Source organism: Papaver somniferum, chromosome 2 (assembly GCF_003573695.1).
Source record: "Papaver somniferum cultivar HN1 chromosome 2, ASM357369v1, whole genome shotgun sequence".
Lineage (NCBI taxonomy): Eukaryota > Viridiplantae > Streptophyta > Magnoliopsida > Ranunculales > Papaveraceae > Papaver > Papaver somniferum.
In genome coordinates, this window is record NC_039359.1 from 196,780,170 (window position 1) to 196,852,258 (window position 72,089).

At 37.9% G+C, this 72,089-nt stretch overlaps 1 protein-coding gene and 1 non-coding gene across 5 annotated transcripts; both read right to left on the reverse strand.

The window, feature by feature from the left end:
- Nucleotides 1–29,638: 29,638 nt before the first annotated feature.
- On the reverse strand, nucleotides 29,639–41,807 carry LOC113350140 (piezo-type mechanosensitive ion channel homolog). Of its 4 annotated transcripts, none has more exons than XM_026594226.1 (21): nucleotides 41,455–41,807; nucleotides 41,256–41,336; nucleotides 40,760–40,916; nucleotides 40,485–40,642; nucleotides 39,892–40,048; nucleotides 39,584–39,770; nucleotides 39,395–39,510; nucleotides 38,974–39,058; nucleotides 38,590–38,805; nucleotides 38,325–38,502; nucleotides 38,085–38,213; nucleotides 37,730–37,903; nucleotides 36,706–36,942; nucleotides 35,048–36,604; nucleotides 32,351–34,848; nucleotides 31,874–32,062; nucleotides 31,592–31,750; nucleotides 30,993–31,484; nucleotides 30,772–30,907; nucleotides 30,518–30,662; nucleotides 29,639–30,414 (listed from the first exon to the last, which is right to left on the reverse strand). In XM_026594226.1, exons 1-21 carry the CDS (start codon nucleotides 41,501–41,503, stop codon nucleotides 30,279–30,281), a joined length of 7,236 nt encoding a protein of 2,411 aa, XP_026450011.1. In that variant the 5' UTR covers nucleotides 41,504–41,807; the 3' UTR covers nucleotides 29,639–30,278. The 4 variants fall into 4 exon arrangements, with proteins under 4 accessions (XP_026450011.1, XP_026450010.1, XP_026450012.1 ...); XM_026594225.1 differs by having other exon boundaries at nucleotides 29,640–30,414; nucleotides 31,874–32,269; XM_026594227.1 differs by lacking the exons at nucleotides 41,256–41,336; nucleotides 41,455–41,807 and having other exon boundaries at nucleotides 29,640–30,414; nucleotides 31,874–32,269; nucleotides 40,485–40,593; nucleotides 40,760–40,911.
- Nucleotides 41,808–54,874: 13,067 nt separating this feature from the next.
- LOC113354753 lies at nucleotides 54,875–54,980 on the reverse strand. The gene has a single exon (XR_003361985.1). It is a non-coding gene; the product is annotated as a small nucleolar RNA R71 (small nucleolar RNA).
- Between the last annotated feature and the right edge of the window lie 17,109 nt (nucleotides 54,981–72,089).

A 72,089-nucleotide genomic window follows, 5' to 3' on the forward strand; every position in this document is an offset into this window, starting at 1 on the left:
CACTCTGCTTATATCAAAGGGAAAAGCATTCATGAACAGATTGTGTTGGCTTCTGAGCTGGTAAATAAAATGAAAATAAAAAGGAGAGGTGGCAATGTGGCTTTCAAGCTGGATATATCACAAGCTTATGACTCAGTCAGTTGGCAGTTCCTTATACAATATTGAATACGTATGAATTCTCTAGCTCATTGTATGGTTAGCCATTAACACTTTCAGTCAACAAAATTCTCAGTTTTGGTGAATGAAGGGTATTGTGGATTCTTTTACGTTGGCAGAGGATTGAGACAAGGTAACCCTTTGTCACCAATTTTGTTTGTTTTAGTGGAAGATGTCTTGAGTAGAAATATTCCCAAGCTAGTAGCAAATGGCAGAATACTTCCAATGTTGATCAAAAATGGAATACATCCAACACATTTATTTTTTGCAGATGATGTGTTCATATTTTGTAATGGAGCAAGGGTAATTTTAATAAATTCATTTATTATGTTAGATGAATACCATGCTAGCTCAGGGAAAATCATTGATGGATTTAAAATTAAATATTGTGTTGAAGGTACATCTCCAAGTAGAAAACAACATATTAGTGAAATGGTAAATATGGGGTTAGTAAAATTTCCATACAAGTATACTGGTATTATGCTATCTCCAGGGAGAGTGACTACTGCTATGGCGTGGCCTATGGTAGAAATTTTTTATAGAAAACTCTCTTCATGGAGGGTAAGCTACTTCATTTCAAGATAGGTTTTTTATTAAGTCTGTCTTATGCAGTATTCTTTTATATAATATGGCATTGTATAAATGACCTGCTTCAGTTATTAAAATTTGTAAAAAAATTATAAGATATTTTCTCTAGATTAGAGATGGTAAGGTAAGGAAATTCAAAACAATATCATGGAAGAGAGTGTGCACTCCATACTGTGAAGGAGGACTTGGGATAAGAAGGATAAAGGTGATTAATAAGGCATTATTAATGAAGATGATGTGGAGAATAGTGACTTCAAAGGAAGAGTGGGCATTATTCTTTGCAGCCAAATTTAAAAACAAGAGAGGACAATGGGTTACAAATTGGCGGCAATCATTTGTGTGGTCAGGATTAAAATGGTCTTGGAATTCTTTGAAAGATGATATTAGATGGTGTATATGCAATGGATCCAACATATCAGTGTGTTTTGGTATATGTTTTGGAGGACATCCCTTAATAAATGACATTGGATTAACTGAGTTTGTCAAGAATAACATTAATACGAAGGTGACGGATTTGTTAATTGATAAAATTGGAGATTCCTGTAGAGCTGCAGTCATACTAACTAATAATCATTTACCTGAAATTAATGGTGGAGATGATCAGTTGATTTGTGGTGTGAATATACATGGCCAATTTTCAGTTTCTCCGTCTGTTGATAAAATGAGATTAAGAGAACTAAAATTGTTATGGACTTCATTTATTTGGCAAGCTTTTTTACATCCCAGTATATCAACTAATGTTTGGAAACTCTAACATGGAATTCATGTTGATGATGATGTGATGAGAACTGGAGGTTTTGAAATGGTTTCTATATGTTTTGTGTGTTTGGATGAACAGGCTAACATGCAACAAACCTTACGACAATATGCTTTCAGTGTAGATACATGAGAATGGTTGTGCTCAATGTTTTAAGAAACCAAATTCATTTTAAAATGTCCGTAAAGCAGCTAAACATAAAAGTCCTTTGGTTAAGGAAATTTGGATGACAGTTGCATGTGCCATCATGAAGGAATTGTGGTTTCAGAGAAACAAAATTTTCTTTTAGGGTGGAACATCTAACTGTAATAGCTTCAGAACCAGAATTTGTCAGATTATTCATGAAGGTGGTAATAAAATGACAGAAAATAGATGGGGTCAATCTTATCATCTTTTGGTAATTTCATATCTTAATCTGGGTACCAGAAATATCAAGTTTAGTAGTGTTAAAGAATGTTGTTGGTTTCTTCCTGATCATGGTTATACGATATTTTATTGTGATAGGGCTTCATTTGGTAATCCTGGAAATGCAGGATTTGGTATTGTGGTTAGAGATAATAACTGTCAGGTACTTGGCACAATAACCGGTGGGATTGATATTAGTATTGCCACTAACTTTAATGCAGAAGTATATGCTTTGGAATGGGCAATAGATTTAAAATTTAAAAAGGTGATAATAAGATCTGACTTTTCGACAGTAGTACGCCAAATTAGAAATGGGAAAATGCCTTGGTACGTTAGGGAAAGATAGTTGAATGTGCTTCAGTTTCTGGATGAAGTGATTTTTTGTCATTTTTTTAGAGAAATAAATTTCACAGCTGATCTCTTTGCTATGAGAGGAGCTGATCTAAATGCTGCTGAAAACAAATTCATACTGGCAGACCTCATTTTTTTAGGAGGATATTGATGAGTGCTAAAAAGTGCATATTTCTATATCTTTTTCTTGGCAATTAACTCATATTTTGTGCTCTAATTCTCCATTTTAACCCATATTCTGTATTTTCATTGTTTTCAAGAATAAATACTTTTCTTAATTAATTTTGCATTTTTAGGTTCTAAATAAAGCTTGGATGGAATTGCGGGGCGAAAAGAGCAGAAAAGTGGTGGAAAGTCGATAGGAATCCCGCAAGAAGGCCGCGAAAAATGTTGTGCACAAGACTCAAAGGCTAGAAATGAGCTTGGAAGGAAGAATTTGTTCTTAAAGAAGAAGTGGGCTCAGAATTGTCTAAGCCCAAACTCTAACCTAAGTCCAAGACCAAGCCCAAAGCCTTCCTAAGCTCGTAGCCGTCAGATTGGATCCACAGATGCATCCAACGGTCGCTTCATCACAGTGCATCAAACTCTGAAGCTCCTGTCAAACATCATAGCACCTAACTCTCATCTGGATCGTCAGAATTGTTGTATCAAGAATCTAACAGTCGCTCAAGATCTGCCTCCGTCTCGCCGTTAGATCGATCCATCATCTTCGCATCCAACGTCTCATCCTTGCTGTGCATCAACATTTGCTACACCCGCTCAACACCCGAGTACCAAACACCTATACCCCGCACCAAACAACCCCTTCTCCTATTCTCCATCAAACCCATCTTCTTATCCGTCTGCAACTCCACTGCCTCTTCTCAACCACCACCACAACCACCATCTCTTCGTCGCCAACCACCACCAAAAGCCATCATGGCTATCACCTACTAATGCCTACCTATTTCCCCCTTCTTTCTAGCCAGCTATCATACCAATTTCTCTCATAGGGTTTCAGAGACAGGAAAGAAGAGAAATTGATAAAATAGCTCGAGCTAGAGGAGCAGTTGGAACAGGAGATGGAGAAGGAAGAGCAGAGGAAGGATGGGTCGAAGACATGGGAACGAATCATCCCATCAAATTAGGTAAATCAGTAACCCTAATTTCTGCTGATTTGGGGATTTGGGGAAAAACATTGTATGAACCCTAATTGGGATTCTGGGTATAAATAGAATGTGGGTGTGATGTTGTGGGTATGCCTGGACTAGCCAGTGCTTCACCCAAGAGGACTGGAATATCCAGTGCCTTAAGGGTTAGTTTTTATTTTAAATGATGTTGTGCATTTCAATTGTTTTTATCCTATCCATGCTTTGATCTTGTTGTGCTTGAATTGTCTAGGATTGAATATCCTTATAGGTTGTTAAAACACTAAGCAAGCTTCTCTGCGGGTAGTTGCAGTGTGAGAGCCCCAACTATCACAAGGTTTAGAATTCATCTTAGTGCCTTTAGCCTCCTTTCTATACCAACCCTTAGATGAACAGCCGGCTTTGAACCGCAACTGTCATCTAGTTATTCAGAAAGCCTAGAAGCTTACTGATAACTAACAAGGGACAAGAACATAGATGGAGGACCTGCCTTTGTTTCTTTATCACTGCCCTTGGCTCACAGCCTTGGTTTGTTTATCTTTGTTTCAATGTTTCTTATTCACTGCCACTGAATTTCACTTTCTTTATTCTCTGTCACTGTTACCTCATTGCTTTAGTTACTGCCTTGTTAATTTAGATAACTAGCTTAAAAACTTCAACTATACACCCTAGTCTTTGTGGTTCGACCCTGCTTTGCACACTCACTACAACAGACCCTGTGCACTTGCAGGTATAACAAGTAGGCTTCTTTCTTGCTCTTATTTTACACTCTTAAAAGCCTACCAAGTTTTTGGCGCCGCTGCCGGGGACTGGTGCTATGTAGTTGAAAAAAAAAAAAAAATAGTGTACCTGTCTTAGTGTAACTTAGCATGTTGTAGCTATAACTTAGTGTTTTGCTGTTGTAACTTAGTATAACTATATTAGTGTAATAGTTTTAGTATAACTTAGCTATATTAGTATAACTGCATCTGTAACTTAGTGTAGCTCTTAGTGTAACTTAGCTTTAGCTGTAACTGTAGTTCTGCATCTCCTGCATCCATATCTGCATCATTTAGCATTTGCATCTTAGATGTAAGCATTGCATCCATTGCATCCATATCTGCATACCTGCATCATCTCTAGTTTGCATATTGTCATCATAACTTGCATCTGTCACTTGCATATCATTGCATGCCTGCATCTTCTCCATATCTGCATCTTGCATTTGCATCTGTGTTTGCATCCTTGCTCTTCATCTTTGCTCATTGCCTGTAGCTTTGCCATGCCCTGTAAGCATGATGCTCTGCAGCCTTGCTTCATCTGCAGCATTGCCCTGTGGCCTAGCACCTATAGCATTGCCTTGTCTGAAACTTGCTGCCTGAGCATACTTGTTATTTTCTTGCTGTGCTGCTTGCCCTTTTTCCTCATTGCTTCTTGGCCTCACCCATTTGCTTCAAAGAGACTGATCTTCTCTTTTGAGCCAACAGGTGCTGCTACAGCCAGCCTCTGGTGCTGCTGTTGTTTTCTGTGTTGCTGCTGCTGCTTGCACTGCCTATGTTGTTGCTGGTGAACTGGTGGAACTGAGGCTGTTACTTTCCCCTGTTGCTGCCTGTTGCTGCTAACTGCTGCTGCCTTCTGCACCTGTTGCTGTGCTGCTAAGGCTGAAACTTGCTGAACCAAAGCTGCAGCTAGAACCCAAGCCAAACTGGTCTGTAATACAAGCCAAAGAAGAAAGACCAAAGCCCAACTGGGCTTCAACAAGAGCTTAGGATGATCAAAAGCCCAACTGGGCTTTTGCAACCAAACTGAACAGCTGGGCTGTGCTTCACAGGTAAGCCTAAACCCATTAAAAGAACCCAAACTGTGGGCTTCCATTTTTCTTGTGGGCTTGTAATATTAAACCCAACATTTGGGCTTATATTTTCTGTTGGGTTTGTAATTAATTTCTTGTGGGCTTGTTTGTTTAATTTCTTGTGGGCTTGTGGTTTAGACTGATTTGGTCCTGTTGTTTTAATTAAAAAAACTGAACTTTTGAAGTTGGGCCTCATATTTTAGTTAGTAGCTAGCCAAAGCCCAACTGAATTTCTGGGACTGTGGGATTAACATCCATTTGAAAACTAAACATTTGCACTGTGGGCTTGACCCAAAAATAGAAAACGTTTTCAAAGCCCAGTTGGGCCTCGACCTTTGGCTATTTAAGAGCCCAAATTTCAAATTGTTACCTGGGCTTGTTTCTGAACTGTGGGCCTGAACCAAACTTCGAGTGGGCCAAAATTTCAAAATTCCAAAAAACCAACGGTGAGATTTACTCACCAACAGTGGGCCTAAGAATTAAAGTTTTTAAAACAAATTTGGGCTCCAAAAACAACCCATCTGGGCTTCAGACCAAGCTTTGGCCCAAACGGTTGGGATCTTTTATTCAAAACCTTTTGATGGGCTCAATTCAAACTGATTCGTTGGGCTTCACTTCATACTCAGCTAGGCTTCATTTTGCACAGCAGTTGTGGGCTGTTTTCAAATTTCTAGTGGGCTGTGCATTCTTCCACCAATGTGGGCTTGCTCCCAATTTTAAAACCAAATTTTTCTTTTCAAAACCCATTAAAAACCAAATGATTCCCTAAAAATCAAAATTTTTCTTTTTCCCATCAAAATCAAATGTCTCCCGACAAAACCAAATTTTTTCCAAAAAGTCCAATCCCATTAAAAACCAATTTTTCTTGTATAGAATCTAGTAGATAGTTTCTTAGTTAAATCTTTTGTTTCTTTTGTACATATTTTGCTAATCCAATGTGACTCTTAACTGAAATATGTTGGATTTTTGCCTTGAATAACGGAGTTCTAATTTTGCTTTCGCCGTCAAATCGGGTATTCTCTTTCCTTTCTCTCTACTCAGCATAATCCTCTTCGTATGTTATAATTCTTTTCATATTTTGGAACATTGAGGACAATGTTTAGTTTAGGTTTGGGGGTATGGTATAGATACCACGATCACATGTTATAATTGAAAACAAGAACTCATTCTTTTTGAAAAAAATTAAAAAATTGAAAAAAAATAAAAAATAAAAAATCATAAAAATGGAGCTCATTTACCTTGAAATGTTGACTCTTGTGCATGTATGTAAACATAAGGATTCTTAGTCTAGATATTTAGGCACCCTGATTTTAGCACAATTCACATGTGATAAGAAACTTGCACACGCACAATCTACCAATACATGTATAGCCTCGATCTTCAAGGTGTTTGATAGGAAGTTAGATTGCCAATCACTTTAGAATACTGAATGAGACTTGACTAGCTTGTTCTTTGGTTGGCTGGGATAGAAGTTGGAGGATACGTTAAGAAAAGCAACCATAGAATTTGACCGGATGCATTCGATAAGGGCCACCTCTTGCTAAGAGTCATGTAATTATGTTTTTCTTTTTGTTCATGTATCAAAAGTGTCACTATGTTGTAAAGATCAAAGTTATTAATTTAAAAAAAAAATCAGAAAAATTCAAAAAAATAAAAATAAAATATATATATATATATATCAAAAAAAAATAAAAAATATCAAGCATTTATTCCATGTTTTGTCATGTTAAATACAATAGTTCTCTCTTGTTCCAAAAATAAAAGAGAGTAATCAATGTAAATAAGAGTCATGTAAAGAGTCATCTTTTTGTTGTAAATAGTCTTGTAATAAGCAAGGAGGGTGCAGCCATCGATGTATAACGCGGGTAAACTGAAATATCACCAACTCATTGGGTGAACATTCACAATTCTCGTAAAGCCAGACAGCTAGCTTGGCTTAGAATTCGGTTCTTAGCCTAAAAACTATCTCTTGGTGATTAGTAGTCATAACTTCAGGTCATTCTAGAAACATGTGTAGATACACTTTACACTCTTATCACGTGTCTTTATTTGTTATCAGGTCTAGGGTTGTGCCTTTGATAGCTAGATTGACATCTCCATTTTGCCGTGAGCTTCTACTGTCTTGCACATGTCACATTTCATGGAATATGAGCTTATATTTGTCCTAGAACTTTGTAGGTACGTTCTAAGCAAACCTTCACGAGACTTCACTCGTCCACTAGGGACACTTAGTGGTTTAAAAGGCTTAGTGCATACGCTAAATGCATTCGAGAGACCAGCGACAGTGGTATAGGTAGGATTTCCTTAGTTTTGTTTTACTTGAGGACAAGTAAAATTCAGGTTTGGGGGTATTTGATGAGTGCTAAAAAGTGCATATTTCTATATCTTTTTCTTGGCAATTAACTCATCTTTTGTGCTCTAATTCTCCATTTTAACCCATATTCTGTATTTTCATTGTTTTCAAGAATAAATACTTTTCTTAATTAATTTTGCATTTTTAGGTTCTAAATAAAGCTTGGATGGAATTGCGGAGCGAAAAGAGCAGAAAAGTGGTGGAAAGTCGATAGGAATCCCGCAAGAAGGCCGCAAAAAATGTTGTGCACAAGACTCAAAGGCTAGAAATGGGCTTGGAAGGAAGAATTTGTTCTTAAAGAAGAAGTGGGCTCAGAATTGTATAAGCCCAAACTCTAACCTAAGTCCAAGACCAAGCCCAAAGCCTTCCTAAGCTCGTAGCCGTCAGATTGGATCCACAGATGCATCCAACGGTCGCTTCATCACAGTGCATCAAACTCTGAAGCTCCTGTCAAACATCATAGCACCTAACTCTCATCTGGATCGTCAGAATTTTTGTATCAAGAATCTAACGGTCGCTCAAGATCTGCCTCCGTCTCGCCGTTAGATCGATCCATCATCTTCGCATCCAACGTCTCATCCTTGCTGTGCATCAACATTTGCTACACCCGCTCAACACCCGAGTACCAAACACCTATACCCCGCACCAAACAACCCCTTCTCCTATTCTCCATCAAACCCATCTTCTTATCTGTCTGCAACTCCACTGCCTCTTCTCAACCACCACCACAACCACCATCTCTTCGTCGCCAACCACCACCAAAAGCCATCATGGCTATCACCTACTAATGCCTACCTATTTCCCCCTTCTTTCTAGCCAGCTATCATACCAATTTCTCTCCTAGGGTTTCAGAGACAGGAAAGAAGAGAAATTGATAAAATAGCTCGAGCTAGAGGAGCAGTTGGAACAGGAGATGGAGAAGGAAGAGCAGAGGAAGGATGGGTTGAAGACATGGGAACGAATCATCCCATCAAATTAGGTAAATCAGTAACCCTAATTTCTGCTGATTTGGGGATTTGGGGAAAAACATTGTATGAACCCTAATTGGGATTCTAGGTATAAATAGAATGTGGGTGTGATGTTGTGGGTATGCCTGGACTAGCCAGTGCTTCATCCAAGAGGACTGGAATAGACAGTGCCTCAAGGGTTAGTTTTTATTTTAAATGATGTTGTGCATTTCAATTGTTTTTATCCTATCCATGCTTTGATCTTGTTGTGCTTGAATTGTCTAGGATTGAATATCCTTATAGGTTGTTAAAACACTAATCAAGCTTCTCTGCGGGTAGTTGCAGTGTGAGAGCCCCAACTATCACAAGGTTTAGAATTCATCTTAGTGCCTTTAGCCTCCTTTCTAGACCAACCCTTAGATGAACATCCGGCTTTGAACCGCAACTGTCATCTAGTTATTCAGAAAGCCTAGAAGCTGACTGACAACTAACAAGGGACAAGAACATAGCTGGAGGACCTGCCTTTGTTTCTTTATCACTGCCCTTGGCTCACAGCCTTGGTTTGTTTATCTTTGTTTCAATGTTTCTTATTCACTGCCACTGAATTTCACTTTCTTTGTTCTCTGTCACTTTTACCTCATTGCTTTGGTTACTGCCTTGTTAATTTAGATAACTAGCTTAAAAACTTCAACTATACACCCTAGTCTCTGTGGTTCGACCCTGCCTTGCACACTCACTACAACAGACCATGTGCACTTGCAGGTATAACAAGTAGGCTTCTTTCTTGCTCTTATTTTACACTCTTAAAAGCCTACCAGATATAAATGCCTGAAGTGGTTTATTACAGGTTCTGCATGTAGGTTTGTCTTGTGGGGGTATTAATTTTAGTCTTTAAAGTTGGGGTTATTTTGGATACTCACACAAATTGGGATATAGTCTCAGTTACATGGGGATGCATTTTGTCTAAGGAGGTATTTTTTTAGGGATGAAATATGAGTACTACCGTTTACCATAATAAAAACTAAAAAGAAAAGATAAAAAATCCTAAATCCTTTTAAGTAGGTATCCCCGTTTCTTCCGTAACTTCTCCTTATCTTCAATACCAATTGCATCTTGTTCTTCTTCTGCTTCTTCTCTTCTTCTATAAGTTGTTCTTCATTTTAACGTTAATTAACCGAAAATTTCAGTATTCTTTGTCAATTTACCCATTAATTATCATAGTGTTATGATTCAATTTTGTAGATATTAAATAAAAAATTAGGTTAATATTATGATTACAACATCCGCAACGACGTTGGCAGTAGTTTAAATACAATACCGATTGTAACTGCAGGTATTGGTTTGTGGATTGAATTCAGTACCGACGGAAACCCTTCTGACAACAAGGGAAAAAGACAAACCCTCAAACTCCCCTTACTTTCCCCATCATGTAGGTTAAGATCTCTTCATGTTTCTACTCATTAGGATCATGTATTGCATATGATCATGTATGTTTTTGTATGTGCCAAATTACCACAGTCGGCATTGACTTCATCTCGATGACAATACCGACTGGTCTATATGAACTTTAAATCGAAAAATATAAATATAAATTATGCTCTCATTAATGTTTACGAGCTGTTATTAGAAATCCACTCGCAAGAATTACCTATACTTGTTTGGGTTTTAAAGATAAAAAAATAATGGTGAATTATGAAATCCCACCGTGGTAGGCACCCATTTGGACAAACAGATAAGCAGCATCACCCATGGCTAGTGAAAATTGGTTTATAGGTCTATTGGTTTCGTATTTGGGGATACTCAGAGGATAATTATCCACTACCAAATTTATTTGGATAAGGGGTTTTCATATCACTTCACAATTTTTTTCTCGAAGTATCCCCCAATTTGTGAGAATATCCCCAAATTGTGCCTTCTTTTATAGTGTTCATTTTGGCCTTCTTCTTGTGACTGAATTTTAGTTTTTGATTAATAAAAATTATGTGATTCAGCAAAAAAAAAATAAAGTAAAATACAAATAGGTTTTTAACAGATAATATTAAAATTATTAAAAAATAATTTATAACGGTCTCTAATCGGTTGACCAGACAACTGTTGTACTATGTCCTTGTGGTGTTAATGGTCTCTTTACTAAAAAAAATAAAAAATAAAAATTCAATTATCAAAACTAAAAGCTTATTAGGTTTAATATATTTTTTTGGTGGTCATTTTAGACATTTGGATAAATTCATTTTATTAAGACATTTGTAAATTCAAAACATAAAGAGGTCACTAAATTCAAATTAATGTTATTCTCTTATGACATGCTTTAGAAATAAAAAATTAACCTTGTTCGATGTGAATAACATATAATCCATTTGAGGATTGTTTAGGGAAATTCATAATTTGGGATGTTACAAAATAAACTTCTGTCAGATGTCTATGATTAGGATGAGACTGGGATGGTCAGATGACACGTTTGTTTCTCAAAATGTTATGCGTCCGTCCAAAACTCAACAACCTATAATGTTTTTCATTATAGATGAATCCAATTAATAATCATACTTTTAATATTGATAGATAATATGTTAGCTACCTCTGGTTAAAATTGGAGGTTAAGTCACCACATATTCATCGTTGAAAGCATGTTTGAACTTTGATTTTGGTTTCTGAAATTTCTGGATTGTTTTGTTTTGTTTTTTCTTGATTGTGTTTCGGCAATCTTGATGATGTTAGAATGATTAAAGGTCTTAAAAAAAGTTATATATATATATATGTCTAAGCTTTCCTTGTCATTTGAATTTTTTCAATTTCAGATTAGTATGAATTTATCACGAGTGTTTTGGCAACATGATGTAATCTGACCAGTTTTTAGGATGACATTGTAAATTCAATATATTTTGTTTGAACCGTTGATTTGATGTGAGTTTTGAATATGTCGTAGTTGATTGAGTCATGTAAGTCTGCTATAAATTTTAAGAAAGATCTTACCAAGTTATCATCCAAAAACATATGATCTAACAAGTCTACAGTTTGTAGAGAGATAATTATTATTTGCATAAATGCTTGAAAGGAATTCATTATTGCATCTTTGTCATGTGTCGCTATGTAATGGTTTGTTATTACTGTGATAATGATTTATAATTAATGAATAATTTTGTTTGAATGATGGGGCAAGAACCGAGAAAATTCTTGCAATTTGTATGAATGACCCTGCTAGAGTATTGCTCGGTTGAACCCGCCAAGCTTTGGTATGTCAAGGTTGGTTGCCATACCTTGACAACCGAGAAAATTCAATATATTGTAGTTTCAAATCTCGAAGTCGCTTGATTAGATTACCACTTCGTTAGGTTAGACTAGGAAGTTTAGAAATATTGAGATATACAAGTATTACTCTGAAGAACCTGAAGAATATCAAGACGTATCAACACCAACGAACATATCATCCTTCTACTTGAGGTTAGTAATACAAGATTTGACTTGTTTCCATTTCTATCTACGTTACTTTTAAGTCATTTAAATTTAAAAAACGTAACATGCGAAGTTATGTATGTATATGTATGAAAGTCTAGTATTAGAGACTTGATCATCTTATTATGGTCAAAGTGTCAACGAAGAATACAAAAGTTGTTTCACAACTTAGGTATATTTAATTAAAAAGTATAACGCTTATCTTTTGAACTTCGGAATTGCGACATAAACACTATCTTTGTAACTTGTTACTAGATTGTGTACTAAACTTAGGATTGATTTTATGCCTAGAAAACTATGTTTAATTCATGGGATTAAGGAGGTAGACATACGAAACTTGATTCGTAGTTGAAAGAAATCAATTGGATTGGTGGTCCGGTTCCTATGGGGATATATAACAGGAAAAATCCTTATTGGGGATTTCTAGCGTGACCGATCCCTACCTATTGGGGAATCTATAGCAGGACCGATCACCATGGCAAAACCGATTTCCGATACCACGTATACTTTAGGGTTTTTGTGGTTTTGGAAGTTGGGTTTGCTAATTAAGAAATCTCGATATGTCGATATTGTGAGTAATTTTAATATGTGTAAAATATTATATGTTATTGTTCAAAGATATTCCTTGATACTCGAGGTGAGATCCCAAACCGAAATGTTTAAGAATTTTTTTATTAAGATTTTCAGATTTATATGTTTTATTTTTCCAGCAAGTAAAACATATCTCTGGAAGATATATTAGTAAAGTATAGTTGTATACCATCTAATATTGAGTTGTCATTCAAGAGAGATTTCGGTATTACAGTTGGATATTGGTTGGAATTTAGGTAAAACTGAAAATAGGTGTTTATTACATATCTTGAGAATATTACTGGTTATGGAAATTACTTGGTGCCCAAATTATCGTGGTATATAAATAGTGAAGTTTGTTCTTCTTATAAACTTATCCTTAGGAACGCGCTTCATTCTGTAGTCACTTGTAATACTATATTGGAGAGGTAAGTAACCTAATTAGGAAAAATCTCATACGTCCGCTAGTTTAAATACTTCCGTGGGATTAAGAAGCATATAGATAGTACTGCTGGTGGGAAACTATAATTTACATTGTTATTTTAGTTTACAATTACTGATTGACTAACAGTTGTTAAACCTTGATTGCACCTAGTTTGTTTATTCTGAGAACCTTCTCTTCTGATATAAGGTCACTCAAACTAGATCAAGGGATTAACGGTAGTTTAGATTTCTTATAGATCTGACATTAGACTTGTGATTATCTATTATCAATGGGCTCTGTTCTGCGTGATCGATCATAAGTTGGAATCAAGTTTGTTTTTGCAGGTACTTTGAAGACATTAGAGATTTTGAAGATAAGAAGATTTCTTATTGGTTTGTGATCTTTACGATCTACTTCGTGCACACACTTGATCGGATGGCATCTGACTTAGCGTTATTTATCTTTGATACACATCTTATTGCTAGTCGTAGTAGAGGCAAACTATCATTTGGCGGTATTCTTCATTATCCGAATCTGATAGTTTGTAGACCTAGATCTGGTTATCTTCATAATCAAGATTTAAAAAGCGGGGGGTCTAACAACATCACCCAATATTTCGCTTAGCAATCTGTATGGACAAACTCAAATATACTTTTAAGAGAATCAACAAGACTCAATCAATTAAAAGTACATCAACGAGTTTATATCTCTCTCTCTTGATTTGATTTCCTCAAACAAAAACTGCGAGTACTAATCAAATACAAGGAATAACTTGGATGGTACCAAATACCAATATCCAAGGATCAATCAATGACAATCAACAATAAAAGGTTGGATTACTCTAATTGATGATCTAACACACAACCTGTATTATTTCAATTATAAAGATAAAACAATATAATGCGGAAACTGAAATAACACAGACACCAGAAATTTTGTTAACGAGGAAACCGCAAATGCAGAAAAACCCCGGACCTAGTCCAGATTGAACGCACACTGTATTAAGCCGCTACAGACACTAGCCTAGTCCAAGCTAACTTCGGACTGGACTGTAGTTGAACCCCACTCAGTCTCCCACTGATCCAAGGTATAGTTGTACTCCCTACGCCTCTGATCCCAGCAGGATACTGCGCACTTGATTCCCTTAACTGATCTCACCCACAACTAAGAGTTGCTACGACCCAAAATCGCAGGCTTTGAAAATAAACAAATCTGTCTCGCACAGACAAGTCTATCAAAGGATCAATCTGTCTTGCACAGAAAAACCCTAAAGTTTTTGTTCCGTATTTTGATAATAACCAAGGTGAACATGAACCAATTGATAATCCGGTCTTATATTCCCAAAGAACAGCCTAGATAAATCAATCACCTCACAACAATCTTAATCGTATGGTAGCGAAACAAGATGTTGTGGAATCACAAACAATGAGACAAAGATGTTTGTGACTACTTTTTATATCTTGCCTATCAGAGATATTAATCTCAATCCAATCAATCTGATTATACTCAAACGTGTACATTGTTGGTTCAACAATAGTTAGCTTGTTATACACAAATGAAATGCACGCTTCTAGGTTTGTTAACCGTACCCAAACGTGTACATTGTTGGTTCAACAATAGTTAACCAAAAGGTTAGCCATATGAGCATTTCATACCAACCATATTCTTCTTCACCATAACTAGTTCAAATGACTCAAATGAACTAGTTAGAGAGTTTTTCAATTGCAAGGAAATCTTATGTACTACACAAGACACAATTGAAGCAAATATGATTTGATTCACTCAATTCGGTTCATGAACTTTATAGCCACGATTTGCAAATTGCATTCTTAATTCTTTATAAGTTTAAGTTTAGAAATCATCTTCAGATATATAACCTTCTTAAGTTCGCACACTAGGTTCGCGGACTTAAGCAACCGGGCAGAGTTTACAAACTTCTGCAGAAAATCTCGGCAAAGACTTTCCGCCAGTTCGCGGACTGGGTTCGCGGACTGGTACTCACGTAACAAGTTTGTCAACTCCAGCAGAATTTCTCGGGATGAGAAGTTCGCCAGTTCGCGGACTGAGTTCGCGGACTTGGCAACAAGCCATTCTTCCGGTTTCTCTTGATCAACAAAGTTCGCAAACTTTGGTTCAAGGGATAAGACTTATGCACATATGTGTTTCCACAACAATACTTATGTCCATCATTAGTTATGTAATATAAACTCTCATTCCAACCATTGAAACATTCTTAGAGGACGATATATAGTTATTGTTACACCATTTCTCGTCAAAGCAATTTTCAAAGTGATTGAAACATATCATGACTTTCGTCACTAGGTAAAGATAAACATGGTCGAAGCGAAACGCTTACCAACACATATTTCGAGATATAGATAGGCGAGGTATACTCGGCTCGAAATACCAAATGTGTATAATCTAAGTCTATATATAGCATACAACTTTTTTTCTCAAGAAGTAGGAGATAGAGTAGATAGACTTTTGAGTGACAGATAAGTTCAAGTCTTCACATACCTTTTTGTCGAGAAGATCCACCAGTTCCTTGAGTAGTTATTCTTCTTGTATGATGAATCGCCATGAAGTCCTTGAGCTCAACTACACTTTCTATGCTAGTACGAGACTTAGCTATAGTAGACTAGAAATCAAAACTTATAGTTTTGATCACTAAAATTGACAAACATGCTTGAGATAGCAACGCATGCGAGTTCGACCGAGCAATGCTCTAACAATCTCCCCCTTTGTCAATTTTAGTGACAAGACTATCAATACATATGGAATTCAAAAAAGATAAAGAAACTTTAGTAGCTCCTATTCCACATGTCTAATCTTCCACATTCCTCGAAATCTTCCTCACTTCCAAGTACTCCAGTGATACAAAAGGTTGTAAGTTTAGCATCACCGTTGTTGAAGATCCATAGATATAACAATGAGAAAGCATTCGGTATTGATCATTGTTATACAATGTCATAGTATTATTACACAGTGTCAAAGTCCAATTGTATCACAACTTCAATAATAATACTATGGTGATATGTATCACTCCCCCTTAGTCAATACTCCATCTCACATGGAAACCACTCCCCCTTACACAATGATCCAAAAACCATATATATTTGTAGTGTGAACTACATATTTGTTCTACCCCTTTTTGTCAATAAAATTGGCAAAGGTACAAGAACATGATCATAATGAAATTTCCGTAAGAGATATTTCATGATTAAAAGAAAATACATACCATCTAATTTAGATGCAATCATATATCCGAAGCTAATAGCATTCATCAAGGAGTTTAAAGATACAAGATAACCCCTTTAAAATTCCACAACCGCACACCCCTCAAGATATGACCATTAAGCATAAGTTCAAAACAAATCTCCCCCATTGATGTCATTTCCAAGGGAACAACAAGAGCGACCTTAATTTCAAAAGAAAAGAAGGATTTTGATTGGACACCAAAAAACCATGAGAATGATTTTCTATATCCAAAAACTCAATCAAATTAATCACAAGTAAATCCATGATTAATTTAATCGGAATACGCAATAAAATTAAACACAAAAGTGATCAACTTAATTGATCATGCTCGACATAAGAGAACTTACGGAGCATACGACTAACATAACCATTAGAAAATGAATATGATAGTCGTTCATATACTCAACATAAGAGGAATCTTACGGAATATGAAAATACTCAACTAGATTAATTACAAGTGAACCCATAATTAATCTAATTGGAATACACAACCAAACTAATTACAAAAGTAATCAATTTAATTGTCATTTGTTTTACTCGACATAAAAAGACTTATGGAGCAATAACTAAATAACCAAACAAGATGATTAATTTAGTTCAAGAATGCTCAACATAAAGTACCTTACGTAACAACCAACAAAGCTAATCAGCTTGGTTGTGTCGTGATCAACATAAGACACATCACGGAGCCTCACAGTATTTCATAAAATATGGATCAGTGAAGATCAATACTATGGAATACACATAATCCTTGAACACAAAAGATTTTAACCTATCTTCCATCAAAGAATTGACAATACAGGCTTAACTTTTGTATATGTCAAAAGTTTATTCATCCTTAAATCAATACATGAATACCGATCATGAACGACTTTACTTTTGACAAAATATGGGACAACATAGTTCACGGACGTAAACACCAATATCCCATAACAAATTGAAATATAACAAATCATAAAGATTAAATACTTCAAACCATCATCCTCAAAATATTTTTATAATTTAAACCAATAAACCTAAAAAAAGAACAAGAAGATGAAAAATAATAATTATGTGTAGTTACAATCATTGTTATTCAAGCACTAGTTATTCTTCCAACTAAACCAAAAAGAAGACATACTAGGCAACAATGTCTTTGATAAATTCCTTATCATTCCCGAACTCCTTGTCGTCAACAGCCATCGGAATATAAGGTTCGTGGAGGAAGGAGTCAATACCAACAAACCGTCTTGGATGATGATGTCGAACCAGGGCCTTTTGAATTTCCAATGATCTTAAAACGCAAGCCTTTATTTCACTGATATCATTTCTTACTTCCTTCAACTCATCAAGAACATCAGAAAACTTCTGAGAGTTAGAAGGGACAGCCCTTGGCTTTCTTGTATTCCTCCTCTTTCTTTTCAAGGAAGGAGTTACTGGAGATTTTTCTTTTTCCTTGATTGATGGCTTAACAATCATATCGACATCTTTTCCATCCAAAGACATGATGCTTAGAGAACAATTATAAACAACTGGTTTTTGTGAGTGGAATTCACAATATCATCAAGTAGTCTTAAGATATAAAAGATATCAGAGAGAAAAAAGGGAAGTAGGGTTCGCAACCTTTAAACAGGTTCATGGACGCCCAATTCTAAACCCTATAAAGAGTAGAATTGTCGATAATAACCCTTTACTTTATTTGATAGACAGGAAAAACAATCCTAAGAAAAAAAACTTTTCCTAAAGCCTGAGCAGTACACAATCTTATCTCTTTTTGATCAGGCACATGAGACAAGATTTACCATGCAACACAATTAATTTGTGCTGTGGTGAACAACAATTTGTCCACCATTTTCCTCTTGAGAGGAATCCTCAGACTTCTGTCTATTAAAGCGATTTGAACATACCTTCTTCTCTAATGGTCTTATTTTGTCTTTGGAAACCAACTTCTTAGACGAAGATAAAATCCTACATACCTCAGCAGTCTTCTGAGCAAGTTTAAGCTTCCTTGCCAATCGATTTGATCTTCGTTGAAGTTTGTTGGCGTGCCTCTCTTGATGTTTGTACTTGTAAAATCTTGATAGTTCATGACCCTTCTGAGAACAAAACGAGCACGTCAAACTTGGATAGTATTCAAGCATCTGTGGTGTGAAAGCAGCCAAGCACATAGTAGATCTTGAAACATTACAACCAGAGTTTCCAAAGGATGGGTCAATTGATTCTTCCAGCTTGATTGGATTCTCTTCTTCACCGAAACCACCAAGGTTGATATATGTATTGCTATAATCATCAAAATCAATGTTTTCACATAGAAAACCAACACTTGATTTCCTATCTTCATCAGAATCATAGATTTCAGAAATCTCATCAAGTGTTACAGCAAGACCTTTGTTCCCAGTGTATTTTCTACGATTTGGGCACTCGTTTGAAAAATGACTAAAACCTTTACACTTAAAGCATTGTGGCATATCCTCGTCATCAGCCTCGTCAGCATCCCTGTTTTTTAGGAGGAACGCGATTGTGAGGTTTATCTGACGACCTAGGTTTGTTTCTTGAAAATCGTTTACTTCTCTTCAATATAAGATCCCTAAACTGTCTTGTGATCAAGGAGACTTATTTGTCAAGATCTTCATCCGAAAAATCACCCTCAGACTGATCATCCTCAGAGACATAAACACTTTTACTTTTATCAAGTAACTTAGTGTTCTTCTGTGCTTTAAACGCAACATCCTTTCCGATTTTGAATGTATGCTCATGATCAAAAATCTTTAGCTTTCCAACCAATGTATTTCTGGAAAGATTATCAAGTTTATTTCCCTCAACAATGGCATGCTTCTTAGACTCGTATCTAGATGGCATCATCTTTTGACATAGTCCAATTTGATCGAAAACCTAGGTAAGGTGTGGGGATTAGTTTTGCAGAGTTGCTAGATGTCCCCTTATATAGTCTTTCAAATCAGGGTTTCACCCTGATCACAAAGAAAACAATATCCATCGTTAGATGAAAACCTGATTTAGATTCAAGCTAGTATTTCTCAACCGTTAGATCGAAAACTTAGCTTGTTAACACAAATGAAATGCACGCTTCTAGGTTTGTTAACCGTACCCAAACGTGTACATTGTTGTTTCAACAATAGTTAACCAAAATGTTAGCCATATGAGCATTTCATACCAACCATATTCTTCTTCACCATAACTAGTTCAAATGACTCAAATGAACTAGTTAGAGAGTTTTTCAATTGCAAGGAAATCTTATGTACTACACAAGACACAATTGAAGCAAAGATGATTTGATTCACTCGAATCGGTTCATGAACTTTATAGCCACGGTTTGAAAATTGCATTCCTTAGTCTTTATAAGTTTAAGTTCATAAATCATCTTCAGATATATAACCCTCTTAAGTTCGCACACTAGGTTCGCAGACTTAAGCAACCGGGCAGAGTTTACAAACTCCTGCAGAAAATCTCGGCAAAGACTTTCCGCCGGTTCGCGGACTGGTACTCACGTAACAAGTTTTTCAACTCAAGCAGAATTTCTCGGGATGAGAAGTTCGCCAGTTCGCGGACTGAGTTCGCGGACTTGGCAACAAGCCATTCTTCCGGTTTCTCTTGATCAACAAAGTTCGCAAACTTTGGTTCAAGGGATAATACTTATGCACATATGTGTTTCCAAAACAATACTTATTCCATCATTGGTTATGTAATCTAAACTCTCATTCCAACCATTGAAACATTCTTAGAGGACGTTATATAGTTATTGTTACACCATTTCTCGTCAAAGCAATTTTCAAAGTGATTGAAACATATCATGACTTTCGTCGCTAGGTAAAGATAAACATGGTCGAAGCGAAACGCTTACCAACACATATTTCGAGATATAGATAGGCGAGGTATACTCGGCTCGAAATACCAAATGTGTATAATCTAAGTCTATATATAGAAAACGACTTTTTTTCTCAAGAAGTAGGAGATAGAGTAGATAGACTTTTGAGTGACATATAAGTTCAAGTCTTCGGATACCTTTTTGTCGAGAAGTTCCACTGGTTCCTTGAGTAGTTATTCTTCTTGTATGATGAATCGCCATGAAGTCCTTGAGCTCAACTACACTTTCTATGCTAGTCTGAGACTTAGCTATATTAGACTATAAATCAAGACTTATAGTTTTGATCACTAACATTGACAAACATACTTGAGATAGCAACGCATGCGAGTTCGACCGAGAAATGCTCTAACAAAGATATTGTATGATCCAAACGAAATAAAGGAGTTTATTAGATTAAACGGAAGAGCCTTTGTTGAACTAAACAATAATCTCTGATTTACTTATCGAGATTGATAGAGCGGTTACGGAAAACATATTAGTCCTTTACTGTTTCAGAAGACGAGCCAAAGGAATCGAGTGCTTGAAGTCTTCGCAAGTAGGTGAAGCAACTTAAGATAGTGGACTCTATCTTAGGATTCACATCCATTGGCCAGATTGGTTGTAGGCGCAGGGATACTGAGAAAACTAGGTAACTAGGGGTGGATTAATAGGTCTCAACTATGCGAAGTTAGTAGTGGTATTTGTATAGCGGCTTAATTCTAAGAGTATTCAAAACTGTACTAGGTCCCGAGGTTTTTATGCATTTGCAGTTTCCTCGTTAACAAAATCTTGTTGTCTGCTTTTATTTACTTTCCTCATAATAATTATTGTTGTAGTTATAATAAAGTAATTGCATTTGTGCATTAATCATTACAGTTGGGATGATCCCTATAATTAGGTTCCATTCCGAACTTGTACTGTATACCTAGTGTATATCTTGTGGTTACTATCTTCTTGACATTCTTTGTCTATATTAGATCACGTAAGGTACTAGTCATATAGGTTGATATCGAAAATATTGTGGTGTACTTGGTACCCTCATCATTTCAGACCCTGATAAGAGGACTGACAACTCACAAACTGAGGAAGCTCGTGCAACTTGTCGGAAAGACCCAAGTATGAGGACTAGAAGGGCACGAACTGAGAAAAGTCATGCAACTTATCGGAATGACCCCGATAAGCGGATTGGAAATGCACCAACTGAGGGAACTCATGCAACTTATTAATATTGTGAATTGATGTGTTGAATTCTGAATGAATGATTTGTTGAATATAATATCGATATTGCGAACTCATGATTGAACAAATGAAGTCGATGATTTGTTAAAATATTATTAACATTATGAGGTATTGTTTTAAATCTTAATTAGATGATTTGTTAGAAATAATATTGTGTTAGAGCATTGCTCGGTTGAACCCACAAAGCGTTGGTATGTCAAGTTTGGTTGTCATATTTTAGTATCAAAACTCTTTTAGAGTCGCTTGATTAAATGTACTTGAGTCAACTTCGTTTAGGTTAGATTAGAAAGTCTAGGAATGTTGAAACATACAAGTATTACTCTCAAGACCTGAAGATCGTGAAGACGTATCGACTAAAATGAAGAAATCATCCTTCCACTTGAGGTTAGTGATACTGACTTGACTTGTTCCCATTCCTATTGTTTTTTTCAAGTCGTTGAAGATTGAAAACATAAAATGCGAGGGTATATATAATACTCTAATATTATACTTGGTCATTTTATTATGATCAAAGTGTTAAACCATAACTAGGTTAAACCCACCTAGCGTTGGTATGTCATGTTTGGTTGTCATATTTTAGTATCAAAACTCATCTAGAGTCGCTTGGTTAATTACTAGAGTCAACTTTGTTTAGGTTAGACTATAATGTATAGGAATGTTGAGACTCACAAGTATTACTCTGAAGACCTGAAGAATGTAAAGAAGTAACGCCTACAACGAAGACATCATCCTTCCACTTGAGGTTAGTAATATTGACTTGACCTTTTTTTCATTCCTAACGTATATTTCAAGTCGCTTTATATTGAAAACATAACATGCGAAGCTGTGTTTATGACGCTCTAGTGATTAGACTTGGTCATAACATTATGATCAAAGTATCAAGGAATTATATTGAATTACGAAGTATAACGCTTATCTTTTGAACTTCGTAAATAAGACATCAACATAATATAAGTATTTACTATGAATTATTATATTTGTTTAAAGAAGTAAATCTATGAACTTGTTTCATAATCGAAAGGGAAATCATAAGTGTGTTGGTCCGGTTCTTCAATGAATAATATTTTGATGACCAATGCAATATGACAAGGTAGAACCGATCTTATCTTATGTTGAGAATCAAGGTGTAACCGGTCATAGCCTAGTATTGTGTGACAAGGTATAACCGATCCTAACTAGCTTTGGGAAGAAAGGTATAACCGATCACAAACTACTTTGAAAAGCAAGGTGTAACCAGTCACAACATACACTGGGAAGCATGGTATAAACGGTTAAAATTTATATTGTGAGTCATGGTATAACCAGTCCCAATAGCAAAACGGAGTTTCCAATATTCACATATTTCTTTATGTTTTGTGTGATTTTGGAATTAGGGTTTGTTAAGATAGGAAACTTCTAGATGTCGAAATTATTTGAACATGTGCATAACTCTTATCATTAAGGGTCACTTAAACTAGATTTGAGTATCGATGATCTAAAGACATTTTGCAATAATCCATTGTTAACATACTTCGTTCTGTGCGTGATTGATTGTAAGAGGATTCAAGTTTGTATTGTACAGGTTATTAAGAAGGCAATTGAAGATTTGAAGACGAAGAAGATTTTCTTATTAGTTTTTGTATCTTGTGAATTTTGTGCACACACCTTGATCGGATAGTATCCAACTAGGATATTTTTTATTTTTGATAGACTTGTGATTATCCAGTTGATAAGATCGACATCACTTTTACTCTTTGAGTTCTATATTAATTGACTGCAAATCCAGAAATTGATTATTTTGGTAATTAAAATTTTGGACTGATCTAACCAAACAAAGGAGTTTATTAGATTAAATAGAAGAGCCTTTGTCAAACAACTCAAACATATATTTTACCAAAGATTGAATAAAGTGGTTACCAAACAGATTCATTTCTTTACCATTTGGAATACGATCAAAAGAAGTACAACAACTTGAGATAGTGATTTATATCTTGAGATTCACGTACGTGACCAAAAGGTCAAAGACGCGGGTATATTGAGGAAAGTAAGTAACTAGGGGTAGTTTACTTGGTCTCAACTGTACGAAGTTGTCTTTTGTTCTTTGTATAGTGGCTTAATTATGAGAGTATTCAAAACTGGACTAGGTCCCGGGATTTTTCTGCATTTGCGGTTTCCTCGTTAACAAAATCTTGTGTTATGTTATTTACTTTACTTCTGCATTATAATTATTTTATATTATAATAAAGTAAATACACTTGTGTGTTAAATCCTAATTGAAAAAGCGGGGGTCTAACAACCATACCCAATATTTCGTTTGGCAATCTGAATAGGCAAACTCCAATATACTTTCAAGAGAATCAACTAGACAGTCAGACTCAACCCAGAGAAAAGTATATCAAAGAGTTTTACATCTCAATCTCTCAATTCAATCTGCAATCAGCAAATAGGAATTTGCGAGTCCGATTGAATATAAGAGAAATAACTTAAACGGTACCAAAGACCAATGTCCAAGGATCAATCAATTTCAATCAACAACCAAAGGTTGGATTTCCCAATTGATCGATTCAATGCACAACTTGTGATATTTCAATTATATAACAAAATATAATACGGAAAAGAAATAACACAGACACCAGAATTTTGTTAGCGAGGAAAACCGCAAATGCGGGAAAACCCCGGGACCTAGTCCAGTTTTGAACACCACACTGTATTAAGCCGCTACAGAAACTATCCTACTACCATTAAACTTCAGACTGGAATGTAGTTGAGCCCTGATCAATCTTACACTGATCAACATATAGTTGGGCTCCTTACGTCTCTGAACCACAGCAGGATTCTACGCACTTGATTCTCTTAGTTGATCTCACCCACAAATGTGTATAATTGAAGTCTATATAGCAATACGAATTTTTGTCTCAAATAGGAGATAGAACAGATAGAATTTTGAGTGATAAATGAGTTCAAGTCTCCACATACCTTTTGGTGATGAAGTTCCACAAGTTCCCTTGAGTAGTTCTTCGTCTTCATTCTATGAACGCCGTGAAGTCCAAAGCTCAACTACACTTCTTATCCTAATCCAAGACTTAGCTATAAGTAGACTAGAAATCAAGACTTATAGTTTTGGCAACTAAACTTGACAAACAAGCTTGAGATAGCAACGCTTGCGAGTTTGACCGAGCAGTGCTCTAACAGTTTCTCGTTAACAAAAAAACCGATGTCTTGCGTTTTTCCTTTTTCGCGTTATATTGTTTATCTTTATAATAGGATTTACACAAGTAGTACGTATTTAGTAGATAAGTTCATATAATGAAGATCGATTATGAGACTTGTTTTTTGTAGAATTCGTATCTTGAAAGATAAATAACAAATTTTCACACTTGGCAGAATTCTGATTTGAATAATTGGATACGACTAGATTAATGTTGGATATTTTTTTTTGAGATCGTCCAAGTACTATTCTTAACAATCAGGTCCACAGACTCCATTGTCTAGACTTTCTGATTGAGAAGACATAGAGATATAAACTCTATGTACATATTGTCAAGTATCATTAAATTGGTCTACTTGCAATTGTATTAGGTTTTGTCCATATAGATTTTCGAACGAAAATGTTGGTGATGTACTTGGTACCCTCTCCTTTTCAACTAACGCTGCAACTTATTGCGGCTTCCTATGTACCTTTCTCTGTGGCTCAAAAAGATCAAGCCTTGATCATAGTTCATCCGTTGTTGGGACTAGCAACTAAATCCAACTTTTGTTGCAAGGCCAAAGCCAAGAAGAGCGTACTTTGTATAGGCCAAAGTGACTTTCAAAAGATATTCTCAAGGTCGTGCATAACTGATGCTTCATTGGGTAAGCTTCCTTGAGTAAGCTTCCTCGAGTAAAGCTTCCTTGAGTAAGCTTCCTCGAGTAAAGCTTCCTTGAGTAAGCTTTCTCGATTTTTAACCAACCAACACCTCCTCCCTATTCATACATATGTCTTATTGAGATTTCTACAAATATAAGTTTTGGAGTGGATTGATACCCACCAAGTACCACTTCCTGAGGGAAACATACTCAAACTTCCTTGATTAACATCCTCCACTTTCTTTGGAAAGCCTCACAACATAATGGTGTCGCAGTAATCATTAATGCTTCCACAAGTTTAAGATGAGGCTTCACCTTGTTCAACGATGCATCTTTGAGCATGCGTCATGTGAAAAGGCGTGTGTTGCCGAAATTGAAAACAAAAACTATTGTGGACAAACTTCATCTATTTTGGATTTCCTGAGCATATATCACATAACATGATGCTTAGAAATGGCACAATGTTTCTTCAGTTTGTCGTGAACTACGATTGAGACTTTCTGAGCATACTTCACTCTTACAACATACACAGGAATCCAAAAACAGTGCACAACGTCACCGAGAATATCGATTTGGATCCGCTAAGCATGCATCTCATAACATGACACTCATGAGTCCCCAAAGTTCACAGTTTGACAAGGTTCATCGAAATGACAAACAATTCTTAGCGCAGATTGTGATGACCAAACTTTAGTGGAAGAGCAATCAGATGTAAGCCACCGTCACAGATGGTCTTCCAAGTTGCAACTGATATAATAAGTTGTTATCCGGCCTTTATAAACATGATTCACAAGCATGATGTCGTAAACATAACTTCCATACCGTTCCAACTTCCCCCTGTTTTGTGAAGGGATGCACGACCATAAAGGCTATAACTGATGCATATCGCATGCATAACTGACTTAGTCTAGGAGAGAGATGGACATATAGTCTATATTAGGAACATTGGTTGGTTTACAAATATTAGGAAATATTATTGAATTAAGGTCGGGTAAGGCATAATCTTTGTAGTCTATATATTTTGAGAGACGTAATGAACGCTCGCTTCTCTCCCAACAATAAACTCACGAAACAGTCGACCATCGTTGTCCACGACCTATTTTGTAGTACAAGTGTATTATTATACAATGGCTGCCTTACTTTGTTTCTAGCGGGAATTATATAAATGCCCCTCCTTCTCATGGACTTCAAAAATACCCTTGTCCACTATATTAATACCCCTAATCTAAAAACAAAGAAATTCAATTAGAAGATACTTCCTTTAATACCTCTAATATATTCGATACTTCTTCTTCTTCATTACTAAAAACCGAAAATCAACTTCTTTATCGTCATCTCCGACACTACATCTTCACAGTCGCCTCCGCCACCACCTCCACCGTTCTCGTCATCAGTTCCGGCAGCACCTCTTATGCTTCCAGCAAATCCATCACAAGCAGCAGCATCACCACCTGAATTAGATCGATTTTCACCTGATTCAGATCCAGAAATCAAGCTTGATAATCATTATCAACTGTTAGTATTCCTCTTCTTTTGATGTATGTTATAGATTCAATGGGTTTAGCTTTTCAATTGAAAGTTCTTCTTCTCAATTGATAGAGTAACAAGCTCGAATTTTAGATCCATCAGCAACCCTAGTTTCGAAGAATAGAGGTGAAGGTCGTGGCGGTGGTGAAGGAGGATATCAAATCTCTGTTTTATTAGAAGAAGATGATGGTGGTGATGGTGGTGGTGGTGAAGGAAGAAACCATATATACAATGATGGTGGTGGCGACGGCGATGAAGGAGGTATGTATTTCAGTCTATCAATTGATTATCTTCTTTCTCTAGTTTGAGTTTTTGCTGGTGGTGGTAGTATGTAGATAAAATCAGTCATGAAGATTGTGCTGGTTCAGGTTCGAATGATGAAATAAAATCAGTCTTGAAGATAGTGGTGGCTATGGTTGTTGTGGTGTTGGTGGATATTCTGTGTGCTGGTGGTGTTGGTGATGCTGGTGAGGTTAGAACGATGAATTTTGATAATGAAGATTGTGTTGGTTCTAGTTGGAATGATGAATTAAAGTTGGTCATGAAGATAATGGTGATTCTGGTTTTTTGTGGTGTTGGAAATGTTGTACGTTGCTGGCGCTGGTGGTGGTGGTGGTGGTGAGGTTGGACGACAAGTTGCTGAATACTACTCCATCAACTATTGACGATACTGACTGAATCTGTTTTCAATGTACATTTGATTGCACTAGTATTGGTGTCAATGATCTTGTGATTTTGATTGTGTTTCAATTGTTTACTGGTAATGGTTTAGGTGAATTGTGTTTATTTGGTGTTGTACTGGTGGTAGTGAAAGTTGTTATAGTGGTTGTGGTGGTGATTGTGGTGGTGGTGAGGCTCGAATGATAGAAATGATAGTCAACAACCAATATTTGTGTATCAACAATAGAAATTGATCTTAGTGTAAGGAGTCAACAACAAATATTTGTGTATCAACAATAGAAATTGACCTTAGTTTAGGGAGTCAACAACCAATGTTTGTGTATCAACAATAGAAAAATGGAATCAACAATCAATATTTGTGTATCAACAATTGAGAATGATCTTAGTGTAAGGAGTCAACAACAAATATTTGTGTATCAACAATAGAAATTGACCTTAGTTTAGGGAATCAACAACCAATGTTTGTGTATCAACAATGAAAAAGTGGAATCAACAACCAATATTTGTGTATCAACAATAGAAATTGATCTTAGTGTAAGGAGTCAACAACAAATATTTGTGTATCAACAATAGATATTGACCTTAGTTTAGGGAGTCAACAACCAATGTTTGTGTATCAACAATAGAAAAATGGAATCAACAACCAATATTTGTGTATCAACAATAGAAATTGATCTTAGTGTAAGGAGTCAACAACAAATATTTGTGTATCAACAATAGAAATTGACCTTAGTTTAGGGAGTCAACAACCAATGTTTGTGTATCAACAATAGAAAAATGGAATCAACAACCAGTATTTGTGTATCAACAATAGAAATTGATCTTAGTGTAAGGAGTCAACAACAAATATTTCTGTAATCAACAATAGAAATTGACCTTAGTTTAGGGAGTCAACAACCAATGTTTGTGTATCAACAATGGAAAAATGGAATCAACAACCAATATTTGTGTATCAACAATAGAAATTGATCTTAGTGTAAGGAGTCAACAACAAATATTTGTGTATCAACAATAGAAATTGACCTTAGTTTAGGGAGTCAACAACCAATGTTTGTGTATCAGCAATAGAAAAATGGAATCAACAACCAAATTTGACAAATATTTTTGAACTTTTGATTTTTTGGATCAACTTCAGTTGTTGACACCTAATATTGATGGCGGCGGCGGCGGCAACAACAATGGTGGTGGTGTGTGGCGGTGGTGAAATATTATTGGTGGTTGTATTTAGTAAGTGGTGGTGGTGGCAGAGTGATTGTAGTGGTGGAGTGGCGGCGGCGGTGCTGTTGGTGGTGGTGAAATGATGCTGCTGGTGGATGTGAAATAATAGAAAAATCTATTTTTTAATGGATAAGATTTTTAAATGGAAAATAATATTGTAAGTGAGGGTATTAAGGTAATCTATTTTTTAATGGATAATGTATTTAAATGATATAGTTATTTATATTGTTGTATAAGGATATATTTATTGGGTGTCAAAACTAAGGATATTTAATAAATTTACCCTTGTTTCTATGTGTGATATTAGCTTTACCGTTAGTAGTTAACTGTTATGGACACTGTACGGATATCTTCTTGACTTTCCGTTAACTGTGTAGCTGGCTTTGCCAGTCCGTAATTGAACATAGCATGTTCTATAAAGGCCAATGTTCTTGTTTGTTTGTGTAATGTGAATCCTTTCTTTTCCTCCACGCATATTTCTCAATGGTATCAGAACTAGGCCATGTATGAGACGTAAGATCCAGTAAGACCCAAAAAGACAGAGCAACCATACAGCTGGTCCACGATGTAGAGAACTCACAGAGTCCTACACATGGAGGGGGCATGTTGGAGAACTAAAATAGTCCCACATAGCTTAACTCCTTAGACTAGATCCAATATATAAGGTGCGGTGCCACTCCACCTTATATATGTGTGGGGGAGAATAAGACTTTGAGAGCAGATATGTGTGGGGGAGAATAAGGGTCGAATTTATAGAGATGGCCGAGAACTTTGCGATCCTCGCTGTCCACAGCCTATTTTTAAGGGTCAAATGTATAGAGATGGCCGAGAACTTTCCGAGATTTTTATCTCAATCCATGACTGATACAAGTTTTTCAATTCAGCAAGCGGAGAAATTTGCCGAGTCGAGTTACCGAGTCAAGGGTTAGTCTGAAAATTTCATCACAAAAAAAAAATCAAAATTAATTTTAATGGATTCGATTTTTTTTTCCTTTCGTACTGCAATGAGCTAGTTTAAATTAGTCTAACATTCTGAAGACACAACTACTTGATTAAATGGTATAGATTTTGAAAATAAAGACTTTGAGAGTTTACCAAAATAAAGATTTTCCAAGTTTTTCGGTTTCATCTCATTGTACTGTAAGTACCAGCTAACTACATTAGAAAGTTTCAGACGGAAATTAGCCGTATGCCACGCTAGTAATTTGAAAATTTCATGGATCCTAAGTGCTATGAAATATGTTACGTGATAACTTGATACTTGGGCTGAAAATAAAATACAAGCCCATACATTTTTAACATTTAATTCTGGTTGTGATGTGGTCAGGTCAGGTGGGTATAAAACTAAATTGGATATTTACATGCTCTGAACTCTTCTGAGTGCCAGTAGTAAGTCGACGAACCTGGTCGCAAAGTAGGAGGATTTGTTGTACAAAATGAACTATATAACTTGCTTCGGCTCTTGTAAGCGTGGGGCTCAGTAGTTTAACAACAGGAACCATTTAAATTGTTTCAGCTCTATCAAGTGTTAAGAAACCCTTACCGTGTAAAGGTGAACACACATCCTTGCCGTGTGTTGAGAAACCCTCCAAAGCTCATACAGACTTTTGATTGTCTATGAATCTGTTTGCTCTGTATTCATGTTACTTTGCTGGATTTGAATCGAACTCCTTTCACTAATCACCACAAAGAAACAAATGGAGCGACTAGGTACTAGCTTGTGTATAAGTCTAATCAGGTTTGGTGTACTCGAGCAACATGTGAGGAGATCTGTAGATCTTTACTAGTGTCCAGTAAAGAACTTCTTCAACTTCAAGTTCACCCTCTGCTCTTGCAGCATAGATATCTTCACATATTGCTATCAACCTGAATCCAATTGGTAATCGGTTTTTTATTTTTTATTTCGAAACAACATATAAAACCAAGATCTGTATTCGACGATGATAGGTAAGAAGGAAAAAACATTCACCTGTCACAGGAAGGAAGATTTTCGAAGGGTATCCTCATTCTTAGGTCTGAGCATTGAAGTCTGATGAACCGACCAACCGCTAAAACAAAGGATATGTATAAACCCCAGATGCTGAACTTGCTTAGAGTTTCACCGAGAATACCTTCTGATGGCGTATGAAGAATAGCAGAAACCAAGTTAGTAAACAGTAAGAGTAAAGTTCTTCCAGGCAGTTCGAAAGTAGGTACTGATTTTGGTTCTTTCACAAAACTTACGCGGTGTTTCCTCGGATACAATTATGGCCATAGGTCCTGTTAAGTCTCCACATCCAGTTGATGCATTTAGGTCATTGAATGACCACCACTCTGTATTCCCACGATTCAAAATAAGATCTCCGCTAACTTGATCCACCTGTAGACGATGCAGTTTAATTATTTGCGCTACATGTTGAAACACGTTGTAGAAACGAAGGAGGTAAAATGTGAGGGTGGAATACCGCTTGTTCAAGAAGCCGAACATCACCAGATCCCGTAACCCGGAAATATCTCGGATAAACATCATACATCCTGAAATTGTTGGCAGTACCATTGAAAACTGCCTCAACTATTGATGGTTCTGGGAAAAGATCATGGACGATTTCATATTTCACAATTTCTTTCCCTTTAGGACGATCCCTCGTAAATACCCATGAAAAACTAATACTCATCTCGTCATTAATGGTCTGAACGAATCTATGCAGAACAACGGGAGGAACAAGCCACACAGTACTTGCGTCAGCTTGGCAGCAAACAAATTGGATGTCATCAACATTATATGTATCCAGATAACCACGAGGATCCAGATCAACATCTATATCATCCCATGATATCTTTTTGCACAGTGTGGTCTCATACAAAGTCAACTTTCCTCCTTCTGTCTTAATGTCTATCTGCACACTCGCACCTTTGATAGGGTTTGCAATGTTTGTTGGATTACCGCTGCTGTACATCTACAAAAGAGGGCAAATAAAAATGTGAATCCAATAAAAGATACATTTTGCAAGTTAATCTATTTTCACTAAGAAATAGAGTATTTTTAGCCCTTCAAATTGCTTACCAACATAGGGGCCCAGATAACACAGATCAAAACAAAGAATAGACATATCCCACTGCAGAACTTGGTCATTTTAGTTTGTTTATCTCCCTGTTGACGTTTAGATCTATTCAAATCAACGTCACATTTGACGAGATACAAGCTGGAATGAATGTCCTCCAACTAAGCACAAATACAAATAACCTTCAGACAGATGAAAGAAAATGCTTTCCACCTAAACCATTAGATAAATAGCAACATAAAAAAATTAAAGAAGCTCTGTTAGACAGAGTGCAAAAGACGTACCTTCAGCCAATCATACATAGTCAGAGATGTGGTTGTACATGACCAATCAAGTACACACCGTAATTCATACAGGAAGGGAAGGGCGCGGTAAAGACGGAATCCCAAATAATTAATATGTGAAACCTTACTCGTCAAGAACTGCCGATACAGTGTACTTTTGTGAGGAACTCCATAGCGAATCTGTATGGCCTGTAGAGAGAGAGAAACTGCCTTGGTGAGATAGATAGCACGGAGTGCTAACTCTCCCGCGTGCTTATGTGAAGGTTCCATGTTCCAAGCATACTGAGTGACTGAGTAAGTAAAGAGGATGAGGTTGAAGACATAAAATACAACTTTTCCGGTGGGGAACGAACATAGGTATATAATGCGATCAAGCACAATCAAGAAAAAGATGATCTGCACAACAATTTCGTATTAGAGATATTATTTCTAACACAAAGGAAATACTCGAAGCTTTAAAAAGGAGAGGAAGGTTACCATTAGGACAAACACAAATTCTTTGGGGAATTGATCTTCAAGTTGGTAAACTTCTAGAAATTCGCTGTTATTTTTAATAACAGATTGATAGAAAATGGCAATCAAAAAAAGAACAACCAAATCTGCACAAAATATGTAAGCATACAAGTCAAGTTCTCTTTTCCCACCGCCAATGACAGAGACTATAGGGTAAGGGAATGCAATCTCGTCAAATAAACCAGCACGTTGGGCTTTGATGATCTCTTTGGCCACATCCATTGCTGGAGTTAGTGACTTATACCATTCTGTTGGAGGACACTCAGTCAGATCAGAAGCATATATGACTTCAAAAACTGTCAAAGCTATATTAGGGGTTTCTTGACTTCTTTCGATGCTCTGCACACGAATTCGACTAGCAGAAGTGCACGTATTAGGGTTCGTGTTCCTGCATCTCTCATCGTGAACAATCTTAAGCAACTTATTTATTCCCGACTCGATCCTTTCTGGCTGAATTCCATCATCTGGCCACACCTTAACTACCATCGACAGCTGTACAAAGTAAGGGGGTGATTCTGCTCCTCGTGTCAGTGATTTCCAGTGCCTAGATAATAACCGCACCATCGCTTTGATCACATTTCTTACCATTAAAACCAGTCTCTCTGCCCTCTCTGTCAAACTAGATTGCAGCACAACCTCTTCGGGGTGACGACGATGACTCCTAAAAAATTTGAATTCCATAACAGATACCCATTCACCGTCCTTCGCAATTATAGAGCACTGTAAGAGAGTAAACACATACACCAGAAAGAGAGGCAATGTACTCACGACGAATGAGGACATGATTGGATGACTGGGAAACCCTAATTCATGCAGCAGGTCCCACTGTATGTCCAAACCCCAGTGTTGGATAATGATTTGATACACATAGAGGAGTAAAACATAAACCTCGGTGTAGACTAGCATAATTACCCAGAAAATGTAACTTGGACCAGAATTCACACAGAGAGCATACAAAAAGAGGGCTGTGAGATAGACCATAGAAAGCAAGCTGAAGTTCCAAAGGAATACAATTACGAAACAGCAGTAGCACACAAAATCATTATTTGCTCGCATCTGAGCCCATACGTAACGGAAAACTCTCCCAATCTGCCGGCTTGTCGATTCAGGCATAACAAATTCACTACCAGATTGAACAGAAGAGAATCGACCCAAGTGCTCAAACCTTCTATTCTGACTCTCTATCTCTTCGTAGGCACCATCATCTGCAGAGGAATACTCACTTGTTTCTGAATCTTCATGGGTTATGTTCAGTAAGTTCACAAAGTTCGTCATAGCCTGATTCCCAAGCGACTGTACCTGAGATACACCATCACCTATCAACTGTACAGCAGAAATCAAAGGACTTTCAAATAGTCGTTCTTTCTCTCTTCTATTTGAATCCATCAGCAAAGTTTCTTCACCAAGTTCTCTAATTTCACAAATTGGAGAACCAACACCATGACCCATGGATCCCACAGATGACGGACTTTCTACTTTTGAGTCTGTAAGATAATCATTTGTTTCACAAACAAATGAAGAATCAACAGCATAACTTAGGTCCTGTTTCTGGTCGATAAGCTCCTTATCTATAGTCTGTGTCCCTCCATTAGTGTGCAAAGAAGTGTATCTTCTTTTTCTTCTTCTGAGACCTTCGCGTTCAGAAGAACAATTAACACAGTTCACAGTCGAGTTCATACCATGTAGCTGGGTTTGTAGGTTGAGCATCTCTGATTTCATCTTCTCTACTTGCAAGTTGCGCTGACGTTTCTTTTCTTCAGATTTACGAATATACTGCAATTGAGCAGTCTTCCATGCAGCTTTCTTCTCTTGTTCACGCACTATAGCACCAATTTGCTCTGCCTCGAGATATTTAGATGCATAATCGAATTCTTGCGATGAAAACATGTAAGACTGGAGCGACACTAACATAAATATGATAATCTCAACCAATGCAGATCTCGACGTAATCCGAAACCCGTAATCATATTTATACAATCCAATCATCTCATAGATGTATTCAATCTTTTCAGGATTCTCCCCAGTAACATTGTCTACAAAAGGAGACTGATAGGCAAGAGAAAGAATGATAAGAGCAAAGTTGTACATGCGAAGAAACTTGAAGATCTGATTTTTCCTCTTTAGAATTTCAAGCCTCAACCGAAAGAAGATTAGAGCGAAACCAAGGTAGCCAAGATGCAAAATGTCATACTCTAAGGTTCCAGTAATGAGTATCAATGCAAGCACGACATCCAATAAATGACAATAAGAGTAAAGCCTCAGGTAGTCAAGAAATGTCCATAAACTTTTAGTTTCGAACGAGAGATCTCTCCATACTAATGCACTCCTACATTCAGATATCACTTGATGAAAAGTAACTGACCCGGTTAAACTGGTACAACGATCAGCACGGAGTTTGAAGCATGCAAGCATAAAAACAACATAGTAGCTGATAAGCATTCTAGGATCATCAACTATAACCCCTACAAAAAAGTTAAGACAGAAACAAAAGTTAACAAAAAGGAGTACAATTAAGTACTTTTTTGTACCTAAGAATAATTAAATCAATATATACACAAGGCACAAGCTTCAGAAGCCGTCAAACACAGTTACTTAACGGTAATTAAAAGCACTTATCTTAAGACAATAAATAAATAAAGTTGAGAGTTTTGAAATGAATACCAAGCCAACAGCTTCTGCAGTAGTTGAAGTGAATAACTGAGCTTCTCCAACAGTCATGGCAATGCACTTTTTGTTCACTAGGAACATGTTGATTCCAAGATGTCAGATCCTTCCATATGGCCAAGTACTCAAAGGTGAGAATGGAGGCAAATGCAAAGACAAACAAGGGCCACAGCTTATGTATAACCTGCCTACCCAGAAGAACACAAGCTGCGAGGGATGCAATATAAAGCATAGAAATGATATTCAAGACAGCAAAGCTGGCAAGAAGTAACGCAATCATGTTTATCTCAAGTCCAAATAGGTTAAAAGCATTCTCGGTCCAAAATTTCAAATATACTTTTAGTGTTTTCTTCTGCATGTCCATCCTCTCTTTCCTTGAAGCAAGAATTTGCTTCTTATTCCATTTGTAATTCTCGTCATGACTTTCTGATGTGCATCCAACAGAATTTTTCGTGGTGGTACTACTTCTCGAGCCTCCTGTTGCAGAAGAACCAGGATCTTGTTGTTGAGATGCACTAGAGATGAAAGATGGCCATGATTTGCTGATAACACTCCTTCCCTTCACAGAGAGCAGACTCGAATTTTCTGAAGGTTCACTTTCCCCATCACAGATTGAGATGTTAAATGACATATCTTTTATAGAGAGAAATAGTGGGCAAGGCTCTTCCCATTTTTCCGTATTTACAAGAGCGGTTGGCATCATTTCCATCCAATGAAAGACATTGTATTGGAGAGTACAAGCAATTATCACCAAAACTTTTCCTCTGAAACCCAACTCCATACCCCAACACCCCGGATTAAATTGCTGAAGACCTAGAAAAGTTGACAGCCATGTGTATTTTTGACTAGGAAACATCTCAGCTTGCTTGCCCCACATCTGATAAAGATACTCAGCTATCACTAGAACTCCTGTATACACCAAAAACACTTTGGAAGGAACCCGAGAAGCTTTAGGTAACGTTGAACAGATAACCAGACCAAGGAGATATAAAAGTCCAAATGCACTGATTGGAGTTATAGATGCATAGAATACAGCAAGACACAGAATTTTTTCGCTGTGCCAAATCAGGAGACGCCTAATAAACCCTAGCAGTCCCGTCTGTGACAAATGCATGTCATCTTCTCGGTTATACTTGAATATGCTCTGTCTCCTTCCGTAGCTATAAAGTTGCATCACGATTAGAACAGTTAGAGGTTCTCGAATATTTTGCAACAGTGATGTTTCAGGGTTGTAACCCAAGGTGGTAGATAAGTTTATTATTTCTGTTAGCCATGTCGTAAAGCTGGAGAAAATGCTCAAGCTGTAAATGAAGACAAACACTACAATAGAGTAAACTTTCAAGGGAAACCATAAGCGCCTTCTTGTCACCTCAACAAGTTGTCTTCCAGTTATCCAAAACAGAAGGAAGAAAAGGAAACCAAATGATATATAGTTTGGCTTCATCCGATACACTGTAACGAGGACTGTCAAAAACGAAATATAGGTCCCATATGAGCGGTAAGCAGACAGAAACATCTGACCAACTGCATTGAGATATGTTGCTATCCTCCTCTCTGACAAAAAATTATGAAAAACAGGAAAATCTCATAAATACTATCCACAAGATTTTGTACTTCCTTACTAGAAAGGAAAAGGTTGACTTCTGATAATTTACCATATGAAGATTTATTGGATCGGCTCTCTCTGCTTTTGGGGGAGGTAAAGACTGAAAGTAGAACAGATTTGTTCAATCCAGCCCTTAAAATGCTAAACCCAACTGGAGTACAAGGCATGTGCCTCACAATTGCCGAGTAGGAGAAAAGCATTTCAAACCCGTGGTGATGAACCACACAGAAGCACAAAAGCACTGCTATTTGCAAGAAATCCCACGTGGTAGCAGGTTCCAAGAGACCTAAATCAATTAAAATTATAAGTCACGTCAACTAAAAAATATATGCATATGACTTGCAAAGGACAATCTAAATTGATAAATCCCTTTGAAAATGGTTCTTTCTTTCTCCTTCTCTTTTTGTTCTTTTTTTCTTTTGCTTTATAATTTGTTTGTTTAATACTTGGGAAGATTTTGAATTAACCTGTTATCTTAAGAAATCTCACTCTAGAAACATAACTATATTCCATGTTGGCTTTTTATGGTTTGCACAACAAATGAAAATTAACTTAAGCTAATCCTTTATTATTAGACTAAGTAAAGCCGGATTTATAGTAATCCATATTAAGGTATTGTTATGGTTTAATCATGCACTAAAGACTAGCTAAAGGTTAATGCTGGATAAGTTCAAGAAAACTAATGAGCTGTCCCATGTAGCCATGAGGTGTGCCTCTCTAACTCATGATGGGAAGGTTAGAGAGACATGTGGCGAGCATGACAAAGACTCTCGTCTAGCGTCCTTAAATAAAAGGAAAATCAGTTCTACCCTCATGTAAGCATGTGGAAATAGAAGTAGAAGTCCAATGCATTAACTTATTAGTAGAGAGATCATCCATATATTTCTTCTTCTAAATCAGTTCATGGTAATTGTGTCGAAGCTACAGAACATGTTTGGTGCAGTGTAAGTTGTTTATAAGCTACAGAACATGTTAATACTAGGGTTAAATCATTTTCGACATATGGTTAAGTATATATCATGTTTAGGTCTAAGTAATGATAATTAAAGAGCTGAAGATTTAACATTCCATACCTAACTGTGACAGAATTCCCATGCTTAACGATCCTCTTTTCTTTAAAGCTTTAGAGACCATATTAAGCTGAAGGATGTACATTAGGGCAAAATGTGTCTCACACAGAAGAATCAGGGATTGCCGTAACTTTCTACTCACGTTGTGGCTCATCAGAAACAACAAAAAGAAAATCACTGATACATGAAGAAAATGATTTGAAATCAGTGAAATGCTGCAGATGTTAGACCACATATTATCGGAAAATAAAGATAATCGGATTATGCGTACATGAAACGGTGGTAGGGTAGATATCGAGACAGAAGCAACTCCAACATATATCACATTAGTATATAGAATGAGTCTTATTTTACATACTGTAGATGGCATGAATGAATCCAGGTTTAATGGCAAGAAAAAATATCAGTGCAAGAGTGATAGTACGAGAGCATCTCCGTAGTCCCCAAGCTAGTGTAGCGATGATTAATACCTTGGTCTCTTCTCCTTCTGAAATTTGAGAACAAGGTCAAATGAAGGGGTAAACCATGTAGCAGCACTGTAATAACCAAAACAAAGCCAAGCACCTACGCGGTGCATCAGTAGCTACCGACTACTCACCTTCTATACTATAATCTTCAGCGGTAGCTCGCCTATCCACATCAGCCATGTACATAAAAACAGTATTGTTCACGAGATTACCAATGGCAACGAGAATTCCAAGACAAAATTGAGCAAGCAGAAAAAAACCAGGAATGGGGTAATGCCAGAAACCAATTGTTTCCCAAATTTCCATGTCCTGCAATTATACACCACAAGCAACTGTACATTATAATGATGCTTACCTGTTAAATGCAAAATATAATATACCGTGAATGAGAAATACCTCCCAAAATTCCTTATTCAGGTATGTGAATGCCACATTGAAGACATAAGTGCAAGTAGCCCACAAAAGAATGAAGACAAGAAGCAATCCATTTAAGTGGTGTAACTGGAAAAAGGAAGGGAAGGCATATAGAGCGTAGGCAACATATGCGAGTAGCCAAAACGCACATACACTAGTGAAAAAGAAACCCCAAACTGAAAGAGCAACCAGTGAGACCTGTCATTTTGAAAAATGAAAGTTTTACTCAGGGAAATATACATGGGTGCATCGACAAAGCGAATACATTGTATTCGGGAAAAAGGAAAAAAGAACAAATGGAAGTATGTCTATTACCCAATATTAAAAACTCAAAAAACAGGTACTATGTTGTCACTGAATGCATACCGGAAAACCATATGTAAAAAAGTTGATACTAAAAGTTCGGAAAACTGCTCCTCTTAATAGCATATTTGTGTGCCTAACACCAGATCTGCAAATCATAAATTCATCAGGCTTTTAATCAGACAATCAAACTAAACTCAAAATTCACAATTCCAAGAACCGTTCTTATTTAATTTTATTTTATTCCGACAAACTAATACTTCCATAGGTTATGCATCATCAGCCAAATAAGTTAACTCAACGTGGGTCTTTTCTAAACAAGCTATTGTTCCAACACATTGTATGCACCTATAGATCATAATAAACTCTTTTATGTGAACCAGTACTCTACTAAAATCTCGATACTCCCATAAGATTAGAAACATCACGGATATGGCAATGTTGACCAGAAATAAAAATTAAAAATAAAATAAATAAATAGTACCTTGATCTACGAATGAAAAACGAATGCCTTGATGGGAGAAGCTGCTCTGACAAGCTACTATTTCTTGTAGACATGATAAAATTCATTTCCTCGAGGTCGCACTTTATAATGGATAACTATCGAGAACAAAACTGTAAGATTTTTTCTTGTAGATAAATTACAAGTACACAACAAATTAGAAGTGCATACCATTAAGTAGAAAATTAGAAGAGAAATACAACAACAGATTCTGGTCCACTCTAGGGCTGCAGATACTTTGTATAGCCCAATAAACTCGGCTACTGTTTGAACCATAATTGAGAAATTAATGGGGAGCTGGTATGTATAAAGTAGAGCAATATAGAAGCCTGCATAGGCTAGCAGATGCCTCCACCACCTTGCAGACAATGGAAGCAACGGATTGAACAAAGAACACATTCAGAGAGGTTTGACAAAATACTAGTCTGGAAATAGAAGAAGAAAAGAAGAAGAAAACAAAATAGAATAAAAGCACTTACCAGAAGAGGCCCAAAAAGTTGCTCGTTAGAGACCAGTCCACCAGACCAACACAGCTACAGATAAAGAATGGTAGAGAAACCCAAGATGGATGACTTATCCCAACAACCAGCTGAACAGCGGGCAAAAATAAGCAACAGGCAACCCTGACATGAGAACCTTCCACATGACAGAAAAACAACAAACCGAAATCAAAAATTGAAGAAAAAAAGACGAAAGTATCTCACTTAGTACAGCACAATCATCACCAAACTGATACAAATAAGTATTGAAAAAGAGTCACCGAAGAACTATACATTTAATATCTTGATGACCTAGCCGGCCAATAACATCGGTCTACTTATAAATAGGGATTCAAAAGAGTCGAGGAAATAAAGAAATCAAATTGTTCTGAATATGTATAACAGTATAAATTCATTTTAATTTTTAATTGTTCAACATGCTACACTAAATACCTGATATAACAAAATCACCAACCACTGAATTCTCATTTAATAACCACATGCAGATCAGTGAGTGAGGAGGTATTATAAGATATAGAGGAAACACAAAAGAGACTTTTTATATACAATATTGGAGGGTTGAAAATCCAAACCTAAATCGACAACATATGATGAAAAACTCCTCCAACAGGTACCTCTCCCCGAAACCAGACCAACTCTACTCCAACGAATGTCAAGTATCGCAACCAAAGCCACCAATAACTGTACCACCAAGGAATAAATTATAGTCGAAGATCCCCAAGGTTGCACACTGCAAAAAAATCCACTTTAATATGCACAAATACACGGTTCTCACACAAAGTAGCCACAATACCTATTGTAACTTATGTAAAAGTACTATTCGCTTATTGAACTACAAGAAGTTTACCTCGCAAAGCCAACTAGCTTCGCCCATGAAGCATCAGCTATACTCCATTCCTTCCCTTTAACAGCCCAAATAATATGAAAGACCATTTGTGAAGAGGTCGCTAGTACGCAGAACGCAATAATACAACAATGTGTAAATCGTCTCTGAGAACCCAATCCTGTAACGATGACATTTCATTTCAAATTATAACAACAACAACTCAATCGTGCTAGGCTGCATACCACTTGCACAATGCTGACATGCATGGTGCGTGGTGCCCATCCATAAACCCTAATCCTCCCACGAGTAACTAAGTAGCAAATGGCATGTGCCCTGTCATTTCTTATAGCAATAACGATCTCACCCCTGTCATTTCTTATAGCAATAACGATCTCACCATAATCATAAATTGGGCGATACAAGAACTGACCAAGCATGATATTATCCGAACCAATGATAATGTAACAGTAACATGAAACCAAAAGAAGAATAACAAAATATGAAGTGAAAATGTTACCAGTGTTTGGAGAAGTATATTGAATGACCAGAAAAATCAACAACTCAACCAAAGAGATTATACTCCAGTTGAGTAAAGCAGCTGCATCAAAAGTAATTTAGCTACTAGGGTAAATTTACATTGAAAGAATTAGGGTAAAAATTGAGAGAACTTGGGTGAAACTTATCAAATTGGAAATGAGAATTGAATGAACGAATACCTGTTAATAGCAGCAATGGGAAAACAAACCCATGCAGAAAATTCCCCATAACTTATCAGAATCTCTGGCTTTTCACAACTAATAACCCAATTCATGAGCCGGATTTCTCTAACATTTTGACATAAACATCACCCAGAAAAAAACAGAAAACGAAAATATGTTAGATTGATAATGATGGGTTTCTTAAAAATAATTGGCGCTTTTTGTGAAGATTTGAAGATCAATGTCGTCTAATTAAAAAAAAACAATGGAGGATGTGGTTTTTATTGTTAATTTTTCTAGGTTAAAATCGAAAACAGAATTTAGTGTGAAAAACGAGGATCGAGAAGAATGAAAAATAATAAACAATAATTAAAATATAAAATTAAAGCCCGTGAATTACGGGTTTAGAACTACTTCGTGTTAATTAGTTCTATTAATGATGGTACTTAAACCCCTTCATAATGGTACTTTGTGTTAAACATCCTGTGCAAGTCCAGCAAGCACGGCCAGCTAAGGTTAGTGGTAATTATATAATTGCCCTTACTTTTCAAGAGTTTCACAAATACTCTTATGAGACAATAAAAATACCCTCTCTCCATTTACAGGCAGTCTATTAACGTTTTCCTTCTTTCCACATTTAATCTTCCTCCTTTAATATTCGAACATTCGCAGAACAGAGAAGACTAAATTGAAAACCTCCACCACCGTCTCCATCACTACCACCACCGTCTCCGTCACCATCTCCATCTCACAACCAACATCAATATCAGTGTCACCGTCACCGCCATTACCATCACCATTACCACCTACCACCACTACGGATGGAGAATACAATGGAAAATCAATAAACAAATTCAATTTCAGATCTGGAAAATATCTTAAAGCCATCGTCACCACCACTGCTATCCCATGTAATGACGGCTGGTGAAGAAGAGAGATCGATGGTTTTGCGCTTAGGATTCATGAAAGGAAGAAAGAAGATTTCACTCTCGGTCTCATCTGTTGCTGCTTTGACATAGAGGGTAGATACTCATTTGTCGTGAATTGAAGAACGAGGAGATCTAAGATTCGAATTGAGGAGATGAAGCAACGTTTGATTGATTCATGAAGAGCTGGATTTAGTTTCTATCGAGAAAATTCAGGGAAGAAAATGGGCTTGCTGCCATTGATTCACAGAAGCGGAAGGAAGAACCGATGAGTCTGTGAGTATGAATGATGTTAGGGTTTTGTTTGAGTTTAATGTCACAGAGATGTTGTTCATGTTCAAATCAAGAAACAATCAGGTGAAGGAGAAATGAGAGAGATGATGAATTTGAGTTTTAACGGGATTTGAAGTTAGGTTTTGTTTGAATTAGGTTTGAGTTTTGTACTCGAATTGGAGATATTCAGAAAGGGATTTTTAATGTTTCTGAAGCTGAATTAGGGTATGAAGGTTTGTTGTTGATTAAATGATGGTGTTATTGGTAGCCTATGAGTTATGAGAAGCTGAAGCTGGGATTTTGTTCGGGTGGTGGTGGTGGATTTTGTTGTAGTAGTGAGGGTGGTGGTGGTGGTGGTGGTGGTGATGGTGATTACAGCATTGGTTGTGTATCAACTCATGTTGTTGATGCCTTTTTCAGCGGATCAACTACCATTATTGATCCCATTTGTTAGAGCGTAGATCGGTTGAACCCACCAAGCGTTGGTATGTCAAGTTTGGTTGTCATATTTTAGTGAATCAAAACTCATGGTAAGAGTCTCTTGATTATGTACTAGATTCCACTTCGTATAGGTTAGCTTGAAAGTATTAGGATATGAGACATTACAAGTATTTCGAAGACTTGAAGATATGAAGAAGCAAGGAGCTACAACGACAACAATCATCCTTCCACTTGAGGTTAGTGATATTTGGCTTGAACTGTTTCATTCCCTAACGTATCTTTCAAGTCGTGCATATTGAAAACAAAACTGCGAAGCATATTTGAACTCTAGATAGACATAGTATTAAGGAATACAATACGGGGTTTATTGCTTAACCATTAAACTTTGTAGATAAGACATCGCCATAATCATTTGAATGCTATTGTGATTATGTATGGGTATGAGGTGAGGATTTCATCCTAGGGAACAACGTTTACATGTGTTCTAAGGAAGTAAGTTCATAAACTTGTTTGTGAATCGAAAAGGAAATCGCCAAGCGTTATTGGGATTGTTATTCATTGCATATCTTGTGAACATCCAATATGTGTGATTTAGTAGAACCGTTCATGACTTGTTTGTGTTCTTGGTAAAACTATTCACAAAGGCCTGGCTTATGTATTGGTATGACTTTTATTAGTGAAACCAATCTTAAGTAATCACCTGAGATGGTATGTTCGGGTTTGTAATTTTATGTATGACCAAAACTGGGAAAAGGGGAACTGATCCTAGTAAGAGGTGCAGTACATCACAAAGGGGAACCAATCCTTGTATGAGGTGCAGCAGGTTTATAGCAGAAAGGGGAACCGATCCTATGGACATGTGCAACACGTTTTTAGGCAAAGGGGAACCGATCCTATGGACATGTGCAACACATTCAAGTTAGATACCATATATATGCGGGGAACCGATCCTAGTACCTAGTCAACCAAATTTTGGAAAGCTTGTGTGACTATGCACAGTACTCACATGGAGGTAGAAACGAAACTTGTTTTGGTAGAACCGTTACACCCATGATTTGTGATTGAATGTTATATGATCAATCGCATAGTTCTTGAAAGTCAGATGAACCAATTCTAAACTTGTTTGGAAGTGTGGCAAATCGGTTTCAAGGTTGTAAGTATGAAAGAGAACTTACAAAGTTGGGATGTCGACATACGTTGAACATGTGTTGTGAATGTTTATTATTTAATTGTTCAAAGTTATTCCTTAATAGCTAAGGAAAGAGAATCCCAGGATCGAAACATAAATAAGTTAAAAATCTTTTAATTAAGGTTATTAATTTCATTTTTAGGAAAATAAGAATAAGTAATGTGCATTTACTAATTAAATATTTTCTAAGAGATTTCGATCATTATTTTTGGACAGAGCATTTCCAGGAATTATGGAAATCGAATTTGTGCTAATGAATATCTTGAGAATATTTTCGGTTTTAGAAATTCCTTAGTGTCCAAACTTCCTAGTCTATAAATACTGTAGTTTGCATTAATAGCAAACTAATCCTTCGTAGCAGCAAACCACCTCTTGTTGTGCTGCTACTGGTGAAGCCGCCTATTCGGAGAGGAGAGTAACCTAATTAGGTGAAATCTCTTACGGACGCTCGGTTTAAAGTCTTCTTTGGGATTGAGAAGCTCTAGTCAGTACCGTTAGTGGGAAACTAGATAATTGCGGTTTAATTATATTTTGTTTTCATTGATTTAATTGACTAGCGGTAGTTGAACTTTGATTGCACCTAGTTTGTTTATGATTGAGAATCTTCTCTTCTGATATAATATTCACTCAAACTAGTTCAAAGTTTCGACATGGATCTTTAGACTGTTGCTAGTTCTAAAGACGATATTGTGATAATCCATTGTTAACAGACTCCGTTCTGTGTGTGATTGATCACAAGAGATTCAAGTGATTGTGTGCAGGTGTTTATTGAAGATCTAAGAAGATTTGAAGACGAAGAAGATATTGAAGATTTCTGATTTGTGAGTTCATAATCTTTGGTGTGTACAATACTTGTTTCGGAAAAAGAGGATCCAATTAATAATCGGTTTTTATCCTTGTGATAGAATTGGATTGATTAATTGTGTAGATCGGCATCAACACAATTCTTTGGATTAAGAGTGTTGATCGCGAAATCTTAACGATTACTTTGGTAATTGAACATAAGATAGATCTATGGACCTGGTGAAGGATTTTATGTTAAGATAAACAGAAGAGCCTTTGTCCGACACATATCACTTGGTTGAAGAGAATTGATACCAAACAAATTTGTTGTTCCTTTACTGTTTGGAATACGAACCAAATGAATTGTTCCAAGTACATGACTTGTTTATAAGTTGGAGGCGTGGGAATACAGACGGAACTAGGTGAACTATAGGTTTAGTTGCTTGGTCTCAACTATACGAAGTTGGTGTAATTTGTGTAGTGGCTTAATCTTGAGAGTATTCAATTCTGGACTAGGTCCCGGGGTTTTTCTGCATTTGCGGTTTCCTCGTTGACAAAATATTGTTGTGTCATTGACTTTTATTTTCCGCAATTATAATTGTCTTTATTATAATTTAAAGTAAATCACACAAACGTTAATTCCTATTTACTTGATAAGTGAATCTCATTGTGTTTGGTTAAGTCTGAACCTTTTTATCAAGTAAACATACTTCGTTGTTGTATTGTCTCGATCTCGTATACATAGACGATCACATGAAGTGTGAACCAATTAGTTGTATTGTCTCGACTCAGTCCATAGACAATCACTTTCGGATAAAGGACTTATAGGTAGAAAAAGTTTTAGATTGAGGTATATTTGGGTACCCTCGTCTTTTCACCATTTATGGGATCAACTCTTGTTGTTGACAATATTTTTTATTGGATCAACTACTGACTCCTATTGTTTGATGTGCTGATGGATGATGTTATAGTGGAGATGATGGTAGTGGTGGTTGTGAAGGTGCTAGTGGTAGCTTTTGTTGGGATGGTGGAATCAACAATGGAGATTGACTTATTTTGCAACTATTTTGGCTTCAGCTGCATATTTGGGAACTATTACATTGGGGATTATGCATGTATCGGGTATTGAAATCACCAACAATGCATGATATTAATAATTTATGGGATCAACTCCTACTGTTGATACCATTTTTATGGGATCAACTATTGTTGTTGATCCAATAAATGGGATCAACTCATGTTGTTTACTCCATTTTTATGGGATCAACTACTGTTGTTGACAGCATTTCCTTGGATTAGTATAATTATGCATGTGATTTAAATGCTTTGATTTTTACAGATGTAAATTCTTCAAAATGTTGAATTTGTGGTGAAATGGTAGCATGACTGATTTCACGTCAGATGATGCTTGTTCGAGTCACGCCAAATTCACTCATTCGTATATGTCATTTTGGATCAAACTTTGTAATGACATACATTATGATTTGTTTTTATGAATGTTATTTTTGTGTTTTTTAAGGATATTTCAGTTTGCAGGTTCCAGGTTTATTGGCTTTTACAGGAAACATACTTATATAAATATGTTGATCTCATTTTTTGTGGATCAACTTCCATTGTTGATCCCACTTAAATGGATCAACTTTTGTTGTTGACCCATTTACTGGGATCAACTTTGATTGTTGACACAATAAAAGAACTGGAATATGTATTAATAAAGTTATTTTTGATCTTTTATTTTTTGGATCAACTTCGGTTGTTGACGCCAAATTTTGACGGCGGCGGTGGCGGAAACAGCAACGGTGGCAGCGATGACAGCAATGATAATGGTGGTGGCGGTGGTGAAATATTAGTGGCGATGGTGAAATATTAGTGGTGGTTGTAGTTAGTGTTAGAGAAATGCTTGGTCGAACTCGCATGCGTTGCTATCTCAAAGCATGTTTGTTAATGTTAGTGATCAAAACTATAAGTCTTTATTTCTAGCCTATTTATAGATGTCTCGGACTAGGACATAGATAGTGTAGTTGAGCTCAAATTTCACATAGTTCATCATTTGAAGACGAAGAACTACTAAGGAGAGCTTGTGGAACTTCTTCGACAAAAGGTATGTGGAGACTTGAACTCATCTATCACTTGGAAAGTCTATTTCTACTATCTCCTATATTGAGACATAAGTCGTGTTAAGATATAGTTTTCTCTATACACATTTGAGATTTCGAGCTGCGTATATCTCGCTTACATATTTCTCGAAATATGTGTTGGTCAGCTTTCACTTCGGCCAAGTTCATCTTATATCATGAGAAAATTACCAAGTAATATCTTACATGGTTTGTGTGATACAATCATTGGATGTAGGCTTGAAATGTTTTGATAATGATTACTTCAATATCTTGAAAATTGTTTTGATACTAATAGTGTGTGAAAACGGCTATTGTCATTATAGAAGAATGTTTCAATGATTGAAGTAAAGAGTTGAGAATGTAACCATGTTTGGATATAAGCATATATAGTGTGTTCGCACATTAGTTTATAAATCACAAACCGAGAACCAAGTGTATGCATATGTGTGTATACCAAATTGGTGAAGGAGACAAGATAAGTATGCGTACTCGTATGCATACTGGCGGAAGTTTTCGAACCGAAAATATCTACTGAGTTTGGGAATTACAAACTCCAAAACAAGTCACCTTAAGTATGCGTACCCGTACGCATACTGGCGGATGTTTTCGAACCGGAAATTTCTGCTGAGTTTGGAAACTTAGAAAACTCAAATCTGGTTGCTTAAGTACGCATACTTAAGCTGGTTACTTTGTCAAATCGGTCAGTTCATGGACTTAAACATTTAAATCATTAGGAATGCAATCTTTGCAAACTGTGGCTATAATGTTCATGATTGATTCAAGTGAATCAAACCGATTTGGTTTCAATTGTGTTTTCTATAACAATTGAAAAACTATTTAACTAGTTTCATTTGAGTCATTTGAATTAGTTATGGTTGAGATGAATAAGGTTGATATGAGAGTAATCTTGTGGCTAACATTGGTTAACTGTTTGTGAACCAACATGGTGTACACATTTAGGTACGGTTACATAAACCTAAATGAGGGTACATTTCATTTGTGTGTAACAAGCTAAGTTCGATATAAAGTTTGAAATATATTAGCTTGGTTGAATCAGGTTTTTCATCTAACGGTGATTATTGAATGCTTTGTTACCAAGGTAACTTGGATTGCAAACCCTGATTTGAAAAATATATAAAGAAGAACTCTAGCAACTGGGAAACCTAATCCCTTCACCTCATGTGTGTTACTAGTTGCATGACTAGAGTCAATTTTCCTTTAACCTTAGGTTTCTTCTCGAGACTCTGTAGTTTAACGACTTGAAGACTTCATTGATATTGTGAAGTCAGACCCAACTATTATCTTTGTAGTTGCGTGATCTGATCTTTTTGTTTCTATCGTGTTGAGTACAATTGAAATAATTGGCTCGAGATTTTATATCTCCGATAGGCCATGTAGAAAAGTAATCACAAACACCTTCATCTCATCGTTTGTGATTCCGCAATAACTTATTTCGCTAGTTGATTAAGTTTATGTAGGTAATTGATAATACTAGGCTATTCTTCGGTAATATAACTCCGGTTTATCAATTTTCCCATTCACCTTGATTTATCAAAAGACGAAACAAAAACTCTTGGATATTTCTGAGGGAGACAGATTTATTCAATCCTATAGACTTTTATGTGTGAGACAGATTTGTCTATCAAGTCTTCGACTTTGGGTCGTAGCAACTCTTGGTTATGGGTGAGATCAACTAAACGAATCAAGTGCGTAGTATCCTGCTGGGATCAAAGACGTAAGGAGCACACTTGTACCTTGAATCAGTATGAGATTGATTAGGGTTCAACTACAGTCCACTCCGAAGTTAATTGGTAGTAGGCTAGTGTCTGTAGCGGCTTAATACAGTGTGGCGTTCAATCTGGACTAGGTCCCGGGGTTTTTCGGCATTTGCGGTTTCCTCATTAAAAAAATTCTAGTGTCTGTGTTATTTCTTTTCCGCATTATATTTTGTTATATAATTTAAATATCACAGTTTGTGTGTTAAGATCAATCAATTAGAATATCCAACCTTGGGTTGTTGATTTACATTGATTGACACTTGAACATTGGTCTTTGGTACCGTTCAAGTACTTCTTCTTATATTTAATCGGGCTCGCAGATTCATATTTGCTGATTGCGGATTGAATTAAAAGTTAGAGATATTAAACTCTTTGATATACTTTATTCTAGATTGAGTCTGACTGTCTAGTTGATTCTCTAGAAAGTGTTATTGGAGTAAGTCCTCTCATATTGCCAAAAGAATTATTGGGTGTGGTTGTTAGACCCCCGAATTTTCAATTGGTATCAGAGCAGGCAAACACATTAAAGACCTTACAAATATGTGTTTGTAGCGATCTGATATGGACAGAGGTGTTATCTCTATAAACGTACCACCAGTCTTCGATGGCTCAAATTACTTATGCTGGAAAACCGTTATGCGTGCCTTTCTTCAAGCGCGTGATTTTAAATCATGGTTTTATGTAGTTAAGGGCTATGAGGCTCCCGTTGTGGCAATAGGTAATGCCACCGTTTCAAAGAACAATGGTGCATACGATGCTGCAAAGATACTTGTTGCAAAGCAAAACTCCGACGGTTTGAATGCCATCATACATGTTATTACCCCAGATCTTCAGCATCATGTGACTACGTGTGCTCGGTCTACATATGCCTCGGATATCTTAGAAACCGTATTTGAAGGAAATACCAGTGAAAAGGAAGCTAGGCTTCAAAACCTTAATTTCGATCGGGAAAACCTTCGTACGACAGGTGAAGATTCATTTGATGAGTTTAATCACAAAGTGTCTGAAATTGTTAATGCATATTTTGCATTGGGTAAGACTATTCCTGAAAAGGACATAGTGATGAAAATTCTCAAATCGCTGCCATCTAGATACGATTCTAAGAAGTATGTCGTCGTTGAAGGAAATAACCTTGATGATCTCTCCAGAAATACGCTCGTAGGAAAGTTAAAGATCTTTACGCATGAGCATACATCCAAAGTTGGAAAGGATGTTGCCTTCAAGCACAAAGGAATACTAAATTACTTGACAAAAGTAAAAGTGTTTATGTCTGTGAGGATGATCTTTATGAGACTGATTCATCAGATGAAGATCTTGACAAATTTCTGGCGTACCCATGACCACTATATTTAGGCGGCGGGTCGCCTGAAAGTTGCCACAAGTCTGGCAATTTGGTGGCAGAGTTGGATGGATGAGATTGCATCTCATGAGGAAAGGCATCCGTTGATTATGTCTACCTTCCGTTGGCGCCTGGTAATGGCGCAATGGCACCTTTGGTGCATGCCAGCGGTATTGCAGCATAGTTGGCATGGATCGTGCATGCAAGTGGCACGGTGGTGCAAGCGGCGCCTGGCATAGCCATGTCCACTAGATTTAGGCGGCGGGTCGCCTAAAAGTTTCCACAAGTCTGTCGGTTCGTTGGCGAACTTGGATGGATGAGATTTGTAATTCAAGAGAGAGGGAAGCCGTTGATTATGGTCATATCTCGTTGTATGACAAAGTGGCGCCATTGGCATAGTGGCGCCTGACGTAGCCATGGCATAGTGGCATGCCAGTGGCGTAGCCGTGGCGTTATGGAGTGGCCACGCCTGTTGCGTTGTAGCATGGCCAAAACTAGGATTTGGCTTCGTGGACAAAGTTAGGTCTTGGCGGCATGACCAAGGATAGGGTTTGGCGTCGTGGCCAAAGTTAGGGCTTGACGGCGTGGCCAAGGGTAGGATTTGGCGTCGTGGCCAAAGTTATGGCTTGGCGCCGTAGCCAAGAGTAGGATTCAGCGTCGTGGCCAAAGATAAGGCTTGGTGGCGTGGCCAAGGCTAGGATTTGGCGCCGTGGCCAAGGCTAGGATTTGGCGGCGTGGCCAAAGTAAGGGCTTGGTGGCGTGACCAAGGCTAATATTTGGTGTCGTGGCCAAAGTTAGGGCTTGGCGGCGTGGCCAAGGCTGGGATTTGGAGCCATGGCCAAATTTATGGTTTGGCGGCATGGCCAAGGCTAAGATTTGGCGTCGTGGCCAAAGTTATGGCTTGGCGGCGTGGCCAAGTTTAAGATTTGGCATCGTGGCCAAAGTTATAGCTTGGCGGCGTGGCCAAGGCTAAAATTTGGCGCCGTGGCATGTTATTACAGCAAAATGGCGTGTTGGCATGCCGACTAATATGTTGTTCTGGCAGGGTGCGTTTGGCCTGCCGATTAACATGGAGGCACGACAGGGTGCGTTTGGACTTTAATGTATGGTAGCAAGTTTAGAGCGACTTGATTGGTCAAGAAAAGGGGACGGACAAACATAAGGCACGACCACACCTCTAGTGCTTGTGGCGCATTTAAAGTGACCTGATTGGTCGATAGGAAGGAGAGGGGCCGGCCAAGCATGGGCGTGGCTACGCTTGGTGTGAGTTGATAGACACATTTTTGTGTCTAAGTTGTCCTTGATTTTTGTATTGTTAGTGCTCATTTTTGTACTTGTTATGGTGTTTTATGTGTGTGTAGGTATTTTTGGGGAATAAACATTTTTGGAAAAATCGGCTCGAAAAGTTGTCTAAAGCACCCAAAGGACATTTGCTATGCAGACTCTCACTTTGGTTAAGGGTCACCTCAATTACTAAGGGGCACATCAATCACTATTTTCACCCCAGAGCGTCACCTGCTAAACGCGCCCCCATCTCTGTTAGGGGGAGGTCATCTTCTTCATTCAAATTCCACGTTTTGGCGGGAAAGTTTTGCAGCGGAAGAACATAATTAGGGTTAGTGGTTTGGGCGTGTATTAAGGAGATTCAATGGCTGAAACTATTTGGGATAGCTTAAATCAAATTACCAGGCATGGTATGAGCTTCAGAATCAACTGAATTGGGCTGGTTAGCCGTGTGGAAGATTTCCACGTAAAACCCGAGACTTCTGGTTCGGTATTGGAGGAGATTTGGTCGGATTCTTCACGTGATATGGATCAGTATAACCCGGTTTCGTCTAAATAGGGTAGGTATATGACTTGGATTAACTCAAAAAGAAGATTTCCATGTAAAACAGAGAAGAAATATTCTCGGGATTTTTCGAGCCGCTTGATGTATCTGCGTGTGACCTGAGTTTGTTATAATCCATCTGCTACGTGTTTGGATGAAGAATAAATTATATTGGAGTGTGCTAATTATATCCAGACGCGTGAGAATGGAGAGAAGAAAAATATAAGGGAATAACATCTCGGAAAATTGCAGAGAGTGATTGCGGAAGATTTTTGAGTTGTTGTTGATATTTGGAGGATCTGTCGAGTATATATAGAGGTCTGGGACATTGTCGAGAGGTACAGAGAGTTTGGGAAGGATTTGGAACATCACAGAGGCGAAATACGATCACCAGAGAAACCTGCTGCTGCTGATGCCATTGAAGAACACGAAGAACATAAGACCTCAAGAAGCAGTCTTATTTTGCTATAGTATTTGCGACTGTTCAGCGACAGTCTTAGAGCTACAATAATAGTGACACATCTTCTGTATCGTTCTTTGGTTTGCAACAATTATAAGCGTTACAAACCCGGTTTTGAATTATTTCTCCCTTTTCATCATTTGTAAACACCATTTGAGCAATGAAATCAACTTTTGAGCGTGTTTCCAACATGATAATGAGCTAAATCTCCCACAACCAAGGCAATGAGGAAGCTATTTACGCATGAATGATTGGTAACTATTTTATTTTCTCTAATTTATAATTTATAATTCACTCAATCACTGCTTTTGTAGAGTTTTAAATTTTTTGCATAATTTTCTTCATTAGTTGTGATTAATTCCGATAGGTTATACTTTGTTTAGTCAATTGATAATCTATGCTTAGGGAATACAATTGATATTTGAGAATTTTCCTGATTATTTGTGAATTAAGAAATAAGGGACTTAAAATATAATTAGAGTTTTGGATTATTTGCCATAATTTATTCATGTGTGATAGTGGAATCAGTGTCTTGGTTATTCCTAATAATCTTGAATTAAGTTTTGTTTGTTTTTAAATTTCATTAAATATAAAATCTTTTGCTTCCACAAGTCTCAACGAACTTTTTACTACCACTCAATTGAAAATCACATCAATTTTTGGCGCCGCCGACGCGGACTTGTCTTTAGGCTAGAGTTTTTAGATTTTTTTTTTAGGTTTTTATTTGTTCTTCTTTACGTTTTTGGGTATTTGTCTTTTCCTTACAGATTTTGGAGTTTGGAGCGAAAGAAAAATTTGCCAAAGTTTTTGGTGGATACTTAAAGATTTGGAGTAAAAGCAAAGCGAAAGGAGCGAAAGAAAAGAAGAATAAAAATTAATTAAAAAAAAAAGAAAAAGAGAGAGACAATTTTTTAGATTATCTTTTTCTTTTGTACATTATTTTTGGACTTCGTACTGTGGACTTTGGGACTTTATTTTTTTTTAAAAACCCTACGGAAGGGTGGTTTAAATATAAACTGTTTGCAGAGAAGGACGACGATTACGATATCGCCTCAGCTCCTCGGGTTCGTGCATGACATAACAGTCGTGGCCCGAGTCGACTTCATCGGTTCATCCCCCATCTGGTACGAGAGGTAAGTTTGTCGAAACACTCGCGAATCCCCTGTCAACGAGTTACTGTATTCCTTCGTTTGCATACATGCTGAGGATTTGAAAACGGCTGCTTTAATTTCCTAGTAAAGGGGAAGGACTGGCCATACAAGATAAGGGTTCAGATTTCATTACCGTTCCCTTCTTGTCCGCCTTAGGAAAACGAAACCAAACGCGAACCTAAGCCTAAAATTTGACTAGAACGAGACCTATAGGGTAACGAGCTTAATAGGAAAGTCATTCGAAAAATATTGGTTACTCTTTTAAGCATGCTTCAAAGTTCATGATGGTTTCTGTGAGTTTAATACGCTGCCTTGTAACGTCGGTGAGGCCTTGGGTATCAAAGCTCCACTGAGCTTCCCTTGTCTCGATTCAACTTACTTAAACTCAGATTGATTCCAGAGGGGTTTGCTTAAATTGTAACGATTTCCCTTTCGAAGGATTAGAAGTTGGTCTAGAAACAATCTAAGTGGAGCCATCATGCTATTTGTTTGCTAGAAATCAATAGGTTTGTTGTGGTGGAGTCAGCCTTGTTTGTGTTTGCATAGAACTTTCTTTCCTTTTAGGATTTCTTTCTTTTTCTTTTGTTTTTCTAGTGTATGCCCAAGGTTATTAAAGAGCGGGCTTGGAAAAGAAACACTCTAGGTCGTTTGATTAGTGATAAACCTAATAGTTGTTCTTGTGAAGGCGGGGAGCTCGAAGACTCTTCTTTTGAGAGCCCTGTCTTTGGAAATTTCAGCTTTGAAAACTTGAAAATTAGTGAAGAAAGTACTCCTAGTCATTTGGTAGTGCCAGAAATGGAAACTTTGAAAGCTTTATTAAACCAAACTAGGACCTCTCATCTATCTTGTATCAAGTTAGCTAAAACCGAGGAAAATTATGAACCCAAACCTGGGACTTTACAGATGCTCCCAATCTTTTTAGGAAAAGAGAATGAGAACCCCTATTTTCATGTTAGGGAATTTGAGGAAGTTTGTAGTACTCTGAAGATTAAAAACCTTAGTGATGATGCGTTGAAACTTAGGTTATTCCCTTTTTCCTTAAAATATAAAGCCAAATCTTGGCTGTATAGTTTGGATTCTGAGTCAATTGAAACCTATGACCAACTTACATCTGCCTTTATATAGAAGTTTTTCCCAAGGCACAAAACATCGTATATTAGGACACAAATCTGTACTTTTGCTCAACAAGAGGGAGAATCTTTATATAGGTATTTAGAAAGGTTCAATGACTTAATATATCAATGTCCTCATCATGGTTTAGAGATGGTTAGGTTAGTTCAGATCCTCTATGAGGGTTTAGATTATTCAACAACGACCATGGTTGAGTCCCTATGCACATGTGGGTTTGAGAATAAAACTGTTGATGACGCGATGACATTTATGAATGAAATCGCCGATAAAACCCAGCAATGGGAAAATAGTTGGGAACCCCAAAAAACAATTCTTCTAAGTAGAGGAAATGTCAATAGGGTAGAAGGATCTTATGAGTCAGATGCTAAAATAGCAGCCATAGCCAAAAGGTTAGAAGCCTTAGAATTAGGTCATTCTAGTGGTAATAGTGGTAGAATAGAGCCTTCTTGGGAAGGCCATACTGCTGAGGAGCAAGCCAATGCTCTTTATAACAACACTAGATTCGATAACCGTCAGAAGTTTGACCCATATTCAGAAACCTATAACCCGGGCTGGAGAAACCATCCCAACCTTTCTTGGTCTAAGGGCCAGAATCAAGGTCAGTCTAGTAACTCTCACGTTCCCCCGGGTTTTGGCTATAGTAAGAATCCTTCAGCACCGACACAGTTTCAGCACCCTTCGGATAAGAAGATTATGAGTTTAGAAGATTCTTTTGCTTTGTTAACTCGTAACACTGTGCAATCTCAGCAATCTGTCGCTCAAGGTTTAGAAGAAAATAAGAGAATAGGTCAGGCTAACTCTCGGGCTATTTCCGAGTTGAAAACCCAAGTTAGTCAGATAAATGAGTCTTTAAGAGAAAGAGGTAAGTTTCCTAGTCAAACTCAACCCAACCCTAGAGGAATTAATGGAATAGGTGAAAGACCATCCGACCATGTAAATGCTATTAAAACCCTTAGGAGTGGTAGAGTGATATACAACAAGGTTTCCATGCCTGATAGTGAACATGCTGTAGTTCACCCTTCTCAACCAGAAACTGAGGAGACTTATAGAGTCTCTAAAAATACCAATGAGGGTCATATTTAACCCGGCTTTGTTCCAAGAGCCCCATTCCCACAGCCGCTAGTTCCAATTAAGAGGGAATCCAATTATTAAAATATATTGGAGGTTTTTAAGCAGGTAACTATCAACTTTCCATTATTAGATGCGATTAAGCAGATTCCCGTTTATGCCAAGTTTCTTAAGGATATGTGTACGCGAAAGCGAAGACTTAGTGTCCAGAAGAAAGCCTTCCTAGCTAGTCATGTGAGTTCTATTATTCTGAATACCACTACTCCTAAGTATAAAGACCCAGGGTCCCCTACTATTTCTTGCACAATAGGTAAATACCGTGTCGAGAAAGCTTTGCTTGACTTAGGAGCCAATGTGAAATTACTTCCATACCATGTGTACCCTAAGCTAGGACTTGGTGAGATGAAACCTACCCAGATGACACTTCAGTTAGCTGATAGGTCCGTTAAAATTCCTCGTGGTGTGATCGAGGATGTTCTTATTGAGGTCGACAAGTTTATATATCCTGTGGATTTTGTTATTCTAGATACCCAACCTGTCCCTGACCCAGAGAACCAGATACCAGTGATTTCAGGCCGCCCGTTTTTAGATACATCCAATGCGATCATCAACTATCAAACGGTATTATGAATTTGTCTTTTGGTAATATGACTATTGATCTGAACATTTTTAATATTAGTAAGCTACCCTCTGAACTAGATGACTCGAACATAGAAGAGGTGAACATGATAGTAACATTAGTCGAGGAGTCATTACCAAACACTTTGTTAGAAAATCCATTAGAAAAATGCCTAGCTCACTTTGGGATTGATTTTGATGATGATAATGTGATTAATGAGGTAAATGCTCTGTGAGATTCAACCCCTTTCTTAGACACTAGTAATGGATGGAAATCTAAGTTCGAACTACTACCCGTTTTTAAGTCTACCCTAGTTCCTTCTTTAGAAGAGCCTCCTAAGTTGGACCTTAAACCATTACCAGATACCCTGAAGTATGTGTTTTTAGGCCCATCTGAAACTTTACCTGTGATTATAGCATCCGACTTGGATAGCGATCAGGAAAGTAGGCTAGTAACCGTCCTTCAAAACAACAAGGAAGCTTTAGGGTGGACCATAGCAGACATTAAGAGTATAAGTCATACTGATTGTATGCATCAGATCTATTTAGAGAGTGACACCAAACCTTCTAGGGAGATGCAACATCGACTGAACCCTAATATGAAAGAAGTAGTTCGAACCGAGGTTCTTAAGCTGTTAGATGCATGCATTATCTACCCCATTTCAGACAATAAGTGGGTCAGCCCCGTTCAAGTTGTTCCCAAGAAATCCGGTATTAATGTAGTTTAGAATGAGAATAATGAGTTAATCCCAACCCGGGTGACCATGGGTTGTTGTTCTTTATGTATTGACTATAGAAAATTGAACAAGGTCACTAGAAAGGACCACTTTCCCATTCCCTTCATCGACCAAATGCTAGAGGGATTAGCTGGACGTAGCACTTATTGCTTTTTAGATGGATACTGCGGTTATAATCAGGTTGTTATTGCCCCAGAAGACCAAGAGAAAACCACTTTTACATGTCCCTTTGGTACCTTTGCGTATAGATGCATGCCTTTCGGGCTATGTAATGCCCCTGCGACCTTTCAGTGTTGTATGTTGAGCATATTTTCTGACATGGTAGAACGGTTCTTAGAGGTCTTTATGGATGATTTTTCAGTGTTTGGTTCGTCTTTCAATGAGTGCTTGCATCATTTGTCATTAGTTTTGACTAGGTGTAAGGAAAATCATTTAGTGCTTAATTGGGAGAAATGTCACTTCATGGTTCGCTCAGGAATTGTTCTAGGGCATATTGTATCTTCGAAGGGTATAGAGGTAGATAGAGCCAAAGTTGACCTATTAAAACTTTGCAGGTCCCAAAAACCGTAAGAGATATTAGGTCATTCTTAGGGCATGCAGGTTTTTATCATCGATTCATTAAGGATTTTAGCTTGATTTTTAGACCTCTTTGCAATTTGCTTGCAAAAGACGTTAAGTTTGTCTTTGATGATGCTTGTTTAGAGGCTTTTGAGAATCTTAAGAATTTACTCGCTACCGCCCCCCATAGTCCAGGCACCCAACTGGAACTTACCCTTTGAGATTATGTGTGATGCTTCAGATTACGCTATTGGTGTTGTGCTAGGTCTGCGAGAAAACAAATTACTTCATGTGATTTATTATGCTAGAAAAACTCTGAATGATGCCCAGCTGAACTATACCACTACCGAGAAGGAACTATTAGCCATTGTGTTTTTCTTAGACAATTTTAGACCCTATCTCTTAGGTTCTAAGATCATAATATATACTGATCATGCTGCTTTAAAATATCATCTGTCTAAAAAGGATACGCAACCTAGATTGATTAGGTGGATCCTTTTGTTGCAAGAGTTTTCTCCAGACATTAGAGACAAAAAAGGTGCCGAAAATGTAGTAGCAGACTACTTGTCTAGGCTAGTTGTTGATTCCGCTGATGATTCCTTTCCTATAAGGGATAACTTTCCTGATGAACAACTGTTCTTTGTTACCCAATTACCTTGGTATGCAAATATAGTGAACTATCTTGTTACTGGTCGAATGCCCCAACATTGGGGTAAACAAGATCGTTCTAGGTTTTTAGCCGAGGTGAAGCACTTCTTTTGGGATGATCCTTATTTATTTAAGTATTGTCCCGACCAGATTATTAGGAGATGTATACCTGAGAGTGACCGGTCCAGTATTATTTCCTTTTGTCATGATAATGCTTGTGGGGGTCACTTTAGTGCTAGGAAGGTTGCTACTAAGATATTGCAGTGTGGATTCTATTGGCCTTCGTTGTTTAAAGACTCCCACAGTTACTGTGTTACTTGTGAACGTTGCCAGAAATTAGAACTATTTCCCGTAGGAACATGATGCCCTTGAACCCTATTTTTGTTATTGAGGTCTTTGATGTGTGGGGTATTGACTTTATGGGTCCGTTTTCTAATTCTTTTGGTAACTTATACATCCTTGTCGCTGTAGACTATGTCTCTAAGTAGATTGAGGCGATTGCGTGTAAGACTAATGACCATAGGGTTGTGATTGAGTTCTTGAAAGATAATACACTTACACGTTTTGGTACACCGCGAGGTATAATTAGTGATGGAGGGTCGCACTTTTGTAATGTACCTTTCAGGCTTTTGATGAAGAAATATGGTATTACACATAAGGTAGCTACCCCATATCATCCACAGACTAGTGGTCAGGTAGATGTTTCCAATAGGGAGATAAAGCGTATATTAGAGAAAACAGTTAATCCTAATCGGAAAGACTGGTCGTCTAGGCTTACTGATGCCTTATGGGCTTACCGTACTGCGTTTAAAACCCCCATTGGAATGTCACCTTATAGAATTGTGTATGGAAAGGCATGTCACTTGCATGTTGAGTTAGAACATAGAGCATATTGGGCTGTTAAGCAGCTAAATTTTTCACTAGACAAGGAAGGAGTCCATAGGAAACTCCAGCACAATGAGTTGGAAGAGATTCGTAGAGATGCATACGATAGTGCTAAGAAGTATAAGAATAAAATGAAACTTGTGCATGATAAGAATATTTTAAGAAAGTCATTTTCTCCAGGTCAAAAAGTTCTTCTGTATGATACCCGCTTGCATCTTTTCCCCGGGAAGTTACGTTCTCAGTGGACGGGTCCTTTTATTGTTCGCACTGTCTTTCCTCATGGAGCTGTTGAGATCGAGACACCAGATGGTAGTAGTTCTTCGAAGGTTAACGGTCAGAGATTGAAACCCTTTTTAGAGCCCTTTCCTACAGGTGATGTTGAGGAGGTCCCTCTGGAGGACCCTGTTTACCCTTGATTGACCATCGAGGAGATTGCATGTTGTATATTAGTTTTTGATTTCTTTCTTCACTCAGGTACTATCTTTCCGACTTCTCTATTTACTGATTCCTCAGGTTACCTTACTTTTTGGTATTGCTCTTTCATTAGAAACATTGAGGACAATGTTAGATTTAAGTTTGGGGGTGGGGAAGAAACTTTTTGTTAGATTTTAGTTGCAATAAATAAACTCCAGAGCCTAGAAATTTATGCTTATTAAGGTTGGCACTAACCAATCTAAGTGGATGGGAACATCTTGGTTGTAGGAGTTGAGGAACCAATCTGATTAGATGGAAACATCTAAAGAGTATATTCATAAAGCACAGAGCTAAGGTGTTAGAATTAAAAAAAAACATGGTAGTTTCGCCATATCCCGTTGAATCCTAATCCCTTCTGTCTTTATTTCTTAAGTGATTTGGTGGGGCACACGATTCAAGTTGTTACCATTACTAGGTGAAATAGAGTGATTGAGATACAAAAAAAAAGAGAATTGAGACCAGACCATCAGACAAACAGGAATAAATTCAATAAAGTCGACCACTAGTGCCCTTGTATATGCCAGTTGTGTTGACCTAGAGTTAGGTTTATCGACCACTGGTCCCCTTGTATATGCCAGTTGTGTTGATATTAGTCAGACCAGTATCTCAGTCCATTAGGATAGGTTCATCTTGGCAGAGGCCTTCAGACAGATATGGGAAACACCGTTCACTTTAAACCATCATTTTTCTCTACATCCATCTTCTTAATCTTTCCATGTGATTGGTTGACTTCAGTTATGATGTACAAAAACTATCTGAGTAGAGCTCTGTCACTTATATATGAATTTTAGTATGCTTGAGTGCAAACTCGTGTACAACAATTGGAATTTCGCATCAGAGTACTTCCTCCTTTAGTCAATGTTTGTATGCCAACCAAGGAGATTCTTTAGTGCCTTCCAAGGTTCTTCTTAGATAGCTAGGGTCTGGAGTAAAGCTTTTGTGGGTACACCTCTGGTAAACTCTCCCGAGACTATATCTCGGTCACTAGGGCCACTTAATGAGTTAGGCTTTTATTTTTATTAGTTTTGCTCGAGGACTAGCAAATAATAAGTTTGGGGGTATTTGATAGACACATTTTTGTGTCTAAGTTGTCCTCGATTTTTGTATTGTTAGTGCTCATTTTTGTACTTATTATGGTGTTCTATGTGTGTGTAGGTATTTTTGGGGAATAAACATTTTTGGAAAAATCGGCTCGAAAAGTTGTCTAAAGCACCGAGAGGACATTTGCTATGCGGACTCTCACTTTGGTTAAGAGGCACCTCAATTACTAAGGGGCGCATCAATCACTATTTGCACCCCAAGGCGTCACCTGCTAAACGCGCCCCCATCTCTGTTAGGGGGAGGTCATCTTCTTCATTCAAATTCCAAGTTTTGGCGGGAAAGTTTTGCAGCGGAAGAACATAATTAGGGTTAGTGGTTTGGGCGTGTATTAAGGAGATTCAATGGCTGAAACTATTTGGGATAGCTTAAATCAGATTACCTGGCATGGTATGAGCTTCAGAATCAACTGAATTGGGCTGGTTAGCCGTGTGGAAGATTTCCACGTAAAACCCGAGACTTCTGTTTCGGTATTGGAGGAGATTTGGCCGGATTCTTCACGTGATATGGATCAGTATAACCCGGTTTCGTCTAAATAGGGTAGGTATATGACTTGGATTAACTCAAAAAGAATATTTCCATGTAAAACAGAGAAGAAATATTCTCGGGATTTTTCGAGCCGCTTGCTGTATCTGCGTGTGACCTGAGTTTGTTATAATCCATCTGCTAAGTGTTTGGATGAAGAATAAATTATAGTGGAGTGTGTCAACTATATCCAGACGCGTGATAATGGAGAGAAGAAAAATATAAGGGAATAACATCTCGGAAAATTGCAGAGAGTGATTGTGGAAGATTTTGAAGTTATTGTTGATATTTGGAGGACCTGTTGAGTATATATAGAGGTCTGGGACATTGTCGAGAGGTACAGAGAGTTTGGGAAGGATTTGGAACATCACAGAGGCGAAATACGATCACCAGAGAAACCTGCTGCTGCCATTGAAGAACACGAAGAACATAAGACCTCAAGAAGCAGTCTTATTTGCTATAGTTTCAGCCACTGTTCAGCGACAGTCTTAGAGCTACAGTAACAGTGACACATCCTCTGTATCGTTCATTGGTTTGCAACAATTACAAGCGTTACAAACCCGATTTTGAATTATTTCTCCCTTTTCATCATTTGTAAATACCATTTGAGCAATGAAATCAACTTTTGAGCGTGTTTCCAACATGATAATGAGTTAAATCTCCCACGACCAAGGCAATGAGGAAGCTATTTACGCATGAATAATTGGTAACTATTTTATTTTCTCTAATTTATAATTTATAATTCACTCAATCACTGCTTTTGCAGAGTTTTAAATTGTTTGCATAATTTTCTTGATTAGTTGTGATTCAATCTGATAGGTTATACTTTGTTTAGTCAATTGATAATCTATGCTGGGAATACAATTGATATTTTGAGAATTTGCCTGATTATTTGTGAATTAAGAAATAAGGGACTTAAAAGATAATTAGAGTTTTGGATTATTTGCCATAATTTATTCATGTGTGATAGTGGAATCAGTGTCTTGGTTACTCCTAATAATCTTGAATTAAGTTTTGTTTGTTTTTAAATTTCATTAAATCTAAAATCTTTTGCTTTCACAAGTCTCAACGAACTTTTTACTACCACTCAATTGAAAATCACATCAACTTTTGGCGCCGCCGACGCGGACTTCTCTTTAGGCTAGAGTTTTTAGATTTTTTTTTTAGGTTTTTATTTGTTTTTCATTTTTATTTTATTTGTTCTTCTTTACGTTTTTGGGTTTTTGTCTTTTCCTTACAGATTTTGGAGTTTGGAGCGAAAGAAAAAATTGCCAAAGTTTTTGGTGGATACTTAAAGATTTGGAGTAAAAGCAAAGCGAAAGGAGCGAAAGAAAAGAAGAATAAAAATTAATTAAAAAAAAAAAGAAAAAGAGAGACAATTTTTTAGAATTTTTTTTTAGATTATCTTTTTCTTTTGCACATTATTTTTGGACTTCGGACTGTGGACTTTGGGACTTTATTTTTTTTTAAAAACCCTACGTAAGGGTGGTTTAAATATAAACTGTTTGCAGAGAAGGACGACGATTACGATATCGCCTCGGCTCCTCGGGTTCGTACATGACATAACAGTCGTGGCCCGAGTCGACTTCAGCGGTTCATCCCCCGTCTGGTACGGGAGGTAAGTTTGTCGAAACACTCGCGAATCCCCTGTCCGCGAGTTACTGTATTCCTTCGTTTGCATATATGCTGAGGATTTGAAAACAACTGCTTTAATTTCCTAGTAAAGGGGAAGGACTGGCCATATAAGATAAGGGTTCGGATTTCATTACCGTTCCCTTCTTGTCCTCCTTAGGAAAACGAAACCAAACGCGAACCTAAGCCTAAAATTTGACTAGAACGAGACCTATAAGGTAACGAGCTTAGTAGGAAAGTCATTCGAAAAATATTGGTTACTCTTTTAAGCATGCTTCAAAGTTCATGATGGTTTCTGTGAGTTTAATACGCCGCCTTGTAATGCCGGTGAGGCCTTGGGTATCAAAGCTCCACTGAGCTTCCCTCGTCTCGATTCAACTTACTTAAACTCGGATTGATTCCAGAGGGGTTTGCTTAAATTGTAACCAATTCCCTTTCGAAGGATTAGAAGTTGGTCTAGAAACAATCTAAGTGGAGCCATCATGCTTATTGTTTGCTAGATCTCAATAGGTTTGTTGTGGTGGAGTCAGCCTTGTTTGTGTTTGCATAAAACTTCCCTTCCTTTTAGGATTTCTTTCTTTTTCTTTTATTTTTCTAGTGTATGCCCAAGGTTATTAAAGAGCGGGCTTGGAAAAGAAACACTCTAGGTCGTTTGATTAGTGATAATCCTAGTAGTTCTTCTTGTGAAGGCGGGGAGCTCGAAGACTCTTCTTTTGAGAGCCCTGTCTTTGGAAATTTCAGCTTTGAAAACTTGAAAAATAGTGAAGAAAGTACTCCTAGTCATTTGGTAGTGCCAGAAATGGCAACTTTGAAAGCTTTATTAAATCCAACTAGGACCTCTCGTCCGTCTTGTATCAAGTTAGCTGAAACCGAGGAAAATTATGAACTCAAACCTGGGACTTTACAGATGCTCCCAATCTTTTTAGGAAAAGAGAATGAGAACCCCTATTTTCATGTTAGGGAATTTGAGGAAGTTTGTAGTACTCTGAAGATTAAAAACCTTAGTGATGATGCGTTGAAACTTAGGTTATTCCCCTTTTCCTTAAAAGATAAAGCCAAATCTTGGCTGTATAGTTTGGCTTCTGAGTCAATTGAAACCTATGACCAACTTACATTTGCCTTTATACAGAAGTTTTTCCCAAGACACAAAACAACGTCTATTAGGACACAAATCTGTACTTTTGCTCAACAAGAGGGAGAATCTTTATATAGGTATTTAGAAAGGTTCAATGACTTAATATCTCAATGTCCTCATCATGGTTTAGAGATGGTTAGGTTAGTTCAGATCCTCTACGAGGGTTTAGATTATTCAACAACAACCATGGTTGAGTCCCTATGCACAGGTGGGAGAATAAAATTGTTGATGGGGCGATGACATTTTTGAATGAAATCGCCGATAAGACCCAACAATGGGAAAATAGTAGGGAACCCCAGAAAACAATTCTTCTAAGTAGAGGAAATGTCAATAGGGTAGAAGGATCTTATGAGTCAGATGCTAAAATAGCATCCATAGCCAAAAGGTTAGAAGCCTTAGAATTAGGTCATTCTAGTGGTAATAGTGGTAGAATATATCCTTCTTGGGAAGGCCATACTGTTGAGGAGCAAGCCAATGCTCTTTATAACAACACTAGATTCGATAACCGTCAGAAGTTTGACCCATATTCAGAAACCTATAACCCTGGCTGGAGAAACCATCCCAACCTTTCTTGGTCTAAGGGCCAGAATCAAGGTCAGTCTAGTAACTCTCAGGTTCCCCCGGGTTTTGGCTATACAAAGAATCCTTCAGCTCCGGCACAGTTTCAGAACCCTTTGGATAAGAAGATTATGAGTTTAGAAGAGTCTCTTGATTTGTTAACTCGTAACACTGTGCAGTCTCAGCAATCTGTCGCTCAAGGTTTAGAAGAAAATAAGAGAATAGGTCAGGCTAACTCCCAGGATATTTCCGAGTTGAAAACCCAGGTTAGTCAGATAAATGAGTCTTTAAGAGAAAGAGGTTAGTTTCCTAGTCAAACTCAATCTAACCCTAGAGGAATTAATGAAATAGGTGAAAGACCATCCGAACATGTAAATGCTATTAAAACCCTTAGGAGTGGTAGAGTGATAGACAACAAGGTTTTCATGCCTTATAGTGAACATGCTGTAGTTCACCCTTCTGAACCAGAAACTGAGGAGACTGATAGAGTCTCTAAAGATACCAATGAGGGTCATATTGAGCCCGGATTTGTTCATAGAGTCCCATTGTCGTAGCTTCTAGTTCTAACTAAGTGGGAGTCCAAATTTAATGATATATTGGAGGTTTTTAAGGAGGTAAATATCAACCTTCCATTATTAGATGTGATTAAGCAGATTCCCGCTTATGCCAAGTTTTTTAGGATATGTGTACGCGAAAGCGAAAACTTAGTGTCCATAAGAAAACCTTCCTAGCTAGTCATGTGAGTTCTATTATTCAGAATACCACTACTAATAAGTATAAAGACCCAGGGTCCCTTACTATTTCTTGCACAATAGGTAAGTACCGTGTTGAGAAAGCTTTGCTTGACTTAGGAGCCAGTGTGAAATTACTTCCATACCATGTGTACCTTAAGCTAGGACTTGGTGAGATGAAACCTACCCAGATGACACTTCAGTTAGCTGATAGATCCATTAAAATTCCTTGTGGTGTGATCGGAGATGTTCTTTTAAAGGTCGACAAGTTTATATATCCTGTGGATTTTGTTACCCTAGATACCCAACCTGTCCCTGACCCAGAGAACTAGATACCAGTGATTTTAGGTCGCCCGTTTTTAGCTACATCCAATGCGATCATCAACTGTCGAAATGGTATTATGGATTTGTCTTTTGGTAATATGACTATTGAGCTGAACATTTTTAATATTAGTAAGCTACCCTCTGAACTAGATGACTCGAACATTGAAGAGGTGAACATGATGGGAACATTAGTCGAGGAGTCATTACCAAACACTTTGTTAGAAGATCCATTAGAAAAATGCCTAGCTCACTTTGGGATTGATTTTGATGATGATAATGTGATTAATGAGGTAAATGCTATGTTAGATTAAACCCCTTTGTTAGACACTAGTAATGGATGGAAACCTAAGTTTGAACCACTACCAGTTTCTAAGTCTACCCTAGTTCCTTCCTTAGAATATCCTCCTAAGTTGGACCTTAAACCATTACCAGATACCCTGAATTATGTGTTTTTAGGACCATCTGAAACTTTACCTGTGATTATAGCATCCGACTTGGATAGTGATCAGGAAAGTAGGCTATTAACCGTCATTCAAAACAACAAGAAAGCTTTAGGGTGGACCATAACAGACATTAAGGGTATAAGTCCTACTGATTGTACGCATCAGATTTATTTAGAGAGTGACACCAAACCTGCTAGGGAGATGCAGCTCCTTGTTTTCTGATCCTGGGCAAGATTTTGCTCTTGCTAATCCATGTCAAAATAATTACCTAGTTTGCCTAGGCTTAATTTCGACAAGCAAGGTCTGATATACTACTCAAGGCGCGAAACCCTAATTCTTGCAAGTTAGTTAGGGTAATTAATTGAATTCTATGTGTTGACACAGAGTTCTTTTAAGTTCGTTGCCAGAGAGCAACATGCTTTCTGATTGAATACTTTATGCAAAGACCTTATCCTTGATACTTGGAAATTCGTGCTACTCTGCTGCGAGTGAACACAAATTGTTATTCCATATCAACATTAAGGGTTCAGCTAGGGAACATAGCATAGAAAGCATTCAAAGAAACTTGTATTAATTGAATGTAGGAAAGGTGCCAAAATTTACAGAATACCTGAGATTTTTGCTACATGTACCATTCTGGGTAAATTTCATAAGAAAATATTGAGTTGCTCAATAAACGTTCCAGTGAAGAGGTTGACACTCATGGCTCCGTTCCCTTGCAGAGTGACGTCACATCAGATGCAAGGTTTTACAATTTTAACCCTAAGCTAAAAATCACCATCAACATTAAGTCCCCTGCTTAGCTCGGAACAATGACATTGTTGCGGGGTAAGCATGAGATGGTGACAGACAAGGATAAAATCGAAACAGTAAGTCATGAGGAGATTGTCAGGAAGATTTGGCTAACATTTATCAGGAGGCATGAAGAATTTGTGATCCTTGCATTGGCGGCTTTCCATAAATTCAGATTGGCCATGGGGTGTTGGCATCAGCGCTGCAACTTTGGCTACTGATCGGCAGAGGTGGCACTGCAACTTGGTCCGTATAAAGGTGAATGGCGCCGGCTAGCTAGGTTACATTAGTGCGGATATGGCGCTTCTTTGAACGGATAAGATGGCGCTACCTTGGCTGGTGAATATGGCGCTGCGTTGGCTTTGGAGAGGGCAGAGATGGCGCCGGATAGGAGTGGTAAGGATGGCGCTTCTTGCTTGGAAAGGTGGATGGTGATCTTTGCTTGGAAAGGTGGATGGCGCTGCTTTGGCCTGCTAGGGAATAGTGGGAACTGGCTTCAGTCCATGGAATGGTGGAAATTGGCTTCAGTCCGTGGAATGGTGGAAACTGGATTCAGTCCGCGGAATGGTGGAGACTGTCTTCAGTCCGTGGAATGGTGGAAACTGGCTTCGGTCCATGAAATGTGGAAATGGCGTTGCAACTTTGTCCATGGAACAATGATGATGGCGCTGCAACTTTGGCCACATACTATTGATGTTGGCGCTCATGGCGTTGGCGCTGGCTTGACCATGGAGTGCTGGATCCACGAAGCATTGGCGCTGGCTTGACCACGGAGTGCTGGAGCCACGAAGCATTGGCGCTGGCTTGACCACGGAGTGCTGGAGCCATGGAACATAGATATTTGCACAGTCTTGTTTGGATATGTAGCATGAGTGTGGTGTGCCCAATCATCTATTCCTGCTCATGGAGCAAGGAGGAATCTTTCTTATATTCAAACCCTAGAAACTTTGTTCCTATGAAAAGGAGTATCGACCCTCTTCTGTATTTTATTGCTCGTTCGGCTCCGTGCTTCGTCTTTAGCGTATGGATTCTCTTCGTTGTTTCTAGCGGTGATAGAGAGAGCATTAATGTCAACAAAGCAATCTCCAATAGTTATAATCAGCAGCAAGGCGATCCAGGAGAACTCAAAGTAGGTGCTCTCACATGTAGCCACCCAACAGTACCATCGATCTTCTCCAGAATGTGTAATAAGGTTCTAACTCCATAAAAATGCTTATCTAACCTCTCCAATGGATTTTAAAATTTACCAAACTCCATTACACTCTTGGTATGGATTGATGAAATATATGCTCGGCAATGATCATGTCAGGGATAATCTTGGAGATTGTGGTTGCGTTGTTGATCCATCCTTGACTTTAGGTTATGTGGTGCCTGGACTTTCTGATTGCGACGAAGATATGTTGTGGATGCTTGTATGGTCGAAATATTCTGGAACCATTGGGAGGATTATATATGAGTTGAGGCGCTCCGTTTGCCGATGTGCTGCTACCAGGACTTCATTCGAAGCAACATCCTTTGAACCATCTTCTGAATCTTGGACTATTGCTTGGAATGGGATGCGGTGAGCAGTCCCCAGTTATACTTCTGTTAGATCCGATGGCGTGGCCGGATATGTGAATGTATCTCCGTGGTGTGCTTTTGGGGTCTTTGATGCACGTGTACGACTTCATGTTGAGAAATTCTTGCGGCTCGTAAAACTTCGACAATGATGATGTTGAAATCAGAAATAACCTGGTTGAGGGCAGTGAAGGCATCCCATTCTGGTAGTCCCCATGTGTAATTATCCTGAGCCTATTTTCTCGTGGAAGATGTGTTTCTGCTGCATTCACTGGTAAGGTGGTGACTGCGTTTAAGCTTCTAAACATGAAGGAGGCTTCAGTCCCCAAGTGTAGCCTACTTTAATTGCATCGCCTTGAATCCACGCCTATGGGATTTGATACAATCTTATCATACTCTCCTGGATGTGATGTTGGGATGCTTGGAATATCACATGGATAGAACAATCTGGATAACAAAGAGGTAGTAGTGAGAGAGTTATATCGTTAATCGTGGCTCCCTCTGTTTCTTCAAGAAAATGTTTCGGCCGCATCTCTGAAGTTATCTCATGAATATTTGATTGTTGTCGGGGATGGACTGTGATGAGCAGTCTCCAGTCGCACTTCTCTTTAGTTACTGAAGTTGTTTTCTCTGAGTAGGCAAGGGATCCGTCGCGGCATCGTAAAGTGTTGCAGGCGCCTTCTATACATAGAAGTGATGATATTATTATGTTGTACCTTTGAAGAGTAGATGACCTTGTCATGGCTATGACTTTTGGTTGACCGTGTCTTCTGAGCTTTGACAATGAAGCGATTCCGTGTAGAGTCCCAGTCCCCAAGTTTGGTTTACGTGTTTCTATCTTGTATGGTCGGTGAGTTGACCATGATAAAGATATCATCTTGCATATGTACTGGTGGCTCCATTACTTCTTCCATGTGAAACTAAAATATAGAGAAATACGTATTACCTTTGTAGTGGTTGTTGTTATTGTGAACCTCTGGCTGGTATCAACAAACGAGCAACAACAGTTCTTGGCATTAGACGTGATCTGAAGAGACTACATTGTCGTGGAAACAAAATAGGTTGGAAGGAATTTCATGGGCGTCCATGGAAGCAAAGGGATTGGCTGGATGCGTAAGCGAGTAAACTTTCCACGAACACGAGCTTTGGAGAGATGGATCAAAAAGTGGACACAACTACGAACCTTGGCTGGTTGTGATCACGATCCTTGACAGGGAGGAGTGACGACTTCTGGGGAGAATGTTGAAGCGACTTCTGGAGCGAAACGTTGAAGTGGGGCGGCTTCTGGATTTGGAAGCGGAGTGACTTCTCGACAAAATGTTAAAGAGGATTCTGGAGAGAAACATTGAAGCGGAGCGGCTTCTCGAGAGAATGTCGAAGCGGCTTCTGGAGCGAGACGTTGAAGCGGAGCGGCTTCTCGAGAGAATGTTGAATCGGCTTCTAGAGCGAAACATTGAAGCGGAGAGGCTTCTGGATCTGGTAATAAGAGGCGTCACGTCAGAGGGGATGCTTCTGGTATTGCTGGTATTGGTGGTAGAGGATATAACGCTATGGTGTTGGTCATTCCCTTTTTGCTCTCGTCCGATACGGCTATATACTCTATTCTCTTAGGGGTCTCTCCATAAAACTGAATTTTCAGGTTGCAAATCCAAGTTTATTATGTGACGAAATCCTGGCCGCGAGAAGTCCCCAGTTGCCCTTTATTGTCTGAGCAAATTACCTTCAGGTCGCTTGTATCAGAAACTATCAAAAGCAGCGTCATTGCTCGGTTTGGCATGTGCACTTGAGGAGGAGACTTGCGAGATGAGTCACAATATGATCTGTAGCAATAACTTCCTGTCTTTCCATCAAATCAGCAATGGTAATGGGTAATAGGCTTGCTATGGCTCCTCCGGTCTCTCGTCCTGATGGTGGAGTAGCAGCAACTCTGGTGACGGTTGGTGGTGTCATAATTCAAGAAACGTTGGGGGTGGTGGCAGCGGCTCTGTCTCTGGTGACCGGAGGTGTAACTCCTGAACGAACATTTTCCGTACCGCTGGTGTTGACCGGTGGCGTATTAATGCCACTGGAAGGAACGTTAATACCGAGGATGATTTCAGCACTAGTGTTTTCAGGGTTTGTTGCTAATGCGGACCTGAGTTCTACCATCTTGAGATCGGGATTGAAAAATGAAATTGGAAATTAAAAATTGATATTGCAACCGAGAGATTAATCTCCCATTGTGGTCGCCAATTGTCTGTGGGTGAAAACTGTTTCTGCCGATTTTGGTAAATTCGTGTGTGTGGATGAGAAATGAGTCTAGACCCCAAACAATGCACTGCACGGAGTACCTTTGATTCGAGAGATAAATCTGTAATATCCTGGCTTAAACCAAGAAATGTCCGTTCCAGGCTTGCTCCGGTCACAAAGTGAAGGAGAAGGGTTGGTCTTAGAGAGGGAAGCGACGAAAGTGTTGAGACCAGAATAGTTGATTTTGAAGGTGTGGTTGTTTACGACTTGTATCAGAAAGTAGAACTGGATAGCAAGATGGAAAGCTAGCAGGTGATTTCTTGATACTGTGTTGTTATCTGACCAAAACTTGTTTTTTGGTAGAAATAGGTGAAACCTATTTATACAAGTCGTAGTAAAACGTACTCCGATCTCGTAGGAAGTGGAAATGATTGAGTAGTGGAAGAGTGGAGTAACGGGTAACATCAGAATTTATGATTCCATGATGAAGGAAATGTTTACACCATTACTTCTTACCATTACTAACCATCTTTCTTCATGACACTTTCTTGTAACGGGCGTATTGCACGCGCGCGCTGTAAACCGCCATACCAATACCCTGATGAGTATCCCCCAGTTTGTGACATGTTTGATGTCTCGAGTGTTTTCGTGGAAAACATGTAGCACTTTTCTACGTGTGGAAAGTTAAAATCAAGAGGCTTGCCGCAGGAAAATAGCATGCGATGCTATTAGGCTTGTCTTGGCTGGTCTCCTGAAACTTGCCACAAGTCTGCCGGCTCGGTGGCAAACTTTGATAGCTGAGATTTCATCTCATGATGAAGGTTAGCCGTTGATTATGGCTACCTTATGTTGGCGCCTGGTAATAGCGCAATGGCACCACATGCCAGCGGCATTGCATCATGGCTGGCATGGCTCGTGCATGTCAGTGGCACGGTGGTGCAAGTGGCGCCTGGCGTAGCCATGGCCACTAGATTTAGGTGGCGGGTATCTTAAAAGTTGCCACAAGTCTGGCAATTTGGTGGCAGACTTGGATGGTTGAGATCGAATCTCATGAGGAAGGGTAGCCGTTGATTATGGATACTTCCGTTGGTGCCTGGTAATGGCGCAATGGAACCTTTGGTGCATGCCAGCGGTATTGTAGCATGGTTGGCATGGCTCGTGCATGTCAGTGGCACGGTGGTGCAAGTGGCATTTGGCGTAGCCATGGCCACTAGATTTAGGCGGC

What these genes read in the sequence shown, in the direction of transcription:
- LOC113350140 (XM_026594225.1), bottom strand. Translation starts at nt 41,503, where the DNA reads ATGGGGAATTTTCTGCATGGGTTTGTTTTCCCATTGCTGCTATTAACA. An exon ending in TTTTTCATTCGTAGATCAAG is followed by an intron (nt 39,059 to 39,394) that starts GTACTATTTATT and finishes TATGATTTGCAG; the next exon opens with ATCTGGTGTTAGGCACACAA. An exon ending in TGTATCCGAGGAAACACCGC is followed by an intron (nt 30,663 to 30,771) that starts GTAAGTTTTGTG and finishes ATACGCCATCAG; the next exon opens with AAGGTATTCTCGGTGAAACT.